This window comes from Siphateles boraxobius, unplaced genomic scaffold (genome assembly GCF_051911475.1).
Source record: "Siphateles boraxobius isolate OS27281-9 unplaced genomic scaffold, OSU_SipBor_1 250, whole genome shotgun sequence".
Taxonomy (NCBI): Eukaryota; Metazoa; Chordata; class Actinopteri; order Cypriniformes; family Leuciscidae; genus Siphateles; species Siphateles boraxobius.
This window is the reverse complement of record NW_027508867.1, coordinates 1,048-54,637: the sequence shown is the minus strand read 5'-3', so window position 1 is coordinate 54,637 and position 53,590 is coordinate 1,048. Positions and strand designations below refer to the sequence as shown.

Genomic DNA, 53,590 nt, shown 5'->3' with positions numbered 1-53,590 from the left:
CTTTGAGCACTGTTGAGCAGAATCATAAACACCTCTGATTGGCCATTGTGTTCATGAGCTCATCGGATATGTCTACGATTGGCTACAATGATCAACGCACCGGAGCGTTTGAGAGCACAAACGAATATATAGGATTAAAAGGGTTTATTTCTCCTTCTCAGCAAGAACACACAACTCTCTGCAAATTCCTTCTGGGTCATATTTGTCTTATCAGATAATAGGAATCATGTCTAAACTGTACTCTCTGTACTCTCTGCTAGAGTTGGAAAGAGATCACAGAGATAACGCATGACTAAATTACGACGAGAGCAGAAATAACAGCCACCTCTAATCTAAAGGCAGTGTCTGATTGGTCAGAACTCATCCAGGAGGCTGGACAAACATTTGAGTTTAAAATCTTAGGACACGAACAAAGCATTAGAGTAGCCATGACATTTTAGACCAGCCAGACGAGTAAACTTTTTTTTCGGCGAGCAGACGCAATAACCCAAATCAAGATCAGAAGAAAATAGGTTAAATAGCTTCATTCAAGCCATCGAACGTGAACATTCAAGCTCGTCTCACTTTTCTTTCTCTTACTTAGTTTGTTTTCTGTTCCGTTGAGAGTCTCGGTTCTAAGTTAAGTTTTGCTGTAAAGTTTCGGTCAACGATTTGACTGCAAAGCCCGCTTCCAACTTCAAAGACTTTCCATCCAACCGCCAACACACCACGTGTTTGGGTTAAATTAATGATTGATGGTTCGTTCAGGTCATGTCTTATAAGTGCATATAATTCTAGAACCTTGGGATTTCATCAACTCATTCTTTCACTCTCTTTCTTTCTGTAACTCATATGAATGTGTGTGAGCATGTGTTTGTGTTAGATATCAGTTTTATCTGTTAGGGTAATCAATAAAAACTTGTCTGTATTTTAAAGACAAGTGTTCTTGTGTTATGTGCTTACGAATTTAATGTCTTAAACTGCTGATCTAAGTTACCTTGCTAATAAATAGTGTTTTCACTATAGTTTGGATATTTATAATTGCTCGGCCGCCCTATGAATTAATTCATTATTCCCTTTGAGCTAAATTGACCTGTTTGACCCTTACAGCACCATATGACTAGGAAGTCAAAGCTCAAATCACAGTCTTTGTTCTACCCACTTAATTGATAGAAGTGCGAGTGTATTACATTATATAAAATGTGCCAATTTCTCGATAAGTGACGTCAAACAATGCATTTACTGTAGGATCTAGAAAAAAATCTGATCGTGATTAAACCGGAAAACCTCATAATTAGTGAACAAAAACAATTTCTAAAGGTAGTTCTCCTAAACATTCCATCGCTCACACCCAGGGTGCGATTTGCAGGGGGGGATGGGTTTAAGTTACGATCCTATTTGCAGTGGCCTTAATCCAAGCACTGTTTTTCAAAATGTCACAAAGCGTTTTGTGATTGTTTTGTATGAAATATTGAAGTTTATAAATACATATTTTGGCACACCTGGCCGAGTGGCGCTACGAATTCTTCTACAATCGGATTTGAATTCTGGCATGTTAAATTAACATTCGACAAACGCAAACAAACTTTTATTTAAGTGCACTCACAATAACAATTAAATGTTGCGCTTTTGTAAAACAGAGAAAACAAACAGGGTTCGCTTTCTGCCGCCTCGGTCTCCGTGAACTGGAGCGAGTCACAGAAACGAACCAAAACTCTATAGAGATCGCTAAGAAATTTGACCAACTGGGCGGCAACGTCATCAGAACACACTGAATTATGAGTATGTTTTTCTCGTTTACATGGGCTGGCATTGCAGGCTTGTGTTCTGGCATGAAAATAATGAAAAATTAGCGTGAAAAACAGAATATAATCCTACAAAATGCAGCAGGCTGGGTTGTGGTGCTTTTGCAGACAGCCTGAAGTTCTGGGAGTCTCCCGCATATTGATAGCGGCTCCCTGATGCCCGCAAATTAGTTCAAATCTCCCGGAATCTAGAGCTCGCGAGCTCCAAACCGTGTAGCGCGCGCACGGCAGAGAGGGAGAGAAGGAGAAACCTTCAGCGTATTCACAAATGTACGTGTGCGTCATGAAGTTCATGTAAGTGCACAATTCTTCCTTAATACAGATAAAGGAGGCAGAATTTCATTCAGTCTTTGTTTATTTTATTTAAAGCGATGGCTAAAAATCATTACATGTGAGAAGTAACATTTAACAATCTTTAAGTTTGCATTAAGTTGGCTGTGCAGTTATTGCAGTTTATAACACAGCAGGTAGACGGCATCTTGAACACTGCGTTCTTCCCTCCATGCAATCCGCGGATTCCCAAAATGCTTTGCGTTCACCACTGTTAATACGTCATGATGATGACACATTAGCAATCTCTATAGGCTACTTGCCTCAGTCACGATGAGAAATATGTCTATAGAAAGCTTGAGTGAACAAGTATTCTCTGATTGTGTAATCCATATGAAACCATCCATCATTAAATTATATTCACTATAGTGGCTGGAAACATTGTTGTCAGTGACTAAAAAATTCAGATTCAAATTCTAGACATGCCCCTGTGTAAATAGCCTGGTTAAAACCAGACCCTTCTCAGTCGTAACTGAGTTAGGGTCTGGAGAAAGTTCATTGACAGCTCACTTCCAAAGGGACGTCGCTCAAATGCCTCTGGGCGCAATTGGATAGACCTTAAAACCAATCAGATCGATCGTCATCTTGTAAAGCCCGCCTCAACGTTTGTGATTGCTGCCTCGATTTGGAAATAATGGAAATGAGCCTGAATGGACTCTTCGCCAGACTAACTTGCAGAGCAAATCTAAATTTGCCGGAAGTTCATCTGGGTTTTCCCAGGCTACTGTGTCTGTGCTGTGTCTCTTGATGTTCTATGCAGATTTATGCCAGCCTCCAGTAGAGATCCATTTCCTGGAGAGTTTAGGTGTAGGTAGTGATGTGAGATTTGAAGCGAGGCGTCGGATCTTGTGTCGAGCAAAAATGGGCGTGCCAGATGAAGCCGCGATTCGAGGCTTGTGTTGTTAACGTGAAAATCACGTGACTAATGACAAACGAGGCCTCGGTTTGTGTGGATACGTCATCGGTTCGGTCTGGGTGTCGTTTCCGGATAAAGGGGGTTCGAAACTCGCGCCTCCTTGTGGGTGTTGCAGGAGTAGTAGAATCAGTTGTAGTAGTGTCAGAGAGTCAGAGAGTTAGAGTTAGAGAGTTGGAGTTAGAGAGTTGTTTCATCGTCGTTATTGTGCAATATATGTGTTAGGGCTGTATATTATTACATTATATCAGGTTAGATTAGTTATAGTATATTGTTAGTATTAATTATAGTAGCTATATTATAGTATTGTTATATTAATTAGATAAGATTATTTGGATTGCTTTGGATTTTTGGATTTGGACTGGACTGCTTTTTGATTTGGATTGCCCTTTTGGAATTGTTTGCTTTTTGTGACCTCTTCCTTTTTCCTTGTAATGGAGCCAGCAAGAAAGAGGAAATCCTCCCCTGTCTGGGAGTTTTTTTAAATGGTTGCTCACAATAAGGTACAAACACAATTTGTATTATTATTGTTATTATTATTATTTTACTGTCTTTATATAATAATCCTCACTATATGGCTGTATTATATTTAATGTCTATTCATTTATGTTTCAAGGTGAAATGCTTGCTGTGCCTAAAGGAGCTGACATACAGCAATAACACGTCCTCCATGCTCAGGCATTATCGAGCACTGCACGAGCATGCACAGACTACTAACAATCCACACAGTAGTCAAAGTAATTGATAATAATAATTAAAAAAACATTATTTAAATAATGTTTTAGGCTCCTACAATACACCTTCATTTTATTTTATTATAGATTCCAAAAAAGAAATGGTGAATGAGGCCCTGGTGAACATGGTCATCAAGGACTCCCAACCCTTTTCCATTGTGGATGATGATGGATTTAGGGAGCTCCTGCATGTGTTGGATCCCACTTACGTGATCCCAACTAGAAAGGTATGTGATTAATAAAGTGGTTCATCATTATTTAAGAAGTTAAAAGTAAGAGTAACTGCATTTATTTCTAACCACAGGCTTTGAAGGTCATGGTTGATCATAAGTACAAGGAGGCTAAGGAGAAGGCAAGAGAGCAGTTGCAGAACGTTCAGGCTATAAGCCTTACCTCTGACATGTGGACATCGCTAAACATGGATGCCTACCTAGCAGTGACTTGCCATTTTATAGACAATGACAAGCTCTGCACTATTTTACTAGGTGTACAGCATTTCCCTAAGAGCCATACTGCTGAGAACTTGGCTACTGGACATATCAAGCTCATGGAGGAGTGGGGCATAAAGGATAAAGTTAAGTGCCTGGTAACTGATGCAGCAGCCAACATGATAGCATGTGTACGATCACTGAATGTTAGGCATGCGGTATGCATTGCACATGCACTAAACCTTATTGTGGGGAAATCTTTTGATGACATCAGTAGCTTCAACGACATTCGAACCAAATGTAGGAAACTTGTGACCTATTTCCGAACAAGCACTACAGCAAAAGAGAGACTGGCCCAAGTACAGGAGCAGATGGGGAGACCAGTTCTGAAAATGATAATTGAAGTGGAAACTCGCTGGAACAGCACTTACAACATGCTGGGACGTCTCTATCAGCTGAGAGAGCCAGTGGGGGCAGCCCTGGCCTCTCTAAAGACCGACATCACCCCTCCTACAGCCCTGGAGTATCAGGCAGTCCAGGATGCTTTACATGTTCTTGCCCCTTTCCGCCAGGCTACAGTAGAGCTTTCAGGAGAGAAAAGGGTGTCTGCCTCCAAAGTGATTCCTTTGATGAAGATGCTTAATCACGCTGTAACGAGTAAGCTAGAAGGCCTCAAGTCCAATCCAGCAAGGCAGCTGGGTGACAGCCTTGTACGGAGGGTCAGGGAACAAGCAGTACATTTAGAATCAATAAGTGTGATGACCATACCCACGTTATTGGATCCCAGATTCAAAAAACTGGGATTCTTAAGTCAAGGGAAACTGCAAGAAGGCATATCAAGATTAAAATCTGAATGCGCTACTGTAATCAGAAGTTCTGGTCTCCATTCTGCATTCCACCAATATATCCCCAACTCAGCTGCCAGCCTCTTCAGAAGCAGGCCAATCCACAGACAACAGTAAGTACTATATGTGTTTGTTGTGTGAATGTTCACATTAGTGATTTAGTAATGTGAACCATTGTTAATGGAGTATTTTTTCTTTGTAACTCTATTATTAGGTGACCTTTGGCATCTGCTGGATAGCACGGTTGAACAAGGTAGAAGGAGCTCAAGTGCAACAGCAGATGCTACTGTAGAAGTGGACCGATATTTATCTGAAGTGAATCTCACAAGATCCGAGGATCCACTGGTATATTGGGCTCAACATAAACATCAGTATCCTCATTTATACCATCTGGCCCTGGCATTTTTATGTTCCCCCGCATCCTCTGTTCCATGTGAAAGGATCTTTTCCAAGGCTGGAGAGGTTCTGTCCAAGAAGAGGAATCGTCTAAGCCCCAACACACTTGAAAAAATTCTGTTCCTCAATAAAAATAATTTTTAATCCTTCCTTCTTTCCTCTACGTCCCCAGTCCCATAAGCACAACACTGCACAAAAATAGTAACAGTTCAATGCACAAAATCACCAGAAACAATTCTTAACCTTTACCACCCCACACTTTTCTGTTGCACTTTACTTTATTAGACTCCCTCCACCATAAGCACTGCACTCAACACAGTGTCACTTTTGTTGTTCATACTGTCACTATCCAAACCATTTATGAATAATTAATTAACTGTGTGTGTGTGTGTGTGTGTGTGTGTGTGTGTGTGTGTGTGTGTGTGTGTGTGTGTGTGTGTGTGTGTGTGTGTGAGAGAGACAGTTGTCTCTGCAGAAGTAAATTCAGACAGAGAAATATACATATTTTATTTTATACCCAGGCAATGGACAAATGTCTGCTCAGGTATTTTTATTATTGCAAATGAAAGGTTACAGACATTAACAGTGAGAAGAAAATAAATAAATAAAACAGAACAGGGGGGTATACTGACATCATAAGTCTGCTCAGGTCATTGTTTCAGAATGAATTAATTGGTCTGCTATTTCTTTGCACAGTAGCTAGGTGTCACTAGTGAGCAATGCTGAATGAAGCTTCGAGTAATGAACCTTTGGGTGAAGCAATGGTCTGTGAGGTCTCAGTGGTTCAGGAAGCCTCATTTTGCCATCACTAGGTGTAGGAGTTTAGTCCAACTTGTAACTTGTGGTAGAACTCTGACCTGTACCACCTGACCAATGCAGAATCATTCGGCATTGATAGTGTTGCCATACAAACGCTCAATCATCTCCTAATCACAGCAATTATTACGACATCCAACCCTAATCAAACACACCTGAACAAGCTAATCAAAGTCTTCAAGATTAGGCTATATTAGAAAGCTACAGGCAGGTGATTTTCATTATGGTTGGAGTTACACGGGCCTCCAATTGGAACTTTAAAAACGCGTTCAAAAAGCACTTTAAACTGCTTTGACAGCGTTTTTTTTTGTGTGTGTGTGGGACTCAGCAACGGGGTTTTTCTTTGTAGGTTTGTGTTCCTCGCTGTCTGCCCCTCCTGACTCACTAATTCAGCACATCTTCCTGCAGAGTTGATTGTGAGATTGCAGGTCGAGAGGATGACCGCTCGAGTGTACTGCTCGTTTAGTGCCGTTTTATTGTGTCTGTCTGCATGTTTGAGCACAACAGACGCTGGAGTTGTAGGTGAGAAGTTGTTTTAGCTTGATTACACAGCCCGAAGAAGTGCATAAATAAAGTGCCTAACAAAATTTGACTTTAGATGAATCTCAGCACATAGGCTTACAAAAATACAGTACAGATGTCAAGTGGAAGTTCAACTTTGTATGTTGGTTTAGTTTTAATAAGCAAAGTATAAATATGCAAACTGTCATCTGTTTTTCATTGTACAAGTAAAACCCATATAATCACTAATATAAGCCTTTTTGTTTAATGTAAAACAAGAACATTAGTCTTATAACATGGCTACAAAATTACCAATCCGGAGTTTAAACTTTTGCCTAAACTTTTTGTTTTAGCAACTAAATAAGCCTACAATATAACATGGGGAGCTAATTATAACCGGTTGCTCTGCGTTGTGTATATGTAGTGCATTTCTATATTTATGTCTTCTGAGTAGCCTATTAAAATGCTTAAAAGGAAATTAGGGTGGTCATGGGGATGGCATAAATTGATGATGTACACTGGTAAATTTGTATACAACATATTAACTGATGTCCATGTTTTCTATCAGCATTGCACTATTACTCCCTCTACTTTAGTGGGATGGGTTGTAACAGCACTCTCCGTCTCTGAAACCGATTGATGCAGATTATTGAAAAATTGTAGATTTCTAAGCTACTTTGAATTGAAGCAGATGAATGTGTGAATATTGTAAAGTTTGAGACTCATTGCAATACCCCTGACTTGCAAAAGCTGAATCAAACTATTACAGCACTTCCTGGTCTACACAAATGATCCTCTTGAAATCCTCTTCTGCAGTGTCCGGTCAGTGTCCGGCGACGCTGACGGTCGAGCCGTCCCGTCGCGGATGCACTTCTGATAGAGACTGCTTTGGAGGACACAAATGCTGTAAATTTCCCTGTGGCCCCGTGTGTGTGCCGCCTGTTTTCAGTGAGTTTTTATTAATGATGGATGCTACACGCCTTCCAAAAACGCTGAAAAAACGTTTTGACTCAGAAATTGCTAGTAAGTTTCACAAATAATTGCAAAGAAACCGCAATCAACACATTGAACTAAACGTGAAACTATGAAGTAGATAGACTGAATATTCCGGTAAAACCTCCTACTATCATCTTATGACAACTTTCTTTTTTTTTTTTCATACAGTGAATGAGACATTCATTGATGTGGTTTCTGTCATGTGTCTGTATAACAGCAAAGCCAGGAGAGTGTCCAAGCACAAATTTTGGACCAGGAATGTGTGCCGAGATGTGTTGCTATGACAGTGACTGTCCGAACAATGAGAAATGCTGCAGCAATGGTTGTGGACATCAGTGTATGGCTCCATTTGCAGGTGTGTGTTGTATTAGTGTTTGGCTCAGCTACCTCGTTATTTCAGTTTGTCTTGTTTTCTAATAAGTCGTTCTCAATGTAAAGTATTTAGCCAACTAGCATGGTTTCAAGCACAAGATGGCTTTACAAAATTAACAGAAGATTAATACGGAGTAAAACTTGCAATTTGGTTTTTGTGCTGTATCTGAGACTGAATGCCGCTAAATGGATCGACTAATCTGTATCTCTCCAGTGAAGCCTGCAGCCGAACCCCCGAAGCCTCCAGGGAGGGAACCCCCGAAGCCTCCAGGGTGGCCTGGAGCTGAACCCCCGAAGCCTCCAGGGTGGCCTGGAGCTGAACCCCCGAAGCCTCCAGGGTGGCCTGGAGCTGAACCCCCGAAGCCTCCAGGGTGGCCTGGAGCTGAACCCCCGAAGCCTCCAGGGTGGCCTGGAGCTGAACCCCCGAAGCCTCCAGGGTGGCCTGGAGCTGAACCCCCGAAGCCTCCAGGGTGGCCTGGAGCTGAACCCCCGAAGCCTCCAGGGTGGCCTGGAGCTGAACCCCCGAAGCCTCCAGGGTGGCCTGGAGCCGAACCCCCGAAGCCTCCAGGGATCGAACGCCCAAAGCTTCCAGAAAGGCCTGGAGCCGAACCCCCGATGCCTCCAGGGAGGCCTGGAGCCGAACCCCCGATGCCTCCAGGGAGGCCTGGAGCCGAACCCCCGATGCCTCCAGGGAGGCCTGGAGCCGAACCCCCGATGCCTCCAGGGAGGCCTGGAGCCGAACCCCCGAAGCCTCCAGGGAGGCCTGGAGCCGAACCCCCGAAGCCTTCCACTGAACTGCTTGAGCCTGAACCGGAGCCTTCCGTCGAACTGCCTGAGCCGGAGCCCTCCACCGAACTGCCAGAGCCGCCTGCAACTGAACCTCCGGTTAAGCCTGCAGCCGAACCCCCGATGGCTCCAGGGAGGCCTGGAGCCGGACCCCCGATGGCTCCAGGGAGGCCTGGAGCCGGACCCCCGATGGCTCCAGGGAGGCCTGGAGCCGGACCCCCGATGGCTCCAGGGAGGCCTGGAGCCGGACCCCCGATGGCTCCAGGGAGGCCTGGAGCCGGACCCCCGATGGCTCCAGGGAGGCCTGGAGCCGGACCCCCGATGGCTCCAGGGAGGCCTGGAGCCGAACCCCCGAAGCGACCAGGGAGGCCTGGAGCCGAACCCCCGAAGCGACCAGGGAGGCCTGGAGCCGAACCCCCGAAGCGACCAGGGAGGCCTGGAGCCGAACCCCCGAAGCGACCAGGGAGGCCTGGAGCCGAACCCCCGAAGCGACCAGGGAGGCCTGGAGCCGAACCCCCGAAGCCTCCAGTGTGTGCTGAAAACTGTCGCCAAACTAACCCTTATGGCCAATGTTCAGGTCATAAGTAATGTGGCTATGCATGCAGGTAACTGTGCTGATTTAACCATTGGATGTATGGTATATTTTCCCTGTTATCACCAAATAAATCTCACACTTGTAAGACTACTTTCTCTTTTATATTTCTTTAAGTGTGATAACAAAGTTGGTGTTTTTTGTGTGCCAGCGTTAGTTTGGCTGTTCTCTCACATAATGGCTGTTCTCTCACATAATGGCTGTTCTCTCACATAATGGCTGTTCTCTCACATAATGGCTGTTCTCTCACATAATGGCTGTTCTCTCACATAATGGCTCATTGGAATTCCTGCTTTAGGAATGTGTAAGTTCCCCTCCTGAAGACCCAAACACATTCAAAACGGTTTCAGAGAGGCTAGCAATATTAAGCTAGCTTTGAATGCATCCAAAGCCATGCCTCCTTCAAAACGCATGAATGCACAAAGCAGAGTCTACAAAGTGTCATGAGATGAAAGACTGTTAAATTGTCTCATGTCTCAAAACGCATAACATTACAGTGATAATGAACGTAAACATCTTACAGTGCTCTAGTTGTACCATCTGACTAATCCAGATTCATTTCGGCGTTAATGGTGTTGACATGAAAACGAATACATCCAAATCTGAATACGAATGCAACGATTGGACTGACTTTTTTTTTTTTTTTTGGGTCCTGAGACCTTTACAGAAGCTATGTTCATTTTACCATTTAGAACACTTCTAATATTGATTGCTATCAGGATATGAAGAGTTTCAACCAGTATTGCCTATAGACCAATAGTCTTCTGCTGCATTCTGAAGCATTTGCTACAAAGTATAGTGGTCACATATATTGGTTGTCGTTGAACAATGTTCGATTGGTCCGTCAGAAATTGTTTTGGGATGGTATGATATGTGCATACAGACAAGTACTTTATGGCCGTGCAAGCTTCAAAGAGATTAGCCTAGCTAAAGGAGGAACGCTCTCAACGTTAGGCAAAATCTGCACGATTAGGGACTCCAGTATGTGAGCATGAAACATGGACAACTTTACGTGTGACATGAACAAGACTTTAAGTAGACTAAACATACTCTAACGTACACATACATGCATGCATACATGTTTACCTAGGGAAAGAGAGCTGAAGCAGAATACAGGAAAGCAAGAAGTTATAGCATTGCTTAAAATTCAGCAGATTAGCAGACTTGAGCAAACCATCAGTTTAGTTCTAACACGCCCTTCTTTAAAATGGGTAAGGATACATAATGTATCAAATAATGAGACTTAAGTTTGATACTTGCATGCCTTGCCCTTTTGAATTAAACTGTCCTGATGCAGTTTGTTGAGGGCTCCAGTTGATCTTTGCTGATGTTGTCTTGATGAGAGAGAACCAGTAGGAGTCAGAGGATCTTTGGTGAATGGAAGTCAAGGCCTAGCCTGGCACAAGGTTGGGGGTCCTTAGAAGACTTCTAGTTCAGCATCGTCTTCACAGTCGGTACTGAAATTTAAAAAATGTGACGCTTTGAGCACTGTTGAGCAGAATCATAAACACCTCTGATTGGCCATTGTGTTCATGAGCTCATCGGATATGTCTACGATTGGCTACAATGATCAACGCACCGGAGCGTTTGAGAGCACACCAACTTGGTACCCAAGTCGGTACTTTTGACAACACTAGTTTATACATTTCTCAAGTGGTTATATATAGAATATATAGGATTAAAAGGGTGTATTTCTCCTTCTCAGCAAGAACACACAACTCTCTGCAAATTCCTTCTGGGTCATATTTGTCTTATCAGATAATAGGAATCATGTCTAAACTGTACTCTCTGTACTCTCTGCTAGAGTTGGAAAGAGATCACAGAGATAACGCAAGACTAAATTACGACGAGAGCAGAAATAACAGCCACCTCTAATCTAAAGGCAGTGTCTAATTGGTCAGAACTCATCCAGGAGGCTGGACAAACATTTGAGTTTAAAATCTTAGGACACGAACAAAGCATTAGAGTAGCCATGACATTTTAGACCAGCCAGACGAGTAAACTTGTAGGCGAGCAGACGCAATAACCCAAATCAAGATCAGAAGAACATAGGTTAAACAGCTTCATTCAAGCCATCGAACGTGAACATTCAAGCTCGTCTCACTTTTCTTTCTCTTACTTAGTTTGTTTTCTGTTCCATTGAGAGTCTCGGTTCTAAGTTAAGTTTTGCTGTAAAGTTTCGGTCAACGATTTGACTGCAAAGCCCGCTTCCAACTTCAAAGACTTTCCATCCAACCGCCAACACACCACGTGTTTGGGTTAAATTAATGATTGATGGTTCGTTCAGGTCATGTCTTATAAGTGCATATAATGCTAGAACCTTGGGATTTCATCAACTCATTCTTTCACTCTCTTTCTTTCTGTAACTCGTATGAATGTGTGTGAGCATGTGTTTGTGTTAGATATCAGTTTGATCTGTTAGGGTAATCAATAAAAACTTGTCTGTATTTTAAAGAGAAGTGTTCTTGTGTTATGTGCTTACGAATTTAATGTCTTAAACTGCTGATCTAAGTTACCTTGCTAATAAATAGTGTTTTCACTATAGTTTATATATTTATAATTGCTCGGCCGCCCTATGAATTAATTAATAATTCCCTTCGAGCTAAATTGACCTGTTTGACCCTTACAGCACCATATGACTAGGAAGTCAAAGCTCAAATCACAGTCTTTGTTCTACCCACTTACCCAGATAGCAATGAGTCGGCGGACCACCGTCGGTCCTCCGGCGCCAGTAGAAGCGTCAGAATGGCGACATCGCAAACACGTTGGACGGCGCACCGCCGGCGGCAGCCGCTTTTTAAAAGCGGCAGCCGCCTTCATACCGCCTTCGTTAAGCGGGCGGCCCGCGGGCCAACCACCGTTCCGCCGCCTTTATATTGAAGGCCGTCCTTCCGCGGCCCGCCGGAGGCAAACGCTATTTTCGAGCGCTCTGCCGCCGCTTATTCTGGCTATATATATTTTTTTTTATTTATAGCATGCAGTTTAGCAAGAATAATGATTGCTCAAACCAGACAAATTTACAATTGGCATTTTTATTCCACATTTCAAAGTACAGTAACTGTCATTTAAACAAGATATTTCAGATCACTGAAACATAACAGAAAAATAAATAAATCAATATACTAACATGCAGGTTTCCAATTCAATTTTGGTTAAACAGCCTTACAAGCAAATTACAACACTTACAATAAGTGTTCATATAAAAAGGACAGCTCTAGGGTAAAAAATTACCAGTAAACATTATGACAAGTAAAGAGGATATTTGATACCAAATAATGTGCAAGATACCAAATAAATAAAAGTATAACTACAATTACAAGCCATTTCTAACAATATGATAAGTGGTAGTAATTTATAGTAAAGCTCTGGAGTAGAATAGGCCATTATAACGGCAATGCTGACCTGTGGCACAAGGATTTACAAGCTTTATTTGAAAAAGAAAAAAAGAAAGTAATTTCCACAGTGAGTGAGTGTAGTCTGACACTTCTGACTTCTTTAGGGGTCTTGATTCTACTGACTGCAAGATAAAGAAAGGATTCCAGTTGTCAGTGATTCTGGGGTGTCAGTAGTCAGTCTAGTTTTAAGTGGTCGGCTGTGGGTCCCTCTCAGCTGTGCGGCGCCTTTTTCTGCCTTCACGGTCAGATGCTCCTTTCAGTTAACGCGTAACGTTAACCTGGACCGCCTCATCAGTGCATCCTGGGTTGCCGGGTCCTTCCGGATGGCTAATATAGAAAATACAGATCTGTCATTTAATTTGAATTGCATGAGGACAATAGGACATACACATCTACTTAAATCTAAAAAAAATATCCAACTTACTTTGAACAATGGTCTTCAGGAACATGTCTCTAAAACATGCTTTATCCCCTACACCAAGCTGAAAATCCAAAAAAGTGTTACAAATTACATTTCTCTGAAGCTTCTCATAAATAAATAAAAAATGTGAAAGGCTAAGGATTCAGACTGTAATATATGCAGTATACAATCTTAAATTTTACTTTATATCTAGGTCTACTACATGTACAGGTAGCCCCAGTGGGAATTAAACCGACAACCACAGGTGCTGTTTGCAAGTTGTGCCTAATTGCTCAGTGCAAGCAAACGTCTTCAACATTGTTTGTTGAACTTGTTTCACCTGCTCTTGAAGTAAGATTTTACAATTCGTATTTTTATATGTAATATTGTAGTGTTTATTATAAATGATTTATCTGTGCACTTCATTCTTTTAAAATTCATGTAGCCTTATAATCTTTAATCAAATACGTTACCCTTCCCTCCCCCCTCGAAACGACTTCTCTTCTCTTCCGGTCATGTGCTATGGTGCGAGGGCGTGGCAACTCCCCTCAAACCGTGCTATGAGCAGAGATGGAGAAGAGGAGCGCTAGAGTAAAACCCTGCCCTCCGTTCAATTTACCGTTTCACTTTTAAATACGTCACAACAGTGGAGAAAAGTCGTTTGTAACTTCCGGTTCATGCCGACATCAAATAGAAGCAATAGTTTCCAAGACAAAAAAACTTCACAATTAACATCACTTACTTGTACTCAAACTCTTGGCTCTGTGAAGTGGAGTCTGGATTACTGGGGAGAAACCTGGTTGCGAGAAAGAGGAAACAGAAATTTGAAAATCTAACAAATGGTATAGTTTAGTGGCAGGATCACAAATCCAGCATCACAGCAATAGATTTTACATACCAGTTCAGCATTTTTCTGGTTTTCTGGAATCGATGCATCTTTCTAGAGTTTTTTTTTTTCTTGAGACTTCCAAGATTCTAGAGTAGGGAATAATGAATGAAAGAGTCAGTTATCCACAATAAACAGAAAATAAATTACACAGATGAAATACAGGAAAATCAAATACACAAGTCAGACCCATTTACCTGCTCCCTTCATGAACTTAAAATGATGTTTCTCCCAGGTGCTGTGTGGAGGTGTGCAGAGGATGGCTAAATTGTTGCCTTCCTCTTTTTGCTGAGGTTAAATGGGGGCCAATGGCACATGCTCTCGCTGAGCCACTCTTGCGGAACCACTGCAAATGGCAGATCCTCCTCGTTGAAAACTGAACAATGTGAACCATCTAAAATAGAAGAACATTTTGCATAAAGTATACTTTTTGATTAATTTCCAGGCAAAATCAATAACATTAAAATGCTCACCCCTTCAAAAAAACGAGTCATTTTCACAAGTGGATCAACAGAAAACCATGTTCAGACAAACACAATCATATACACACACATTTATACATATAAACACATATATACACATTATATATATATATATATATATATATATATATATATATACACACATATATATATATATATAAACACCAAAAGTTAAACTTTCTAGATGTAAAGCTTTCTTTCTAGATGTAAAGCATTGGCGATTTACTGTAGCTAGATACATTTCAACATGTCGAACATGCTTGAATTCAGTGAGTAAAAAAGGCGAAGCAGCATGTGTTAGCTAACACTGTAAGTTAAACTAGACTAGCAGCATGGTTGTCGAATCAAACAAAACATCATTATGTTTAGTTAGAAAACAACACAAGTTATACTGATCAGTCTTTCTTGTCGTAAAGATTTTGCTAACGTTACCATTCCCACGTGGGCGGGAGAATTGTCCTTCAGGATTTGGTTACGTAAGTTAGTTAATTATTCGACTGACCAATACTATCTTAAACCACATACTGTAGTACTCACACTGGCATAAACATACGTAAATATAGTTAAAAGAAGAAAAGAAAAAACTAACGCCAGGAAGAAACTAAGTAACGTTAGCCTAACTAACGTTAGCTATGTCAGATCCATGACGGAAACTTTGTAAACAAGGCTAACTTACTAGCTTGACTAGTAAGGCAAGAACATATTTGAAAAAGATGAACTAAAAATGTAAAAAATGAACATAATATTGCGTTACACAAAAAGGAAAAATGTACTTACTTTAAAGATCGTAGTCAATGACTAGATAGGATATCCTCTCCAAATACTGAAATCGTGTGACGAGGGGCCACTGTTGTGTTGGTAAATCTGCTTCCGTTTTTTAGGTACTGCCCCTCTCGGCCGGTGGAGGTACTTCTCTGTTTGTGCTTTAATACTTTCTTAAACATTTGTACAGATTGCAAAACTCGCAATTGCAAATTAATCCCTTATACCTGTAAAAGGTCAAATAAATAAAAAAATCGAGCTTGTAAAAAAATGAAAGACATAAACGAAATTTCCTGGGGTGACAGAGAGACAAAATATTTCTAAATATTTCACTTTATCTTTCAGGTCAAAACAGGGATTTTCATGTTTATTATAAATATTACCATGGTTGCAAATTAATAAAAAAATCTAAAGCATACCCAAGCTTTTGGCCAAGTTGCAGATGTCTTTCACTGTTCACTGATTTCAGGCATTGGTGAAAAGTCTAACTTCATCCATTTATTCTGCTAAATTGTTCATACCATGAATGAAATATTTATTTTAAAACCTAATCAGAAAGATATTTATTGCCAAGTAAGTTTTACAAAAGGAATTCTTTTTGGACTATTTGTGCATCTCAATTGTGCATAAATCAAAGAAATGTAAAGAATTGTCACCTTAAGTGACTAAAATAATTCTATATATTTTACATAGGCATATCACTGAATCGCTTCAGAGTTTCAACGTAATTTAAATGTATTTTCCTAAACCTTATCATGGAATCAGACTGAGTCAAATCTGTTATAAACCCTAATGACTTTGGAGCAACAACAACAACAAAATTTGATATAATTCACATAATAATTATAATCGCTTTAAATGTGAAAGTTAAAATGCTGTCAGTTCCACTCATGCCAATGACATGGCTGGTCGATTTCAAAGCGGCTTGCCGCCAGCCGGCCGCGGTTCATTTAGACGGCGGCAACCGCCAGAGAGAATGAAGTCGGCGGCCCGGCGGCTGTTCGCCGGCGGCATCTCGCAAGAAATGGGAGGGACGTATTCGGCGGCAAACGTTTCATCTCCGCCAGCGGGGCGCACCTATAGCCGACAGTTTGGGGCCGGCGGCAAAAAGAAGCCGTGCCGATATTTTTTGCTATCTGGGTAATTGATAGAAGTGCGAGTGTATTACATTATATAAAATGTGCCAATTTCTCGATAAGTGAAGTCAAACAATGCATTTACTGTAGGATCTAGAAAAAAATCTGATCGTGATTAAACCGGAAAACCTCATAATTAGTGAACAAAAACAATTTCTAAAGGTAGTTCTCCTAAACATTCCATCGCTCACACCCAGGGTGCGATTTGCAGGGGGGGATGGGTTTAAGTTACGATCCTATTTGCAGTGGCCTTAATCCAAGCACATATTTTCAAAATGTCACAAAGCGTTTTGTGATTGTTTTGTATGAAATATTAAAGTTTATAAATACATATTTTGGCACACCTGGCCGAGTGGCGCTACGAATTCTTCTACTATCGGATTTTAATTCTGGCATGTTAAATTAACATTCGACAAACGCAAACAAACTTTTATTTAAGTGCACTCACAATAACAATTAAATGTTGCGCTTTTGTAAAACAGAGAAAACAAACAGGGTTCGCTTTCTGCCGCCTCGGTCTCCGTGAACTGGAGCGAGTCACAGAAACGAACCAAAACTCTATAGAGATCGCTAAGAAATGCGACCAACTGGGCGGCAACGTCATCAGAACACACTGAATTATGGGTATGTTTTTCTCGTTTACATGGGCTGGCATTGCAGGCTTGTGTTCTGGCATGAAAATAATGAAAAATTAGCGTGAAAAACAGAATATAATCCTACAAAATGCAGCAGGCTGGGTTGTGGTGCTTTTGCAGACAGCCTGAAGTTCTGGGAGTCTCCCGCATATTGATAGCGGCTCCCTGATGCCCGCAAATTAGTTCAAATCTCCCGGAATCTAGAGCTCGCGAGCTCCAAACCGTGTAGCGCGCGCACGGCAGAGAGGGAGAGAGGGAGAAACCTTCAGCGTATTCACAAATGTACGTGTGCGTCATGAAGTTCATGTAAGTGCACAATTCTTCCTTAATACAGATAAAGGAGGCAGAATTTCATTCAGTCTTTGTTTATTTTATTTAAAGCGATGGCTAAAAATCATTACATGTGAGAAGTAACATTTAACAATCTTTAAGTTTGCATTAAGTTGGCTGTGCAGTTATTGCAGTTTATAACACAGCAGGTAGACGGCATCTTGAACACTGCGTTCTTCCCTCCATGCAATCCGTGGATTCCCAAAATGCTTTGCGTTCACCACTGTTAATACGTCATGATGACGACACATTAGCAATCTCTATAGGCTACTTGCCTCAGTCACGATGAGAAATATGTCTATAGAAAGCTTGAGTGAACAAGTATTCTCTGATTGTGTAATCCATATGAAACCATCCATCATTAAATTATATTCACTATAGTGGCTGGAAACATTGTTGTCAGTGACTAAAAAATTCAGATTCAAATTCTAGACATGCCCCTGTGTAAATAGCCTGGTTAAAACCAGACCCTTCTCAGTCGTAACTGAGTTAGGGTCTGGAGAAAGTTCATTGACAGCTCATTTCCAAAGGGACGTCGCTCAAATGCCTCTGGGCGCAATTGGATAGACCTTAAAACCAATCAGATCGATCGTCATCTTGTAAAGCCCGCCTCAACGTTTGTGATTGCTGCCTCGATTTGGAAATATTGGAAATGAGCTTGAATGAACTCTTCGCCAGACTAACTTGCAGAGCAAATCTAAATTTGCCGGAAGTTCGTCTGGGTTTTCCCAGGCTACTGTGTCTGTGCTGTGTCTCTTGATGTTCTATGCAGATTTATGCCAGCCTCCAGTAGAGATCCATTTCCTGGAGAGTTTAGGTGTAGGTAGTGATGTGACATTTGAAGCGAGGCGTCGGAGCTTGTGTCGAGCAAAAATGGGCGTGCCAGATGAAGCCGCGATTCGAGGCTTGTGTTGTTAACGTGAAAATCACGTGACTAATGACAAACGAGGCCTCGGTTTGTGTGGATAAGTCATCGGTTCGGTCTGAGTGTCGTTTCCGGATAAAGGGGGTTCGAAACTCGCGCCTCCTTGTGGGTGTTGCAGGAGTAGTAGAATCAGTTGTAGTAGTGTCAGAGAGTCAGAGAGTTAGAGTTAGAGAGTTGGAGTTAGAGAGTTGTTTCATCGTCGTTATTGTGCAATATATGTGTTAGGGTTAATATATGTGTTAGTAATATATGTGTATATTATTACATTATATCAGGTTAGATTAATTATAGTATATTGTTAGTATTAATTATAGTAGCTATATTATAGTATTGTTATATTAATTAGATAAGATTATTTGGATTGCTTTGGATTTTTGGATTTGGACTGGACTGCTTTTTGATTTGGATTGCCCTTTTGGAATTGTTTGCTTTTTGTGACCTCTTCCTTTTTCCTTGTAATGGAGCCAGCAAGAAAGAGGAAATCCTCCCCTGTCTGGGAGTTTTTTTAAATGGTTGCTCACAATAAGGTACAAACACAATTTGTATTAATATTGTTATTATTATTATTTTACTGTCTTTATATAATAATCCTCACTATATGGCTGTATTATATTTAATGTCTATTAATTTATGTTTCAAGGTGAAATGCTTGCTGTGCCTAAAGGAGCTGACATACAGCAATAACACGTCCTCCATGCTCAGGCATTATCGAGCACTGCACGAGCATGCACAGACTACTAACAATCCACACAGTAGTCAAAGTAATTGATAATAATCATTAAAAAACATTATTTAAATAATGTTTTAGGCTCCTACAATACACCTGCATTTTATTTTATTATAGATTCCAAAAAAGAAATGGTGAATGAGGCCCTGGTGAACATGGTCATCAAGGACTCCCAACCCTTTTCCATTGTGGATGATGATGGATTTAGGGAGCTCCTGCATGTGTTGGATCCCACTTACGTGATCCCAACTAGAAAGGTATGTGATTAATAAAGTGGTTCATCATTATTTAAGAAGTTAAAAGTAAGAGTAACTGCATTTATTTCTATCCACAGGCTTTGAAGGTCATGGTTGATCATAAGTACAAGGAGGCTAAGGAGAAGGCAAGAGAGCAGTTGCAGAACGTTCAGGCTATAAGCCTTACCTCTGACATGTGGACATCGCTAAACATGGATGCCTACCTAGCAGTGACTTGCCATTTTATTGACAATGACAAGCTCTGCACTATTTTACTAGGTGTACAGCATTTCCCTAAGAGCCATACTGCTGAGAAATTGGCTACTGGACATATCAAGCTCATGGAGGAGTGGGGCATAAAGGATAAAGTTAAGTGCCTGGTAACTGATGCAGCAGCCAACATGATAGCATGTGTACGATCACTGAATGTTAGGCATGCGGTATGCATTGCACATGCACTAAACCTTATTGTGGGGAAATCTTTTGATGACATCAGTAGCTTCAACGACATTCGAACCAAATGTAGGAAACTTGTGACCTATTTCCGAACAAGAACTACAGCAAAAGAGAGACTGGCCCAAGTACAGGAGCAGATGGGGAGACCAGTTCTGAAAATGATAATTGAAGTGGACACTCGCTGGAACAGCACTTACAACATGCTGGAACGTCTCTATCAGCTGAGAGAGCCAGTGGGGGCAGCCCTGGCCTCTCTAAAGACCGACATCACCCCTCCTACAGCCCTGGAGTATGAGGCAGTCCAGGATGCTTTACATGTTCTTGCCCCTTTCCGCCAGGCTACAGTAGAGCTTTCAGGAGAGAAAAGGGTGTCTGCCTCCAAAGTGATTCCTTTGATGAAGATGCTTAATCACGCTGTAACGAGTAAGCTAGAGGGCCTCAAGTCCAATCCGGCAAGGCAGCTGGGTGACAGCCTTGTACGGAGGGTCAGGGAACAAGCAGTACATTTAGAATCAATAAGTGTGATGACCATACCCACGTTATTGGATCCCAGATTCAAAAAACTGGGATTCTTAAGTCAAGGGAAACTGCAAGAAGGCATATCAAGATTAAAATCTGAATGCGCTACTGTAATCAGAAGTTCTGCTCTCCATTCTGCTTCCACCAATATACCCCCAACTCAGCTGCCAGCCTCTTCAGAAGCAGGCCAATCCACAGACAACAGTAAGTACTATATGTGTTTGTTGTGTGAATGTTCACATTAGTGATTTAGTAATGTGAACCATTGTTAATGGAGTATTTTTTCTTTGTACCTCTATTATTAGGTGACCTTTGGCATCTGCTGGATAGCACGGTTGAACACGGTAGAAGGAGCTCAAGTGCAACAGCAGATGCTACTGTAGAAGTGGACCGATATTTATCTGAAGTGAATCTCACAAGATCTGAGGATCCACTGGTATATTGGGCTCAACATAAACATCAGTATCCTCATTTATACCATCTGGCCCTGGCATTTTTATGTTCCCCCGCATCCTCTGTTCCATGTGAAAGGATCTTTTCCAAGGCTGGAGAGGTTCTGTCCAAGAAGAGGAATCGTCTAAGCCCCAACACACTTGAAAAAATTCTGTTCCTCAATAAAAATAATTTTTAATCCTTCCTTCGTTCCTCTACGTCCCCAGTCCCATAAGCACAACACTGCACAAAAATAGTAACAGTTCAATGCACAAATCACCAGAAACAATTCTTAACCTTTACCACCCCACACTTTTCTGTTGCACTTTACTTTATTACACTCCCTCCACCATAAGCACTGCACTCAACACAGTGTCACTTTTGTTGTTCATACTGTCACTATCCAAACCATTTATGAATAATTAATTAACTGTGTGTGTGTGTGTGTGTGTGTGTGTGTGTATGTGTGTGTGTGTGTGTGTGTGTGTGTGTGTGTGTGTGTGTGTGTGTGTGTGTGTGTGTGTGTGAGAGACAGTTGTCTCTGCAGAAGTAAATTCAGACAGAGAAATATACATATTTTATTTTATACCCAGGCAATGGACAAATGTCTGCTCAGGTATTTTTATTATTGCAAATGAAAGGTTACAGACATTAACAGTGAGAAGAAAATAATAAACAAAACAGAACAGGGGGGTATACTGACATCATAAGTCTGCTCAGGTCATTGTTTCAGAATGAATTAATTGGTCTGCTATTTCTTTGCACAGTAGCTAGGTGTCACTAGTGAGCAATGCTGAATGAAGCTTCGAGTAATGAACCTTTGGGTGAAGCAATGGTCTGTGAGGTCTCAGTGGTTCAGGAAGCCTCATTTTGCCATCACTAGGTGTAGGAGTTTAGTCCAACTTGTAACTTGTGGTAGAACTCTGACCTGTACCACCTGACCAATGCAGAATCATTCGGCATTGATAGTGTTGCCATACAAACGCTCAATCATCTCCTAATCACAGCAATTATTACGACATCCATTAACCCTAATCAAACACACCTGAACAAGCTAATCAAAGTCTTCAAGATTAGGCTATATTAGAAAGCTACAGGCAGGTGATTTTCATTATGGTTGGAGTTACACGGGCCTCCAATTGGAACTTTAAAAACGCGTTCAAAAAGCACTTTAAACTGCTTTGACAGCGTTTTTTTTGTGTGTGTGTGGGACTCAGCAACGGGGTTTTTCTTTGTAGGTTTGTGTTCCTCGCTGTCTGCCCCTCCTGACTCACTAATTCAGCACATCTTCCTGCAGAGTTGATTGTGAGATTGCAGGTCGAGAGGATGACCGCTCGAGTGTACTGCTCGTTTAGTGCCGTTTTATTGTGTCTGTCTGCATGTTTGAGCACAACAGACGCTGGAGTTGTAGGTGAGAAGTTGTTTTAGCTTGATTACACAGCCCGAAGAAGTGCATAAATAAAGTGCCTAACAAAATTTGACTTTAGATGAATCTCAGCACATAGGCTTACAAAAATACAGTACAGATGTCAAGTGGAAGTTCAACTTTGTATGTTGGTTTAGTTTTAATAAGCAAAGTATAAATATGCAAACTGTCATCTGTTTTTCATTGTACAAGTAAAACCCATATAATCACTAATATAAGCCTTTTTGTTTAATGTAAAACAAGAACATTAGTCTTATAACATGGCTACAAAATTACCAATCCGGAGTTTAAACTTTTGCCTAAACTTTTTGTTTTAGCAACTAAATAAGCCTACAATATAACATGGGGAGCTAATTATAACCGGTTGCTCTGCGTTGTGTATATGTAGTGCATTTCTATATTTATGTCTTCTGAGTAGCCTATTAAAATGCTTAAAAGGAAATTAGGGTGGTCATGGGGATGGCATAAATTGATGATGTACACCGGTAAATTTGTATACAACATATTAACTGATGTCCATGTTTTCTATCAGCATTGCACTATTACTCCCTCTACTTTAGTGGGATGGGTTGTAACAGCACTCTCCGTCTCTGAAACCGATTGATGCAGATTATTGAAAAATTGTAGATTTCTAAGCTACTTTGAATTGAAGCAGATGAATGTGTGAATATTGTAAAGTTTGAGACTCATTGCAATACCCCTGACTTGCAAAAGCTGAATCAAACTATTACAGCACTTCCTGGTCTACACAAATGATCCTCTTGAATCCTCTTCTGCAGTGTCCGGTCAGTGTCCGGCGACGCTGACGGTCGAGCCGTCCCGTCGCGGATGCACTTCTGATAGAGACTGCTTTGGAGGACACAAATGCTGTAAATTTCCCTGTGGCCCCGTGTGTGTGCCGCCTGTTTTCAGTGAGTTTTTATTAATGATGGATGCTACACGCCTTCCAAAAACGCTGAAAAAACGTTTTGACTCAGAAATTGCTAGTAAGTTTCACAAATAATTGCAAAGAAACCGCAATCAACACATTGAACTAAACGTGAAACTATGAAGTAGATAGACTGAATATTCCGGTAAAACCTCCTACTATCATCTTATGACAACTTTTTTTTTTTTTTTCATACAGTGAATGAGACATTCATTGATGTGGTTTCTGTCATGTGTCTGTATAACAGCAAAGCCAGGAGAGTGTCCAAGCACAAATTTTGGACCAGGAATGTGTGCCGAGATGTGTTGCTATGACAGTGACTGTCCGAACAATGAGAAATGCTGCAGCAATGGTTGTGGACATCAGTGTATGGCTCCATTTGCAGGTGTGTGTTGTATTAGTGTTTGGCTCAGCTACCTCGTTATTTCAGTTTGTCTTGTTTTCTAATAAGTCGTTCTCAATGTAAAGTATTTAGCCAACTAGCATGGTTTCAAGCACAAGATGGCTTTACAAAATTAACAGAAGATTAATACGGAGTAAAACTTGCAATTTGGTTTTTGTGCTGTATCTGAGACTGAATGCCGCTAAATGGATCGACTAATCTGTATCTCTCCAGTGAAGCCTGCAGCCGAACCCCCGAAGCCTCCAGGGAGGGAACCCCCGAAGCCTCCAGGGTGGCCTGGAGCTGAACCCCCGAAGCCTCCAGGGTGGCCTGGAGCTGAACCCCCGAAGCCTCCAGGGTGGCCTGGAGCTGAACCCCCGAAGCCTCCAGGGAGGCCTGGAGCCGAACCCCCGAAGCCTCCAGGGAGCGAACGCCCAAAGCTTCCAGAAAGGCCTGGAGCCGAACCCCCGATGCCTCCAGGGAGGCCTGGAGCCGAACCCCCGATGCCTCCAGGGAGGCCTGGAGCCGAACCCCCGAAGCCTCCAGGGAGGCCTGGAGCCGAACCCCCGAAGCCTTCCACTGAACTGCTTGAGCCTGAACCGGAGCCTTCCGTCGAACTGCCTGAGCCGGAGCCCTCCACCGAGCTGCCAGAGCCGCCTGCAACTGAACCTCCGGTTAAGCCTGCAGCCGAACCCCCGATGGCTCCAGAGAGGCCTGGAGCCGGACCCCCGATGGCTCCAGGGAGGCCTGGAGCCGGACCCCCGATGGCTCCAGGGAGGCCTGGAGCCGGACCCCCGATGGCTCCAGGGAGGCCTGGAGCCGGACCCCCGATGGCTCCAGGGAGGCCTGGAGCCGGACCCCCGATGGCTCCAGGGAGGCCTGGAGCCGGACCCCCGATGGCTCCAGGGAGGCCTGGAGCCGGACCCCCGATGGCTCCAGGGAGGCCTGGAGCCGGACCCCCGATGGCTCCAGGGAGGCCTGGAGCCGAACCCCCGAAGCGACCAGGGAGGCCTGGAGCCGAACCCCCGAAGCGACCAGGGAGGCCTGGAGCCGAACCCCCGAAGCGACCAGGGAGGCCTGGAGCCGAACCCCCGAAGCCTCCAGTGTGTGCTGAAAACTGTCGCCAAACTAACCCTTATGGCCAATGTTCAGGTCATAAGTAATGTGGCTATGCATGCAGGTAACTGTGCTGATTTAACCATTGGATGTATGGTATATTTTCCCTGTTATCACCAAATAAATCTCACACTTGTAAGACTACTTTCTCTTTTATATTTCTTTAAGTGTGATAACAAAGTTGGTGTTTTTTGTGTGCCAGCGTTAGTTTGGCTGTTCTCTCACATAATGGCTGTTCTCTCACATAATGGCTGTTCTCTCACATAATGGCTGTTCTCTCACATAATGGCTGTTCTCTCACATAATGGCTGTTCTCTCACATAATGGCTCATTGGAATTCCTGCTTTAGGAATGTGTAAGTTCCCCTCCTGAAGACCCAAACACATTCAAAACGGTTTCAGAGAGGCTAGCAATATTAAGCTAGCTTTGAATGCATCCAAAGCCATGCCTCCTTCAAAACGCATGAATGCACAAAGCAGAGTCTACAAAGTGTCATGAGATGAAAGACTGTTAAATTGTCTCATGTCTCAAAATGCATAACATTACAGTGATAATGAACGTAAACATCTTACAGTGCTCTAGTTGTACCATCTGACTAATCCAGATTCATTTCGGCGTTAATGGTGTTGACATGAAAACGAATACATCCAAATCTGAATACGAATGCAACGATTGGACTGACTTTTTTTTTTTTTTTTTTGGGTCCTGAGACCTTTACAGAAGCTATGTTCATTTTACCATTTAGAACACTTCTAATATTGATTGCTATCAGGATATGAAGAGTTTCAACCAGTATTGCCTATAGACCAATAGTCTTCTGCTGCATTCTGAAGCATTTGCTACAAAGTATAGTGGTCACATATATTGGTTGTCGTTGAACAATGTTCGATTGGTCCGTCAGAAATTGTTTTGGGATGGTATGATATGTGCATACAGACAAGTACTTTATGGCCGTGCAAGCTTCAAAGAGATTAGCCTAGCTAAAGGAGGAACGCTCTCAACGTTAGGCAAAATCTGCACAATTAGGGACTCCAGTATGTGAGCATGAAACATGGACAACTTTACGTGTGACATGAACAAGACTTTAAGTAGACTAAACATACTCTAACGTACACATACATGCATGCATACATGTTTACCTAGGGAAAGAGAGCTGAAGCAGAATACAGGAAAGCAAGAAGTTATAGCATTGCTTAAAATTCAGCAGATTAGCAGACTTGAGCAAACCATCAGTTTAGTTCTAACACGCCCTTCTTTAAAATGGGTAAGGATACATAATGTATCAAATAATGAGACTTAAGTTTGATACTTGCATGCCTTGCCCTTTTGAATTAAACTGTCCTGATGCAGTTTGTTGAGGGCTCCAGTTGATCTTTGCTGATGTTGTCTTGATGAGAGAGAACCAGTAGGAGTCAGAGGATCTTTGGGGAATGGAAGTCAAGGCCTAGCCTGGCACAAGGTTGGGGGTCCTTAGAAGACTTCTAGTTCAGCATCGTCTTCACAGTCGGTACTGAAATTTAAAAAATGTGACGCTTTGAGCACTGTTGAGCAGAATCATAAACACCTCTGATTGGCCATTGTGTTCATGAGCTCATCGGATATGTCTACGATTGGCTACAATGATCAACGCACCGGAGCGTTTGAGAGCACACCAACTTGGTACCCAAGTCGGTACTTTTGACAACACTAGTTTATACATTTCTCAAGTGGTTATATATAGAATATATAGGATTAAAAGGGTTTATTTCTCCTTCTCAGCAAGAACACACAACTCTCTGCAAATTCCTTCTGGGTCATATTTGTCTTATCAGATAATAGGAATCATGTCTAAACTGTACTCTCTGTACTCTCTGCTAGAGTTGGAAAGAGATCACAGAGATAACGCAAGACTAAATTACGACGAGAGCAGAAATAACAGCCACCTCTAATCTAAAGGCAGTGTCTAATTGGTCAGAACTCATCCAGGAGGCTGGACAAACATTTGAGTTTAAAATCTTAGGACACGAACAAAGCATTAGAGTAGCCATGACATTTTAGACCAGCCAGACGAGTAAACTTGTAGGCGAGCAGACGCAATAACCCAAATCAAGATCAGAAGAACATAGGTTAAACAGCTTCATTCAAGCCATCGAACATGAACATTCAAGCTCGTCTCAATTTTCTTTCTCTTACTTAGTTTGTTTTCTGTTCCATTGAGAGTCTCGGTTCTAAGTTAAGTTTTGCTGTAAAGTTTCGGTCAACGATTTGACTGCAAAGCCCGCTTCCAACTTCAAAGACTTTCCATCCAACCGCCAACACACCACGTGTTTGGGTTAAATTAATGATTGATGGTTCGTTCAGGTCATGTCTTATAAGTGCATATAATGCTAGAACCTTGGGATTTCATCAACTCATTCTTTCACTCTCTTTCTTTCTGTAACTCGTATGAATGTGTGTGAGCATGTGTTTGTGTTAGATATCAGTTTGATCTGTTAGGGTAATCAATAAAAACTTGTCTGTATTTTAAAGAGAAGTGTTCTTGTGTTATGTGCTTACGAATTTAATGTCTTAAACTGCTGATCTAAGTTACCTTGCTAATAAATAGTGTTTTCACTATAGTTTATATATTTATAATTGCTCGGCCGCCCTATGAATTAATTAATAATTCCCTTCGAGCTAAATTGACCTGTTTGACCCTTACAGCACCATATGACTAGGAAGTCAAAGCTCAAATCACAGTCTTTGTTCTACCCACTTACCCAGATAGCAATGAGTCGGCGGACCACCGTCGGTCCTCCGGCGCCAGTAGAAGCGTCAGAATGGCGACATCGCAAACACGTTGGACGGCGCACCGCCGGCGGCAGCCGCTTTTTAAAAGCGGCAGCCGCCTTCATACCGCCTTCGTTAAGCGGCCGGCCCGCGGGCCAACCACCGTTCCGCCGCCTTTATATTGAAGGCCGTCCTTCCGCGGCCCGCCGGAGGCAAACGCTATTTTCGAGCGCTCTGCCGCCGCTTATTCTGGCTATATATATATTTTTTTATTTATAGCATGCAGTTTAGCAAGAATAATGATTGCTCAAACCAGACAAATTTACAATTGGCATTTTTATTCCACATTTCAAAGTACAGTAACTGTCATTTAAACAAGATATTTCAGATCACTGAAACATAACAGAAAAATAAATAAATCAATATACTAACATGCAGGTTTCCAATTCAATTTTGGTTAAACAGCCTTACAAGCAAATTACAACACTTACAATAAGTGTTCATATAAAAAGGACAGCTCTAGGGTAAAAAATTACCAGTAAACATTATGACAAGTAAAGAGGATATTTGATACCAAATAATGTGCAAGATACCAAATAAATAAAAGTATAACTACATTTACAAGCCATTTCTAACAATATGATAAGTGGTAGTAATTTATAGTAAAGCTCTGGAGTAGAATAGGCCATTATAACGGCAATGCTGACCTGTGGCACAAGGATTTACAAGCTTTATTTGAAAAAGAAAAAAAGAAAGTAATTTCCACAGTGAGTGAGTGTAGTCTGACACTTCTGACTTCTTTAGGGGTCTTGATTCTACTGACTGCAAGATAAAGAAAGGATTCCAGTTGTCAGTGATTCTGGGGTGTCAGTAGTCAGTCTAGTTTTAAGACTAGAGTCCCTCTCAGCTGTGCGGCGCCTTTTTCTGCCTTCACGGTCAGATGCTCCTTTCAGTTAACGCGTAACGTTAACCTGGACCGCCTCATCAGTGCATCCTGGGTTGCCGGGTCCTTCCGGATGGCTAATATAGAAAATACAGATCTGTCATTTAATTTGAATTGCATGAGGACAATAGGACATACACATCTACTTAAATCTAAAAAAAATATCCAACTTACTTTGAACAATGGTCTTCAGGAACATGTCTCTAAAACATGCTTTATCCCCTACACCAAGCTGAAAATCCAAAAAAGTGTTACAAATTACATTTCTCTGAAGCTTCTCATAAATAAATAAAAAATGTGAAAGGCTAAGGATTCAGACTGTAATATATGCAGTATACAATCTTAAATTTTACTTTATATCTAGGTCTACTACATGTACAGGTAGCCCCAGTGGGAATTAAACCGACAACCACAGGTGCTGTTTGCAAGTTGTGCCTAATTGCTCAGTGCAAGCAAACGTCTTCAACATTGTTTGTTGAACTTGTTTCACCTGCTCTTGAAGTAAGATTTTACAATTCGTATTTTTATATGTAATATTGTAGTGTTTATTATAAATGATTTATCTGTGCACTTCATTCTTTTAAAATTCATGTAGCCTTATAATCTTTAATCAAATACGTTACCCTTCCCTCCCCCCTCGAAACGACTTCTCTTCTCTTCCGGTCATGTGCTATGGTGCGAGGGCGTGGCAACTCCCCTCAAACCGTGCTATGAGCAGAGATGGAGAAGAGGAGCGCTAGAGTAAAACCCTGCCCTCCGTTCAATTTACCGTTTCACTTTTAAATACGTCACAACACTGGAGAAAAGTCGTTTGTAACTTCCGGTTCATGCCGACATCAAATAGAAGCAATAGTTTCCAAGACAAAAAAACTTCACAATTAACATCACTTACTTGTACTCAAACTCTTGGCTCTGTGAAGTGGAGTCTGGATTACTGGGGAGAAACCTGGTTGCGAGAAAGAGGAAACAGAAATTTGAAAATCTAACAAATGGTATAGTTTAGTGGCAGGATCACAAATCCAGCATCACAGCAATAGATTTTACATACCAGTTCAGCATTTTTCTGGTTTTCTGGAATCGATGCATCTTTCTAGAGTTTTTTTTTTTTTCTTGAGACTTCCAAGATTCTAGAGTAGGGAATAATGAATGAAAGAGTCAGTTATCCACAATAAACAGAAAATAAATTACACAGATGAAATACAGGAAAATCAAATACACAAGTCAGACCCATTTACCTGCTCCCTTCATGAACTTAAAATGATGTTTCTCCCAGGTGCTGTGTGGAGGTGTGCAGAGGATGGCTAAATTGTTGCCTTCCTCTTTTTGCTGAGGTTAAATGGGGGCCAATGGCACATGCTCTCGCTGAGCCACTCTTGCGGAACCACTGCAAATGGCAGATCCTCCTCGTTGAAAACTGAACAATGTGAACCATCTAAAATAGAAGAACATTTTGCATAAAGTATACTTTTTGATTAATTTCCAGGCAAAATCAATAACATTAAAATGCTCACCCCTTCAAAAAAACGAGTCATTTTCACAAGTGGATCAACAGAAAACCATGTTCAGACAAACACAATCATATACACACACATTTATACATATAAACACATATATACACATTATATATATATATATATATATATATATATATATATATATATATATACATACATACACACATATATATATATATATATATATATATATATATATATATATATATACACCAAAAGTTAAACTTTCTAGATGTAAAGCTTTCTTTCTAGATGTAAAGCATTGGCGATTTACTGTAGCTAGATACATTTCAACATGTCGAACATGCTTGAATTCAGTGAGTAAAAAAGGCGAAGCAGCATGTGTTAGCTAACACTGTAAGTTAAACTAGACTAGCAGCATGGTTGTCGAATCAAACAAAACATCATTATGTTTAGTTAGAAAACAACACAAGTTATACTGATCAGTCTTTCTTGTCGTAAAGATTTTGCTAACGTTACCATTCCCACGTGGGCGGGAGAATTGTCCTTCAGGATTTGGTTACGTAAGTTAGTTAATTATTCGACTGACCAATACTATCTTAAACCACATACTGTAGTACTCACACTGGCATAAACATACGTAAATATAGTTAAAAGAAGAAAAGAAAAAACTAACGCCAGGAAGAAACTAAGTAACGTTAGCCTAACTAACGTTAGCTATGTCAGATCCATGACGGAAACTTTGTAAACAAGGCTAACTTACTAGCTTGACTAGTAAGGCAAGAACATATTTGAAAAAGATGAACTAAAAATGTAAAAAATGAACATAATATTGCGTTACACAAAAAGGAAAAATGTACTTACTTTAAAGATCGTAGTCAATGACTAGATAGGATATCCTCTCCAAATACTGAAATCGTGTGACGAGGGGCCACTGTTGTGTTGGTAAATCTGCTTCCGTTTTTTAGGTACTGCCCCTCTCGGCCGGTGGAGGTACTTCTCTGTTTGTGCTTTAATACTTTCTTAAACATTTGTACAGATTGCAAAACTCGCAATTGCAAATTAATCCCTTATACCTGTAAAAGGTCAAATAAATAAAAAAATCGAGCTTGTAAAAAAATGAAAGACATAAACGAAATTTCCTGGTGTGACAGAGAGACAAAATATTTCTAAATATTTCACTTTATCTTTCAGGTCAAAACAGGGATTTTCATGTTTATTATAAATATTACCATGGTTGCAAATTAATAAAAAAATCTAAAGCATACCCAAGCTTTTGGCCAAGTTGCAGATGTCTTTCACTGTTCACTGATTTCAGGCATTGGTGAAAAGTCTAACTTCATCCATTTATTCTGCTAAATTGTTCATACCATGAATGAAATATTTATTTTAAAACCTAATCAGAAAGATATTTATTGCCAAGTAAGTTTTACAAAAGGAATTCTTTTTGGACTATTTGTGCATCTCAATTGTGCATAAATCAAAGAAATGTAAAGAATTGTCACCTTAAGTGACTAAAATAATTCTATATATTTTACATAGGCATATCACTGAATGGCTTCAGAGTTTCAACGTAATTTAAATGTATTTTCCTAAACCTTATCATGGAATCAGACTGAGTCAAATCTGTTATAAACCCTAATGACTTTGGAGCAACAACAACAACAAAATTTGATATAATTCACATAATAATTATAATCGCTTTAAATGTGAAAGTTAAAATGCTGTTAGTTCCACTCATGCCAATGACATGGCTGGTCGATTTCAAAGCGGCTTGCCGCCAGCCGGCCGCGGTTCATTTAGACGGCGGCAACCGCCAGAGAGAATGAAGTCGGCGGCCCGGCGGCTGTTCGCCGGCGGCATCTCGCAAGAAATGGGAGTGACGTATTCGGCGGCAAACGTTTCATCTCCGCCAGCGGGGCGCACCTATAGCCGACAGTTTGGGGCCGGCGGCAAAAAGAAGCCGTGCCGATATTTTTTGCTATCTGGGTAATTGATAGAAGTGCGAGTGTATTACATTATATAAAATGTGCCAATTTCTCGATAAGTGAAGTCAAACAATGCATTTACTGTAGGATCTAGAAAAAAATCTGATCGTGATTAAACCGGAAAACCTCATAATTAGTGAACAAAAACAATTTCTAAAGGTAGTTCTCCTAAACATTCCATCGCTCACACCCAGGGTGCGATTTGCAGGGGGGGATGGGTTTAAGTTACGATCCTATTTGCAGTGGCCTTAATCCAAGCACAGATTTTCAAAATGTCACAAAGCGTTTTGTGATTGTTTTGTATGAAATATTAAAGTTTATAAATACATATTTTGGCACACCTGGCCGAGTGGCGCTACGAATTCTTCTACTATCGGATTTTAATTCTGGCATGTTAAATTAACATTCGACAAACGCAAACAAACTTTTATTTAAGTGCACTCACAATAACAATTAAATGTTGCGCTTTTGTAAAACAGAGAAAACAAACAGGGTGCGCTTTCTGCCGCCTCGGTCTCCGTGAACTGGAGCGAGTCACAGAAACGAACCAAAACTCTATAGAGATCGCTAAGAAATGCGACCAACTGGGCGGCAACGTCATCAGAACACACTGAATTATGGGTATGTTTTTCTCGTTTACATGGGCTGGCATTGCAGGCTTGTGTTCTGGCATGAAAATAATGAAAAATTAGCGTGAAAAACAGAATATAATCCTACAAAATGCAGCAGGCTGGGTTGTGGTGCTTTTGCAGACAGCCTGAAGTTCTGGGAGTCTCCCGCATATTGATAGCGGCTCCCTGATGCCCGCAAATTAGTTCAAATCTCCCTGAATCTAGAGCTCGCGAGCTCCAAACCGTGTAGCGCGCGCACGGCAGAGAGGGAGAGAGGGAGAAACCTTCAGCGTATTCACAAATGTACGTGTGCGTCATGAAGTGCATGTAAGTGCACAATTCTTCCTTAATACAGATAAAGGAGGCAGAATTTCATTCAGTCTTTGTTTATTTTATTTAAAGCAATGGCTAAAAATCATTACATGTGAGAAGTAACATTAAACAATCTTTAAGTTTGCATTAAGTTGGCTGTGCAGTTATTGCAGTTTATAACACAGCAGGTAGACGGTATCTTGAACACTGCGTTCTTCCCTCCATGCAATCCGCGGATTCCCAAAATGCTTTGCGTTCACCACTGTTAATACGTCATGATGACGACACATTAGCAATCTCTATAGGCTACTTGCCTCAGTCACGATGAGAAATATGTCTATAGAAAGCTTGAGTGAACAAGTATTCTCTGATTGTGTAATCCATATGAAACCATCCATCATTAAATTATATTCACTATAGTGGCTGGAAACATTGTTGTCAGTGACTAAAAATTTCAGATTCAAATTCTAGAGATGCCCCTGTGTAAATAGCCTGGTTAAAACCAGACCCTTCTCAGTCGTAACTGAGTTAGGGTCTGGAGAAAGTTCATTGACAGCTCACTTCCAAAGGGACGTCGCTCAAATGCCTCTGGGCGCAATTGGATAGACCTTAAAACCAATCAGATCGATCGTCATCTTGTAAAGCCCGCCTCAACGTTTGTGATTGCTGCCTCGATTTGGAAATATTGGAAATGAGCTTGAATGGACTCTTCGCCAGACTAACTTGCAGAGCAAATCTAAATTTGCCGGAAGTTCGTCTGGGTTTTCCCAGGCTACTGTGTCTGTGCTGTGTCTCTTGATGTTCTATGCAGATTTATGCCAGCCTCCAGTAGAGATCCATTTCCTGGAGAGTTTAGGTGTAGGTAGTGATGTGACATTTGAAGCGAGGCGTCGGAGCTTGTGTCGAGCAAAAATGGGCGTGCCAGATGAAGCCGCGATTCGAGGCTTGTGTTGTTAACGTGAAAATCACGTGACTAATGACAAACGAGGCCTCGGTTTGTGTGGATAAGTCATCGGTTCGGTCTGAGTGTCGTTTCCGGATAAAGGGGGTTCGAAACTCGCGCCTCCTTGTGGGTGTTGCAGGAGTAGTAGAATCAGTTGTAGTAGTGTCAGAGAGTCAGAGAGTTAGAGTTAGAGAGTTGGAGTTAGAGAGTTGTTTCATCGTCGTTATTGTGCAATATATGTGTTAGGGTTAATATATGTGTTAGTAATATATGTGTATATTATTACAGTATATCAGGTTAGATTAGTTATAGTATATTGTTAGTATTAATTATAGTAGCTATATTATAGTATTGTTATATTAATTAGATAAGATTATTTGGATTGCTTTGGATTTTTGGATTTGGACTGGACTGCTTTTTGATTTGGATTGCCCTTTTGGAATTGTTTGCTTTTTGTGACCTCTTCCTTTTTCCTTGTAATGGAGCCAGCAAGAAAGAGGAAATCCTCCCCTGTCTGGGAGTTTTTTGAAATGGTTGCTCACAATAAGGTACAAACACAATTTGTATTAATATTGTTATTATTATTATTTTACTGTCTTTATATAATAATCCTCACTATATGGCTGTATTATATTTAATGTCTATTAATTTATGTTTCAAGGTGAAATGCTTGCTGTGCCTAAAGGAGCTGACATACAGCAATAACACGTCCTCCATGCTCAGGCATTATCGAGCACTGCACGAGCATGCACAGACTACTAACAATCCACACAGTAGTCAAAGTAATTGATAATAATCATTAAAAAACATTATTTAAATAATGTTTTAGGCTCCTACAATACACCTGCATTTTATTTTATTATAGATTCCAAAAAAGAAATGGTGAATGAGGCCCTGGTGAACATGGTCATCAAGGACTCCCAACCCTTTTCCATTGTGGATGATGATGGATTTAGGGAGCTCCTGCATGTGTTGGATCCCACTTACGTGATCCCAACTAGAAAGGTATGTGATTAATAAAGTGGTTCATCATTATTTAAGAAGTTAAAAGTAAGAGTAACTGCATTTATTTCTATCCACAGGCTTTGAAGGTCATGGTTGATCATAAGTACAAGGAGGCTAAGGAGAAGGCAAGAGAGCAGTTGCAGAACGTTCAGGCTATAAGCCTTACCTCTGACATGTGGACATCGCTAAACATGGATGCCTACCTAGCAGTGACTTGCCATTTTATTGACAATGACAAGCTCTGCACTATTTTACTAGGTGTACAGCATTTCCCTAAGAGCCATACTGCTGAGAAATTGGCTACTGGACATATCAAGCTCATGGAGGAGTGGGGCATAAAGGATAAAGTTAAGTGCCTGGTAACTGATGCAGCAGCCAACATGATAGCATGTGTACGATCACTGAATGTTAGGCATGCGGTATGCATTGCACATGCACTAAACCTTATTGTGGGGAAATCTTTTGATGACATCAGTAGCTTCAACGACATTCGAACCAAATGTAGGAAACTTGTGACCTATTTCCGAACAAGAACTACAGCAAAAGAGAAACTGGCCCAAGTACAGGAGCAGATGGGGAGACCAGTTCTGAAAATGATAATTGAAGTGGACACTCGCTGGAACAGCACTTACAACATGCTGGAATGTCTCTATCAGCTGAGAGAGCCAGTGGGGGCAGCCCTGGCCTCTCTAAAGACCGACATCACCCCTCCTACAGCCCTGGAGTATGAGGCAGTCCAGGATGCTTTACATGTTCTTTCCCCTTTCCGCCAGGCTACAGTAGAGCTTTCAGGAGAGAAAAGGGTGTCTGCCTCCAAAGTTATTCCTTTGATGAAGATGCTTAATCAAGCTGTAACGAGTAAGCTAGAGGGCCTCAAGTCCAATCCGGCAAGGCAGCTGGGTGACAGCCTTGTACGGAGGGTCAGGGAACAAGCAGTACATTTAGAATCAATAAGTGTGATGACCATACCCACGTTATTGGATCCCAGATTAAAAAAACTGGGATTCTTAAGTCAAGGGAAACTGCAAGAAGGCATATCAAGATTGAAATCTGAATGCGCTACTGTAATCAGAAGTTCTGCTCTCCATTCTGCTTCCACCAATATACCCCCAACTCAGCTGCCAGCCTCTTCAGAAGCAGGCCAATCCACAGACAACAGTAAGTACTATATGTGTTTGTTGTGTGAATGTTCACATTAGTGATTTAGTAATGTGAACCATTGTTAATGGAGTATTTTTTCTTTGTACCTCTATTATTAGGTGACCTTTGGCATCTGCTGGATAGCACGGTTGAACACGGTAGAAGGAGCTCAAGTGCAACAGCAGATGCTACTGTAGAAGTGGACCGATATTTATCTGAAGTGAATCTCACAAGATCTGAGGATCCACTGGTATATTGGGCTCAACATAAACATCAGTATCCTCATTTATACCATCTGGCCCTGGCATTTTTATGTTCCCCCGCATCCTCTGTTCCATGTGAAAGGATCTTTTCCAAGGCTGGAGAGGTTCTGTCCAAGAAGAGGAATCGTCTAAGCCCCAACACACTTGAAAAAATTCTGTTCCTCAATAAAAATAATTTTTAATCCTTCCTTCGTTCCTCTACGTCCCCAGTCCCATAAGCACAACACTGCACAAAAATAGTAACAGTTCAATGCACAAATCACCAGAAACAATTCTTAACCTTTACCACCCCACACTTTTCTGTTGCACTTTACTTTATTACACTCCCTCCACCATAACCACTGCACTCAACACAGTGTCACTTTTGTTGTTCATACTGTCACTATCCAAACCATTTATGAATAATTAATTAACTGTGTGTGTGTGTGTGTGTGTGTGTGTGTGTGTGTGTGTGTGTGTGTGTGTGTGTGTGTGTGTGTGTGTGTGTGTGTGTGTGTGTGTGTGTGTGTGTGTGTGTGTGAGAGACAGTTGTCTCTGCAGAAGTAAATTCAGACAGAGAAATATACATATTTTATTTTATACCCAGGCAATGGACAAATGTCTGCTCAGGTATTTTTATTATTGCAAATGAAAGGTTACAGACATTAACAGTGAGAAGAAAATAAATAAATAAAACAGAACAGGGGGGTATACTGACATCATAAGTCTGCTCAGGTCATTGTTTCAGAATGAATTAATTGGTCTGCTATTTCTTTGCACAGTAGCTAGGTGTCACTAGTGAGCAATGCTGAATGAAGCTTCGAGTAATGAACCTTTGGGTGAAGCAATGGTCTGTGAGGTCTCAGTGGTTCAGGAAGCCTCATTTTGCCATCACTAGGTGTAGGAGTTTAGTCCAACTTGTAACTTGTGGTAGAACTCTGACCTGTACCACCTGACCAATGCAGAATCATTCGGCATTGATAGTGTTGCCATACAAACGCTCAGGCTGCGTTCCAAACCGCATACTCAATGAGTAGGTACTTAATTTCAATGAGTACTTACTTAACGAGCGCTAAAAGAGTAGGTACTTTATAGCCAAATCTCGTTGAGTATGAATGCGATCCGGACATCATCCGCCATGTTGACGTTATCATGTGACCTACGACACGTTATCACAAACGCAACAACTTAAAAGATGAACGACACGTTTAATTCATTTATCTGTAAATATCTTGATATTGATGAAACTTGCTCATTTTGTGGTATTGTTGAAGAAACAGCTGCCAATTTATTTTGTGAATACATTTAGTGTTGATTTAAGTTGTTATATTTTAAACCCTTCTAATGTGACCCACAGTTCCTTATAACGATTTTTTAAGAAACCCCAAAATCGTTATCTCTTGAATATATTGTTAATTTCTTTATTTTATACCCAAAAAGTTTCTCCTTCAAGTTTTCCTCTTTTCTTGATGAATTTACCTCTCGTTTCATCCCTCAGACAATAACAACAAAACTATTTTTTAATGTATTATGAAGAACTATTTATATTTAAAGATATTTAGCCTTGTTATTGTTCTTTCCTGTGTATAAATATCATATTATGATGTACACAAACCAATGATCTTTATGTCTTCTGTTTTGTCATTATGATTGTTCATTGTTAGATACAACTAGTATCTTTCCATGATCTTTATGTAATAAGTTTATAAGTTTAAATTATATGAGCGACAGGTGCACTAACACTTCATAACATCAGTAACTCGACAGCACAACCTAGAACAGTTTTCCTCTGCGTTTACTGTCTGCAGTGCACAAGGAGACGGGCCGCTGCTCGAAGATCTCCTTTGGAGAAACTGTTGACTTTATACTCGAAAAATGCAAGTATCGCTCATAAAAAATTAATATTACCTCAGAATGAATTGCATTGTTAGCCCACCCCAAAACTTAAACAAAATAATATTAAATGCTGACCAATACTTAATTATATTACTTTTTTTTATATACTAAAAATGATATAATTTAATAAAAAAAGCAAAATGTAATTTGTTTTGTCATATGAGTTATGCATGAATACAAGTGAACATCTCAATTGTCAGTCAAGCAATGAATTAATGCATACATTAAATAATTATATTTATATACTGACAACAATAAGAAACATGAATAAATGAGTAAAAGAACAAATAAAAGTAACCATCACACAATAAACAAATGCATGCACATGAAACAAATCTTTATTCAAACTACAAGCATGTATTTGGGCGCTGAAGCCCACATCCTACTGCCATCTCAACACAGCGGTTCCCATTCTGCGGCTTTATTCTGATGAATTCACCAGAGTTGACCGTGCCTTCGTGCCGGAGCTTGTAGCTGCGCTGCGCTTCGCTTCACAATCTGAGGCGATAAGGGCAGATGGAGAGATCTTATGACAGTCTCATCCATGGCACCGTTTCCAGGATTCAGCTCTGGGCTCCTCATCCTCAGTGCTCACACCAGTCTGAATAAAATCATGTTTAGTTACTTTATAGATTTGTTTATTTACCTTATTTACAGCACATTAGTCTAATGTCAACAGTGTTGACAACAGTGAATTAACGTTATCCTATCCTATGATAATGCCACACATACATCACTCAGATGTCTTTTTCATGTTGTGATGTGCTCATCTGCAATATGTCAATACTTACAATATTTTCCTTTCAGATGTAAATAGACATTTTAAATAAGCGTGTTTAAGATGTATATGGTTATGTAAATCCAATTTAGAGACGTTACGTGTGCTTAGAGCTCCCCTGTTAGCTAGCTATACAAAGCATGTTTTTACAGCAAAATCACAACTATACTATACTGTCTAACTACTTTACACCTTCAACAGTTAAAACGTCTACTCTATTGTAGTTTAACAGATAAGGAACCGTGTTTACTCACATTTGAAAACCCCCGGCGTCGCTGATCTCCGTGATGTTTGATAATGACGTATGCTCTCGCGTGGCCTCCTGGGATAGAAGAGTATCCATCGGTTTAGCACTCAAAAATCGGGCCGGAAGCAGTAAGCCATCCGGGAACTTCTCCCCTACTCTTTTATGAATACTGATATTTCGAACGTACTGCTTCCTTCACGTACTGTTTTCGCCTACTATATAGTAGGAAAGTAGGCACATTCGAACGCACTTAAGTCCAAATCTCGCGATAATTGGTACGTCACCCAGGTAATTCCCGCCTACTCTTTTGGATTAATACATACTTTTTCGCTCGCCTACTCTTTTCCCATACTAAATAATAGGGAAGTATGCGGTTTGGAACGCAGCATCAATCATCTCCTAATCACAGCAATTATTACGACATCCAACCCTAATCAAACACACCTGAACAAGCTAATCAAAGTCTTCAAGATTAGGCTATATTAGAAAGCTACAGGCAGGTGATTTTCATTATGGTTGGAGTTACACGGGCCTCCAATTGGAACTTTAAAAACGCGTTCAAAAAGCACTTTAAACTGCTTTGACAGCGTTTTTTTTTTTGTGTGTGTGGGACTCAGCAACGGGGTTTTTCTTTGTAGGTTTGTGTTCCTCGCTATCTGCCCCTCCTGACTCACTAATTCAGCACATCTTCCTGCAGAGTTGATTGTGAGATTGCAGGTCGAGAGGATGACCGCTCGAGTGTACTGCTCGTTTAGTGCCGTTTTATTGTGTCTGTCTGCATGTTTGAGCACAACAGACGCTGGAGTTGTAGGTGAGAAGTTATTTTAGCTTCATTACACAGCCCGAAGAAGTGCATAAATAAAGTGCCTAACAAAATTTGACTTTAGATGAATCTCAGCACATAGGCTTACAAAAATACAGTACAGATGTCAAGTGGAAGTTCAACTTTGTATGTTGGTTTAGTTTTAATAAGCAAAGTATAAATATGCAAACTGTCATCTGTTTTTCATTGTACAAGTAAAACCCATATAATCACTAATATAAGCCTATTTGTTTAATGTAAAACAAGAACATTAGTCTTATAACATGGCTACAAAATTACCAATCCGGAGTTTAAACTTTTGCCTAAACTTTTTGTTTTAGCAACTAAATAAGCCTACAATATAACATGGGGAGCTAATTATAACCGGTTGCTCTGCGTTGTGTATATGTAGTGCATTTCTATATTTATGTCTTCGGAGTAGCCTATTAAAATGCTTAAAAGGAAATTAGGGTGGTCATGGGGATGGCATAAATTGACGATGTACACCGGTAAATTTGTATACAACATATTAACTGATGTCCATGTTTTCTATCAGCATTGCACTATTACTCCCTCTACTTTAGTGGGATGGGTTGTAACAGCACTCTCCGTCTCTGAAACCGATTGATGCAGATTATTGAAAAATTGTAGATTTCTAAGCTACTTTGAATTGAAGCAGATGAATGTGTGAATATTGTAAAGTTTGAGACTCATTGCAATACCCCTGACTTGCAAAAGCTGAATCAAACTATTACAGCACTTCCTGGTCTACACAAATGATCCTCTTGAATCCTCTTCTGCAGTGTCCGGTCAGTGTCCGGCGACGCTGACGGTCGAGCCGTCCCGTCGCGGATGCACTTCTGATAGAGACTGCTTTGGAGGACACAAATGCTGTAAATTTCCCTGTGGCCCCGTGTGTGTGCCGCCTGTTTTCAGTGAGTTTTTATTAATGATGGATGCTACACGCCTTCCAAAAACACTGAAAAAACGTTTTGACTCAGAAATTGCTAGTAAGTTTCACAAATAATTGCAAAGAAACCGCAAGCAACACATTGAACTAAACGTGAAACTATGAAGTAGATAGACTGAATATTCCGGTAAAACCTCCTACTATCATCTTATGACAACTTTCTTTTTTTTTTTCATACAGTGAATGAGACATTCATTGATGTGGTTTCTGTCATGTGTCTGTATAACAGCAAAGCCAGGAGAGTGTCCAAGCACAAATTTTGGACCAGGAATGTGTGCCGAGATGTGTTGCTATGACAGTGACTGTCCGAACAATGAGAAATGCTGCAGCAATGGTTGTGGACATCAGTGTATGGCTCCATTTGCAGGTGTGTGTTGTATTAGTGTTTGGCTCAGCTTCCTCGTTATTTCAGTTTGTCTTGTTTTCTAATAAGTCGTTCTCAATGTAAAGTATTTAGCCAACTAGCATGGTTTCAAGCACAAGATGGCTTTACAAAATTAACAGAAGATTAATACGGAGTAAAACTTGCAATTTGGTTTTTGTGCTGTATCTGAGACTGAATGCCACTAAATGGATCGACTAATCTGTATCTCTCCAGTGAAGCCTGCAGCCGAAGCCTCCAGTGAAGCCTCCAGGGAGGCCTGGAGCCGAACCCCCAATGCCTCCAGGGAGGTCTGGAGCCGAACCTCTGAAGCCTCCAGGGAGGCCTGGAGCTGAACCCCCAATGCCTCCAGGGAGGCCTGGAGCCGAACCCCCGAAGCCTTCCACTGAACTGCTTGAGCCTGAACCGGAGCCCTCCACCGAACTGCCAGAGCCGCCTGCAACTGAACCTCCGGTGAAGCCTGCAGCCAAACCAGGGAGGCCTGGAGCCGAACCCCCGAATCCTCCAGGGAGGCCTGGAGCCGAACCCCCGAATCCTCCAGGGAGGCCTGGAGCCGAACCCCCGAATCCTCCAGGGAGGCCTGGAGCCGAACCCCCGAATCCTCCAGGGAGGCCTGGAGCCGAACCCCCGAAGCCTCCAGGGAGGCCTGGAGCCGAACCCCCGAAGCCTCCAGGGTGGCCTGGAGCCGAACCCCCGAAGCCTCCAGGGAGCGAACGCCCAAAGCTTCCAGAGAGGCCTGGAGCCGAACCCCCGATGCCTCCAGGGAGGCCTGGAGCCGAACCCCCGATGCCTCCAGGGAGGCCTGGAGCCGAACCCCCGATGCCTCCAGGGAGGCCTGGAGCCGAACCCCCGATGCCTCCAGGGAGGCCTGGAGCCGAACCCCCGATGCCTCCAGGGAGGCCTGGAGCCGAACCCCCGATGCCTCCAGGGAGGCCTGGAGCCGAACCCCCGAAGCCTCCAGGGAGGCCTGGAGCCGAACCCCCAAAACAACCAGGGAGGCCTGGAGCCGAACCCCCAAAGCACCCAGGGAGGGAACCCCCGAAGCCTCCAGGGAGGCCTGGAGCTGAACCCCCAATGCCTCCAGGGAGGCCTGGAGCCGAACCCCCGAAGCCTTCCACTGAACTGCTTGAGCCTGAACCGGAGCCCTCCACCGAACTGCCAGAGCCGCCTTCAACTGAACCTCTGGTTAACCCTGCAGCCGAACCCCCGAAGCCTCCAGGGAGGCCTGGAGCCGAACCCCCGAAGCCTCCAGGGAGGCCTGGAGCCGAACCCCCGAAGCCTCCAGGGAGGCCTGGAGCCGAACCCCCGAAGCCTCCAGGGAGGCCTGGAGCCGAACCCCCGAAGCCTCCAGGGAGGCCTGGAGCCGGACCCCCGATGCCTCCAGGGAGGCCTGGAGCCGGACCCCCGAAGCCTCCAGGGAGGCCTGGAGCCGGGCCCCCGATGGCTCCAGGGAGGCCTGGAGCCGGGCCCCCGATGGCTCCAGGGAGGCCTGGAGCCGGGCCCCCGATGGCTCCAGGGAGGCCTGGGGCCGAACCCCCGATGGCTCCAGGGAGGCCTGGGGCCGAACCCCCGATGGCTCCAGGGAGGCCTGGGGCCGAACCCCCGATGCCTCCAGGGAGGCCTGGGGCCGAACCCCCGATGCCTCCAGGGAGGCCTGGAGCCGAACCCCCGAAGCGACCAGGGAGGCCTGGAGCCGAACCCCCGAAGCGACCAGGGAGGCCTGGAGCCGAACCCCCGAAGCCTCCAGTGTGTGCTGAAAACTGTCGCCAAACTAACCCTTATGGCCAATGTTCAGGTCATAAGTAATGTGGCAATGCATGCAGGTAACTGTGCTGATTTAACCATTGGATGTATGGTATATTTTCCCTGTTATCACCAAATAAATCTCACACTTGTAAGACTACTTTCTCTTTTATATTTCTTTAAGTGTGATAAAGTTGGTGTTTTTTGTGTGCCAGCGTTAGTTTGGCTGTTCTCTCACATAATGGCTGTTCTCTCACATAATGGCTGTTCTCTTACAATAATGGCTGTTCTCTCACATAATGGCTGTTCTCTCACATAATGGCTGTTCTCTCACATAATGGCTGTTCTCTCACATAATGGCTGTTCTCTCACATAATGGCTGTTCTCTCACATAATGGCTGTTCTCTTACAATAATGGCTGTTCTCTTACATAATGGCTCATTGGAATTCCTGCTTTAGGAATGTGTAAGTTCCCCTCCTGAAGACCCAAACACATTCAAAACGGTTTCAGAGAGGCTAGCAATATTAAGCTAGCTTTGAATGCATCCAAAGCCATGCCTCCTTCAAAACGCATGAATGCACAAAGCAGAGTCTACAAAGTGTCATGAGATGAAAGACTGTTAAATTGCCTCATGTCTCAAAACGCATAACATTAAAAGTGATAATGAACGTAAACATCTTACAGTGCTCTAGTTGTACTATCTGACTAATCCAGATTCATTTCGGCGTTAATGGCGTTGACATGAAAACGAATAAATCCAAATCTGAATCCGAATGCAATGATTGGACTGACTTTTTTTTTTTTGGGGTCCTGAGACCTTTACAGAAGGTATGTACATTTTACTATTTAGAACACTTCTAATATTGATTGCTATCAGGATATGAAGAGTTTCAACCAGTATTGCCTATAGACCAATAGTCTTCTGCTGCATTCTGAAGCATTTGCTACAAAGCATAGTGGTCACATATATTGGTTGTCGTTGAACAATGTTCGATTGGTCCGTCAGAAATTGTTTTGGGATGGTATGATATGTGCATACAGACAAGTACTTTATGGCCGTGCAAGCTTCAAAGAGATTAGCCTAGCTAAAGGAGGAACGCTCTCAACGTTAGGCCAAATCTGCACGATTAGGGACTCCAGTATGTGAGCATGAAACATGGAAAACTTTACGTGTGACATGAACAAGACTTTAAGTAGACTAAACATACTCTAACGTACACATACATGCATGCATACATGTTTACCTAGGGAAAGAGAGCTGAAGCAGAATACAGGAAAGCAAGAAGTTATAGCATTGCTTAAAATTCAGCAGATCAGCAGCCTTGAGCAAACCATCAGTTTAGTTCTGACACGCCCTTCTTTAAAATGGGTAAGGATACATAATGTATCAAATAATGAGACTTAAGTTTGATTCTTGCATGCCTTCCCCTTTTGAATTAAACTGTCCTGATGCAGTTTGTTGAGGGCTCCAGTTGATCTTTGCTGATGTTGTCTTGATGAGAGAGAACCAGTAGGAGTCAGAGGATCTTTGGTGAATGGAAGTCAAGGCCTAGCCTGGCACAAGGTTGGGGGTCCTTAGAAGACTTCTAGTTCAGCATCGTCTTCACAGTCGGTACTGAAATTTAAAAATGTGACGCTTTGAGCACTGTTGAGCAGAATCATAAACACCTCTGATTGGCCATTGTGTTCATGAGCTCATCGGATATGTCTACAATTGGCTACAATGATCAACGCACCGGAGCGTTTGAGAGCACAAACGAATATATAGGATTAAAAGGGTTTATTTCTCCTTCTCAGCAAGAACACACAACTCTCTGCAAATTCCTTCTGGGTCATATTTGTCTTATCAGATAATAGGAATCATGTCTAAACTGTACTCTCTGTACTCTCTGCTAGAGTTGGAAAGAGATCACAGAGATAACGCATGACTAAATTACGACGAGAGCAGAAATAACAGCCACCTCTAATCTAAAGGCAGTGTCTGATTGGTCAGAACTCATCCAGGAGGCTGGACAAACATTTGAGTTTAAAATCTTAGGACACGAACAAAGCATTAGAGTAGCCATGACATTTTAGACCAGCCAGACGAGTAAACTTTTTTTTCGGCGAGCAGACGCAATAACCCAAATCAAGATCAGAAGAACATAGGTTAAATAGCTTCATTCAAGCCATCGAACGTGAACATTCAAGCTCGTCTCACTTTTCTTTCTCTTACTCAGTTTGTTTTCTGTTCCGTTGAGAGTCTCGGTTCTAAGTTAAGTTTTGCTGTAAAGTTTCGGTCAACGATTTGACTGCAAAGCCCGCTTCCAACTTCAAAGACTTTCCATCCAACCGCCAACACACCACGTGTTTGGGTTAAATTAATGATTGATGGTTCGTTCAGGTCATGTCTTATAAGTGCATATAATTCTAGAACCTTGGGATTTCATCAACTCATTCTTTCACTCTCTTTCTTTCTGTAACTCATATGAATGTGTGTGAGCATGTGTTTGTGTTAGATATCAGTTTTATCTGTTAGGGTAATCAATAAAAACTTGTCTGTATTTTAAAGAGAAGTGTTCTTGTGTTATGTGCTTACGAATTTAAAGTCTTAAACTGCTGATCTAAGTTACCTTGCTAATAAATAGTGTTTTCACTATAGTTTGGATATTTATAATTGCTCGGCCGCCCTATGAATTAATTCATTATTCCCTTTGAGCTAAATTGACCTGTTTGACCCTTACAGCACCATATGACTAGGAAGTCAAAGCTCAAATCACAGTCTTTGTTCTACCCACTTAATTGATAGAAGTGCGAGTGTATTACATTATATAAAATGTGCCAATTTCTCGATAAGTGACGTCAAACAATGCATTTACTGTAGGATCTAGAAAAAAATCTGATCGTGATTAAACCGGAAAACCTCATAATTAGTGAACAAAAACAATTTCTAAAGGTAGTTCTCCTAAACATTCCATCGCTCACACCCAGGGTGCGATTTGCAGGGGGGGATGGGTTTAAGTTACGATCCTATTTGCAGTGGCCTTAATCCAAGCACTGTTTTTCAAAATGTCACAAAGCGTTTTGTGATTGTTTTGTATGAAATATTGAAGTTTATAAATACATATTTTGGCACACCTGGCCGAGTGGCGCTACGAATTCTTCTACAATCGGATTTGAATTCTGGCATGTTAAATTAACATTCGACAAACGCAAACAAACTTTTATTTAAGTGCACTCACAATAACAATTAAATGTTGCGCTTTTGTAAAACAGAGAAAACAAACAGGGTGCGCTTTCTGCCGCCTCGGACTCCGTGAACTGGAGCGAGTCACAGAAACGAACCAAAACTCTATAGAGATCGCTAAGAAATGCGACCAACTGGGCGGCAACGTCATCAGAACACACTGAATTATGGGTATGTTTTTCTCGTTTACATGGGCTGGCATTGCAGGCTTGTGTTCTGGCATGAAAATAATGAAAAATTAGCGTGAAAAACAGAATATAATCCTACAAAATGCAGCAGGCTGGGTTGTGGTGCTTTTGCAGACAGCCTGAAGTTCTGGGAGTCTCCCGCATATTGATAGCGTCTCCCTGATGCCCGCAAATTAGTTCAAATCTCCCGGAATCTAGAGCTCGCGAGCTCCAAACCGTGTAGCGCGCGCACGGCAGAGAGGGAGAGAAGGAGAAACCTTCAGCGTATTCACAAATGTACGTGTGCATCATGAAGTGCATGTAAGTGCACAATTCTTCCTTAATACAGATAAAGGAGGCAGAATTTCATTCAGTCTTTGTTTATTTTATTTAAAGCGATGGCTAAAAATCATTACATGTGAGAAGTAACATTTAACAATCTTTAAGTTTGCATTAAGTTGGCTGTGCAGTTATTGCAGTTTATAACACAGCAGGTAGACGGCATCTTGAACACTGCGTTCTTCCCTCCATGCAATCCGCGGATTCCCAAAATGCTTTGCGTTCACCACTGTTAATACGTCATGATGATGACACATTAGCAATCTCTATAGGCTACTTGCCTCAGTCACGATGAGAAATATGTCTATAGAAAGCTTGAGTGAACAAGTATTCTCTGATTGTGTAATCCATATGAAACCATCCATCATTAAATTATATTCACTATAGTGGCTGGAAACATTGTTGTCAGTGACTAAAAAATTCAGATTCAAATTCTAGACATGCCCCTGTGTAAATAGCCTGGTTAAAACCAGACCCTTCTCAGTCGTAACTGAGTTAGGGTCTGGAGAAAGTTCATTGACAGCTCACTTCCAAAGGGACGTCGCTCAAATGCCTCTGGGCGCAATTGGATAGACCTTAAAACCAATCAGATCGATCGTCATCTTGTAAAGCCCGCCTCAACGTTTGTGATTGCTGCCTCGATTTGGAAATAATGGAAATGAGCCTGAATGGACTCTTCGCCAGACTAACTTGCAGAGCAAATCTAAATTTGCCGGAAGTTCATCTGGGTTTTCCCAGGCTACTGTGTCTGTGCTGTGTCTCTTGATGTTCTATGCAGATTTATGCCAGCCTCCAGTAGAGATCCATTTCCTGGAGAGTTTAGGTGTAGGTAGTGATGTGAGATTTGAAGCGAGGCGTCGGATCTTGTGTCGAGCAAAAATGGGCGTGCCAGATGAAGCCGCGATTCGAGGCTTGTGTTGTTAACGTGAAAATCACGTGACTAATGACAAACGAGGCCTCGGTTTGTGTGGATACGTCATCGGTTCGGTCTGGGTGTCGTTTCCGGATAAAGGGGGTTCGAAACTCGCGCCTCCTTGTGGGTGTTGCAGGAGTAGTAGAATCAGTTGTAGTAGTGTCAGAGAGTCAGAGAGTTAGAGTTAGAGAGTTGGAGTTAGAGAGTTGTTTCATCGTCGTTATTGTGCAATATATGTGTTAGGGCTGTATATTATTACATTATATCAGGTTAGATTAGTTATAGTATATTGTTAGTATTAATTATAGTAGCTATATTATAGTATTGTTATATTAATTAGATAAGATTATTTGGATTGCTTTGGATTTTTGGATTTGGACTGGACTGCTTTTTGATTTGGATTGCCCTTTTGGAATTGTTTGCTTTTTGTGACCTCTTCCTTTTTCCTTGTAATGGAGCCAGCAAGAAAGAGGAAATCCTCCCCTGTCTGGGAGTTTTTTTAAATGGTTGCTCACAATAAGGTACAAACACAATTTGTATTATTATTGTTATTATTATTATTTTACTGTCTTTATATAATAATCCTCACTATATGGCTGTATTATATTTAATGTCTATTCATTTATGTTTCAAGGTGAAATGCTTGCTGTGCCTAAAGGAGCTGACATACAGCAATAACACGTCCTCCATGCTCAGGCATTATCGAGCACTGCACGAGCATGCACAGACTACTAACAATCCACACAGTAGTCAAAGTAATTGATAATAATCATTAAAAAAACATTATTTAAATAATGTTTTAGGCTCCTACAATACACCTTCATTTTATTTTATTATAGATTCCAAAAAAGAAATGGTGAATGAGGCCCTGGTGAACATGGTCATCAAGGACTCCCAACCCTTTTCCATTGTGGATGATGATGGATTTAGGGAGCTCCTGCATGTGTTGGATCCCACTTACGTGATCCCAACTAGAAAGGTATGTGATTAATAAAGTGGTTCATCATTATTTAAGAAGTTAAAAGTAAGAGTAACTGCATTTATTTCTAACCACAGGCTTTGAAGGTCATGGTTGATCATAAGTACAAGGAGGCTAAGGAGAAGGCAAGAGAGCAGTTGCAGAACGTTCAGGCTATAAGCCTTACCTCTGACATGTGGACATCGCTAAACATGGATGCCTACCTAGCAGTGACTTGCCATTTTATAGACAATGACAAGCTCTGCACTATTTTACTAGGTGTACAGCATTTCCCTAAGAGCCATACTGCTGAGAACTTGGCTACTGGACATATCAAGCTCATGGAGGAGTGGGGCATAAAGGATAAAGTTAAGTGCCTGGTAACTGATGCAGCAGCCAACATGATAGCATGTGTACGATCACTGAATGTTAGGCATGCGGTATGCATTGCACATGCACTAAACCTTATTGTGGGGAAATCTTTTGATGACATCAGTAGCTTCAACGACATTCGAACCAAATGTAGGAAACTTGTGACCTATTTCCGAACAAGCACTACAGCAAAAGAGAGACTGGCCCAAGTACAGAAGCAGATGGGGAGACCAGTTCTGAAAATGATAATTGAAGTGGAAACTCGCTGGAACAGCACTTACAACATGCTGGGACGTCTCTATCAGCTGAGAGAGCCAGTGGGGGCAGCCCTGGCCTCTCTAAAGACCGACATCACCCCTCCTACAGCCCTGGAGTATCAGGCAGTCCAGGATGCTTTACATGTTCTTGCCCCTTTCCGCCAGGCTACAGTAGAGCTTTCAGGAGAGAAAAGGGTGTCTGCCTCCAAAGTGATTCCTTTGATGAAGATGCTTAATCACGCTGTAACGAGTAAGCTAGAAGGCCTCAAGTCCAATCCAGCAAGGCAGCTGGGTGACAGCCTTGTACGGAGGGTCAGGGAACAAGCAGTACATTTAGAATCAATAAGTGTGATGACCATACCCACGTTTTTGGATCCCAGATTCAAAAAACTGGGATTCTTAAGTCAAGGGAAACTGCAAGAAGGCATATCAAGATTAAAATCTGAATGCGCTACTGTAATCAGAAGTTCTGGTCTCCATTCTGCATTCCACCAATATATCCCCAACTCAGCTGCCAGCCTCTTCAGAAGCAGGCCAATCCACAGACAACAGTAAGTACTATATGTGTTTGTTGTGTGAATGTTCACATTAGTGATTTAGTAATGTGAACCATTGTTAATGGAGTATTTTTTCTTTGTAACTCTATTATTAGGTGACCTTTGGCATCTGCTGGATAGCACGGTTGAACAAGGTAGAAGGAGCTCAAGTGCAACAGCAGATGCTACTGTAGAAGTGGACCGATATTTATCTGAAGTGAATCTCACAAGATCTGAGGATCCACTGGTATATTGGGCTCAACATAAACATCAGTATCCTCATTTATACCATCTGGCCCTGGCATTTTTATGTTCCCCCGCATCCTCTGTTCCATGTGAAAGGATCTTTTCCAAGGCTGGAGAGGTTCTGTCCAAGAAGAGGAATCGTCTAAGCCCCAACACACTTGAAAAAATTCTGTTCCTCAATAAAAATAATTTTTAATCCTTCCTTCGTTCCTCTACGTCCCCAGTCCCATAAGCACAACACTGCACAAAAATAGTAACAGTTCAATGCACAAAATCACCAGAAACAATTCTTAACCTTTACCACCCCACACTTTTCTGTTGCACTTTACTTTATTACACTCCCTCCACCATAAGCACTGCACTCAACACAGTGTCACTTTTGTTGTTCATACTGTCACTATCCAAACCATTTATGAATAATTAATTAACTGTGTGTGTGTGTGTGTGTGTGTGTGTGTGTGTGTGTGTGTGTGTGTGTGTGTGTGTGTGTGTGTGTGTGTGTGTGAGAGAGACAGTTGTCTCTGCAGAAGTAAATTCAGACAGAGAAATATACATATTTTATTTTATACCCAGGCAATGGACAAATGTCTGCTCAGGTATTTTTATTATTGCAAATGAAAGGTTACAGACATTAACAGTGAGAAGAAAATAAATAAATAAAACAGAACAGGGGGGTATACTGACATCATAAGTCTGCTCAGGTCATTGTTTCAGAATGAATTAATTGGTCTGCTATTTCTTTGCACAGTAGCTAGGTGTCACTAGTGAGCAATGCTGAATGAAGCTTCGAGTAATGAACCTTTGGGTGAAGCAATGGTCTGTGAGGTCTCAGTGGTTCAGGAAGCCTCATTTTGCCATCACTAGGTGTAGGAGTTTAGTCCAACTTGTAACTTGTGGTAGAACTCTGACCTGTACCACCTGACCAATGCAGAATCATTCGGCATTGATAGTGTTGCCATACAAACGCTCAATCATCTCCTAATCACGGCAATTATTACGACATCCAACCCTAATCAAACACACCTGAACAAGCTAATCAAAGTCTTCAAGATTAGGCTATATTAGAAAGCTACAGGCAGGTGATTTTCATTATGGTTGGAGTTACACGGGCCTCCAATTGGAACTTTAAAAACGCGTTCAAAAAGCACTTTAAACTGCTTTGACAGCGTTTTTTTTTTGTGTGTGTGGGACTCAGCAACGGGGTTTTTCTTTGTAGGTTTGTGTTCCTCGCTGTCTGCCCCTCCTGACTCACTAATTCAGCACATCTTCCTGCAGAGTTGATTGTGACATTGCAGGTCGAGAGGATGACCGCTCGAGTGTACTGCTCGTTTAGTGCCGTTTTATTGTGTCTGTCTGCATGTTTGAGCACAACAGACGCTGGAGTTGTAGGTGAGAAGTTATTTTAGCTTCATTACACAGCCCGAAGAAGTGCATAAATAAAGTGCCTAACAAAATTTGACTTTAGATGAATCTCAGCACATAGGCTTACAAAAATACAGTACAGATGTCAAGTGGAAGTTCAACTTTGTATGTTGGTTTAGTTTTAATAAGCAAAGTATAAATATGCAAACTGTCATCTGTTTTTCATTGTACAAGTAAAACCCATATAATCACTAATACAAGCCTTTTTGTTTAATGTAAAACAAGAACATTAGTCTTATAACATGGCTACAAAATTACCAATCCGGAGTTTAAACTTTTGCCTAAACTTTTTGTTTTAGCAACTAAATAAGCCTACAATATAACATGGGGAGCTAATTATAACCGGTTGCTCTGCGTTGTGTATATGTAGTGCATTTCTATATTTATGTCTTCTGAGTAGCCTATTAAAATGCTTAAAAGGAAATTAGGGTGGTCATGGGGATGGCATAAATTGACGATGTACACCGGTAAATTTGTATACAACATATTAACTGATGTCCATGTTTTCTATCAGCATTGCACTATTACTCCCTCTACTTTAGTGGGATGGGTTGTAACGGCACTCTCCGTCTCTGAAACCGATTGATGCAGATTATTGAAAAATTGTAGATTTCTAAGCTACTTTGAATTGAAGCAGATGAATGTGTGAATATTGTAAAGTTTGAGACTCATTGCAATACCCCTGACTTGCAAAAGCTGAATCAAACTATTACAGCACTTCCTGGTCTACACAAATTATCCTCTTCTGCAGTGTCCGGTCAGTGTCCGGCGACGCTGACGGTCGAGCCGTCCCGTCGCGGATGCACTTCTGATAGAGACTGCTTTGGAGGACACAAATGCTGTAAATTTCCCTGTGGCCCCGTGTGTGTGCCGCCTGTTTTCAGTGAGTTTTTATTAATGATGGATGCTACACGCCTTCCAAAAACACTGAAAAAATGTTTTGACTCAGAAATTGCTAGTAAGTTTCACAAATAATTGCAAAGAAACCGCAAGCAACACATTGAACTAAACGTGAAACTATGAAGTAGATAGACTGAATATTCCGGTAAAACCTCCTACTGTCATCTTATGACAACTTTCTTTTTTTTTTCATACAGTGAATGAGACATTCATTGATGTGGTTTCTGTCATGTGTCTGTATAACAGCAAAGCCAGGAGAGTGTCCAAGCACAAATTTTGGACCAGGAATGTGTGCCGAGATGTGTTGCTATGACAGTGACTGTCCGAACAATGAGAAATGCTGCAGCAATGGTTGTGGACATCAGTGTATGGCTCCATTTGCAGGTGTGTGTTGTATTAGTGTTTGGCTCAGCTTCCTCGTTATTTCAGTTTGTCTTGTTTTCTAATAAGTCGTTCTCAATGTAAAATATTTAGCCAACTAGCATGGTTTCAAGCACAAGATGGCTTTACAAAATTAACAGAAGATTAATACGGAGTAAAACTTGCAATTTGGTTTTTGTGCTGTATCTGAGACTGAATGCCGCTAAATGGATCGACTAATCTGTATCTCTCCAGTGAAGCCTGCAGCCGAACCCCCGAAGCCTCCAGGGAGGGAACCCCCGAAGCCTCCAGGGAGGCCTGGAGCTGAACCCCCGAAGCCTCCAGGGTGGCCTGGAGCTGAACCCCCGAAGCCTCCAGGGAGCGAACCCCCGAAGCCTCCAGGGAGGCCTGGAGCTGAACCCCCGAAGCCTCCAGGGAGGCCTGGAGCTGAATCCCCGAAGCCTCCAGGGTGGCCTGGAGCTGAACCCCCGAAGCCTCCAGGGTGGCCTGGAGCTGAACCCCCGAAGCCTCCAGGGTGGCCTGGAGCTGAACCCCCGAAGCCTCCAGGGTGGCCTGGAGCTGAACCCCCGAAGCCTCCAGGGTGGCCTGGAGCTGAACCCCCGAAGCCTCCAGGGTGGCCTGGAGCTGAACCCCCGAAGCCTCCAGGAAGGCCTGGAGCCGAACCCCCGAAGCCTCCAGGGAGCGAACCCCCGAAGCCTCCAGGGAGGCCTGGAGCCGAACCCCCGAAGCCTCCAGGGAGGCCTGGAGCCGAACCCCCGAAGCCTCCAGGGAGGCCTGGAGCCGAACCCCCGAAGCCTCCAGGGAGGCCTGGAGCCGAACCCCCAAAACAACCAGGGAGGCCTGGAGCCGAACCCCCAATGCCTCCAGGGAGGCCTGGAGCCGAACCCCCGAAGCCTTCCACTGAACTGCTTGAGCCTGAACCGGAGCCTTCCGTCGAACTGCCGGAGCCCTCCACCGAACTGCCAGAGCCGCCTGCAACTG

General features: G+C 41.9%; 1 protein-coding gene and 1 long non-coding RNA gene across 2 annotated transcripts; both read left to right on the top strand.

Annotated features, from left to right (window-relative positions):
• The first annotated feature begins 39,521 nt into the window (after positions 1-39,521).
• Positions 39,522-49,854, top strand: LOC143751356 (uncharacterized). The gene is made up of 8 exons (XM_077243926.1): positions 39,522-39,805; positions 40,600-40,731; positions 40,996-41,133; positions 41,390-42,333; positions 48,172-48,292; positions 48,377-48,516; positions 48,594-49,436; positions 49,777-49,854. The coding sequence occupies exons 1-8, from the start codon at positions 39,721-39,723 to the stop codon at positions 49,852-49,854; spliced, it is 2,481 nt and encodes an 826-aa protein (XP_077100041.1). The 5' UTR covers positions 39,522-39,720.
• Positions 49,855-51,012: 1,158 nt separating this feature from the next.
• LOC143751359 (uncharacterized) lies at positions 51,013-53,115 on the top strand. Its single transcript, XR_013207199.1, has 4 exons — positions 51,013-51,295; positions 52,080-52,211; positions 52,475-52,612; positions 53,024-53,115. It is a non-coding gene; the product is annotated as an uncharacterized LOC143751359 (long non-coding RNA).
• Positions 53,116-53,590: the final 475 nt, after the last annotated feature.

Bases quoted from the DNA above. Each gene is read 5' to 3' on its own strand.
- LOC143751356 (XM_077243926.1), top strand. From the start codon at position 39,721: ATGACCGCTCGAGTGTACTGCTCGTTTAGTGCCGTTTTATTGTGTCTG. The intron at 42,334-48,171 runs GTTAACCCTGCA...TTATGTTTCAAG, and splicing joins CGCCTTCAACTGAACCTCTG to GTGAAATGCTTGCTGTGCCT. The intron at 49,437-49,776 runs GTCAGGGAACAA...CTCTATTATTAG, and splicing joins GTGACAGCCTTGTACGGAGG to GTGACCTTTGGCATCTGCTG.